General features: G+C 40.0%; 3 protein-coding genes across 4 annotated transcripts; all 3 read right to left on the reverse strand.

Moving 5' to 3' along the window:
- Positions 1 to 14,470: 14,470 nt before the first annotated feature.
- RB195_014920 (uncharacterized protein) lies at positions 14,471 to 20,693 on the reverse strand (the record flags this gene model as incomplete). Its single annotated transcript, XM_064205393.1, has 8 exons — positions 14,471 to 14,532; positions 16,020 to 16,153; positions 16,214 to 16,349; positions 17,198 to 17,312; positions 17,374 to 17,528; positions 17,587 to 17,716; positions 18,665 to 18,806; positions 20,635 to 20,693. The coding sequence occupies 8 exons, from the start codon at positions 20,691 to 20,693 to the stop codon at positions 14,471 to 14,473; spliced, it is 933 nt and encodes a 310-aa protein (XP_064061274.1).
- Positions 20,694 to 28,771: 8,078 nt separating this feature from the next.
- Positions 28,772 to 36,425, reverse strand: RB195_014921 (uncharacterized protein; the record flags this gene model as incomplete). Of its 2 annotated transcripts, none has more annotated exons than XM_064205394.1 (6): positions 28,772 to 28,835; positions 31,578 to 31,712; positions 31,797 to 31,886; positions 32,215 to 32,302; positions 33,201 to 33,315; positions 33,380 to 33,478. In XM_064205394.1, 6 exons carry the CDS (start codon positions 33,476 to 33,478, stop codon positions 28,772 to 28,774), a joined length of 591 nt encoding a protein of 196 aa, XP_064061275.1. The 2 variants fall into 2 exon arrangements, with proteins under 2 accessions (XP_064061275.1, XP_064061276.1); XM_064205395.1 differs by lacking the exons at positions 28,772 to 28,835; positions 31,578 to 31,712; positions 31,797 to 31,886; positions 32,215 to 32,302 and adding exons at positions 33,482 to 33,533; positions 33,620 to 33,749; positions 34,226 to 34,310; positions 36,289 to 36,425 and having other exon boundaries at positions 33,190 to 33,315; positions 33,380 to 33,428.
- Positions 36,288 to 42,396, reverse strand: RB195_014922 (uncharacterized protein; the record flags this gene model as incomplete). Its single annotated transcript, XM_064205396.1, has 6 exons — positions 36,288 to 36,433; positions 40,652 to 40,733; positions 41,323 to 41,464; positions 41,579 to 41,685; positions 41,800 to 41,908; positions 42,338 to 42,396. The coding sequence occupies 6 exons, from the start codon at positions 42,394 to 42,396 to the stop codon at positions 36,288 to 36,290; spliced, it is 645 nt and encodes a 214-aa protein (XP_064061277.1).
- Positions 42,397 to 72,089: the final 29,693 nt, after the last annotated feature.

Genomic DNA, 72,089 nt, shown 5'->3' on the forward strand with positions numbered 1-72,089 from the left:
TGCAATAAAATGCTGCCTTCTTTCAAAACATCAAAAATACGTTGAACAAGTCTGAAATATTTTTCAAATCACAGTTAAACAAATAAAAAGAAACAACAAACAACGGACAACAAAGAATCTTCACCACAGACTTTCCAACTGTTCGGTTTCAAAAAGGATGATAAGAGAGAATTTGTCTGCTAGGTTTTCCAAACAAGAAAGCACGGCCGAGATTTTTTGAGAAGATATATATGTAGGCACTCTATTTATCTGTAGTGGATTTCATGCCATAATCGTCGCTGAGATTTATCCTTTGCTGCACTTTAGCAAAACTTTAAGAAAAAGAAGAAGGAAACTAGAAGACTCTATATATGGCCACTAGATTGCACTTAGCATTACATGGTTGTCATGCACAAATTTCACAATTTCCACCAAAAACGAGGAGGAAAAAATTGTTTTGATAGGTGGTTGAGTCAATGACGTTTGACGCTCGATTATTCACGCACGTTATCGTCGAAATAGCCAATTTATTGTAAAATTGCGAATGAATTCGGTGCACGTCACCAATAAAAAGAGATCTTTTACTTTAATCTACTTTAAATCCAGAGGCTGTGAATTTTTTTTCCAAAAAAGTTGAACTTTAGAGATACTATGCACTGTTTTGATACTACTACTGTTTCTAATACCACTGTTTTAATAGATTACTTGCATCAGAATAGCTCTTTTGTTGATGCAAAATGTTAAAAACGTGTTCTCTTACCCGGTGATTTTTTCAAGCGTCGAGAGATTGCTGGACGAAACTAGCGCTTATGAATCCAGAAAGAGTGCAAACGCCATCCGAAAAGTTGATTTCCGATTCCAAGCCACGAACCAACTTGTTGGTGTCCAATTTGAATTTCATTATGTTGGCTGTGGCGTTTTGCGCAATTTCGTGCTGTTGAAGATGGCAATATAGCCTGCTTCAAACTGCGCACTTAGCCGGCTGACGAGCGACAGCAACAGTAGAAACGCAATTTCGCAAAGAGTATAGAGAAGGTCACTGCCTCATTTCACCACGAGGCAGACATTTATCGGCGAATTCCCAGCAAAAACTACGTTTCCTTCTTTAAGCCAGTTTTTTTTTTCTACGAGCTGAAGAATGGGTAGGAACTCTGGAGGCACCCATAGTGATGGAATTTCTGGCATATGTAAAACAAACAGCAATACTTGCAATTTAGTGACTAATGCTTACGAAGGTGATGAATGATGATTTTCGTCGTAGGAAATCTCTGTAAAAATTTTGTATCCCTCTGCATTCCCAACTCACGAGTAACTTCTTGCGCGAACTTCTAGAATTACAAGTGATTTCAAAGCAGCACATATGGAAAAAATTGAAATCGCAAAACCAACATGTGATCTACATGCATTCTTGGACGAATACGTAAGCAGAACTTTTTGGTTCTAAGTGCAAATTTGGCAAGACATTTTCTTTGAATAATTCACGTCATGACATATTTGAATGCTCTTACATTAATATAAGAGCGACAGATTTAATAGTCGTTCTAGTGTGACAAAACTTGACCTTTATAATCTTACTTCGTTCCATACTTTAAAGAACTCATGACACCTCAGATAGCCAATTCAAATAAAAATACCAATTCAAATAAAAATAGAGTTTTTTGTTGTAGGTGTCCCACTTAATTTAGCAACTTGCTCATCTTTTTTGCATACGGGGATTTTTTCGTCGAATTTTTCCTTCTTATTAACTCCGGAGAAGAACCAGCGGAGAAGGAGTTTCAATTGAACAAATCGAAAAACTTATAATCAATGTTCACTCGACGCTTCATTCCTGAAGAATTTACTCAGATGAAAAAAATGTCATATTAGACCCGCAGGCAAAAGCCAAAAGTAGCTGAAAGTATCTAAATTTTGTGGAGGATGCGATGATAACACGTTAATAATAACGTTGATAATGATAATATGAATTATAGTACACTTATTACTAAAAATTAGGGTATCTGTGTATATGTGAAGTTAAAAGACGTATTAGGATTATTCTAGGACACATACTAGGGAGATAGTAACAACAATGACTGCTCTTCAAGGAAAAAAACAAGGAGGAACAGGATTTTGATAGAGAAAATACAGAAAACTGAGGCCCTCTCTCAGCTTTATTACGCCGCCGTTCTTTTTCTCATTTCCTGCATAAATCTATAAAATGAGTGCGTGATGAGTGAAGAAAAGGCGTGGCTAGGAACCTGTTAAAGGCATCACCACACGAATCTGAGGTGGTGCAGATTTCAAGTGGAGTATTCGTATACGACATGGGAGACTACGGAAAGGGAGGTGATTCCGTCCATTTCTTGCTAATTGCCGTAAAAAAACGGGTCGGAAGATGCGGCGCCGCACAAGACTGGCGCGCTCCAATCGAACCTCTTGTGCAAAATGGTGCGCCAAAACGAATGAAGCCAAACCATCCTGTATAAAAGGACAATGACAAAGTAGCAAAGCTGAGTTCTTGACTTTTGGATATCTATGGATCTAAATTGTGCCTTCTATAGAGTTACCTGACAGAAATCTCTCCGAAAAAAAGGTTGAGAGAAAGAGTGCAAGTTAAAAAGTCCTTTTCATCTATGTTCATGTTCAAATATTTCATGCATGCAGAAAAATCACGTGAGCTACTGTCGTACTTCACGTGCTGCTCAACGATCTACAATTTAGTAAGCAATAAGTTGGTAGGACTTCCTGACATCTAAAGGCTCCGTATTTTCACATCTAAAATGAATTTTTCGTCGAAAATAGTAAATGTAAGGAAAAAAGCGAGACTGCTCTAGGTCACTCTTGAGAACTGCGGTATCACAAAATTGTTTCCAAGCTATGTTTCTGTCCACCGTTTTAGTTCAACGTCTTTTCTGATCCGACAGTTGGCCGAGCACACATTTAGAATCTTTTCACAGTGGTCCAGGAAATTTGTCAAGTACGTTAAAGCTAAAAGTCAGATCGTTTGTGTGATAGTAATTTTGTAGTTTATTTCTAATTTGAAAAACTCACTAACTAACGTGAGAACTAATTTTGATTTACAACTTGAATATAAAGCAGACTTTGATTTTTAACTGAAATGCACCTAACCATGATATGATACCCCTTATGAAACTATTTATTTATTTATTTGATTTAATATTTATCTATTATTTATTTATTTTTCTATTTTATTTCTGACTCTCGCTCAGACTTTGAACAAATGTATATGCGAAAGCAAAAACTGTTGTATTGAACATCATTCAATTTCGTTTGCTTTGATCCCAATCATTTCTCCTGTGTGTTCACGCACTAAGGGTGTAGCGTCTAACTCAATAAAATGAGGGATATTACAGTAGTAAAGAAAAACTTTAGTTTAAACACAGCTGACGACCATGATTGAAAGCTTTTGCATATGAAAACAGAAAGATTTAGGTTGTAATTAGTTGCAGGATCCATTGTATCTTCTTCTCGAACGATGGATCGAAGACGGAAGGGCAGACAAACCAACTGGTCCATCTGAGTAGGCGAAGGACTTATTGGAATATAGGTGGAACCCTCTGTATATTTGCAAACTAAGCACTGTAGCATCTAGGTGGAGAAGAAAGTATGATTATGGGACGAAGTCCAGATGTTGAGAATGAGGTGAGGACGGGCCCCGTCTGAAAAAAAAACGGGCGAGATTTAAAGGCATCACCCCACGAATCTGAGGTGGTGCAGATTTCAGATGGAGTATTCGTGTATGGGAAGATGGGAGACTATGGAGAGGGAGGTGATTCCGTCCATTTCTTCCTAATCGCCGTAAAAAACGGCCCGAAAGATGAGGCGCCGCACAAGGCTGACGCGCTCCAGTCGAACTCCCTGTAGAAAATAGTGCGCCAAAACACCTGAAGCCGCATCTTCCGGGCCGTTTTTTACGGCAATTAGGAAGAAATGGACGGAATCACCCCCTGTCCATAGTCTCCCATTCCGTATACGAATACTCCACCCAAAATCTGCACCACCTCAGATTCGTGGGGTGATGCCTTCAACGGACACTGTGCTACTGGACCAAATAAACCTTTGGAGAATTCTGAATTGTGAGAACGACTGAAAATTATTCATGAATAGATGGATAAATAGCCTAAGAATTGTGAATATGTAAAATTATAGACAGAGATTTGAGCACAAACAGATCAAAAGGAAGAAAAATCAGGAAAAAATGTGCTTAATTTTCTAGACTCGTAAAGATGCGGCCACCAGAGACTTGTTTATGAGTCCGCTGAGTTCATAAATAATTTTCAGTCGTTCTAAGTGTTCAGAATTCTTCAAAAGTTTATTTGGTTGAGAATAGAGCGACACACACAAACGAATTTGACACTTCCCTACAGTTTTTATAGATTGGCTGTTTGAAAAAAAAAACCTTAACTCTTTTTACTCAGTCAATCAAGCTCAGTCAGTTTTGGACCAACAATGAATTTTGAAGGGAATTCCATCCAGTTGTTCGAAAACGTTCAAAAAAAGAGAAAATCCTACGAAGCGAGACCTTGGGTCTAATTTGTTGGAGCTTCTTTTCTTTTTCACTTTCTGGTTAAATTAGCACAAAAAATATGCGTTATCTTAAATTGTCACGCCAGCCTTTTTAGCTTTTAGGCAACGAATTCATGATTCAATGTAAAGAGAAAAGTTAAAAAAGGCAGTCGTTAAGGAGGATTCTGTTCTACAAAATAAAGTTTTACAGAATTATTGTGCTTCATTCCACTTCGCAGAAATAGCTTTGTTGAAAGAAAACTGCTGAAAACGGACCATAACTCAGTAGTGAAAGAAGAAGAGGAGATAGGTTCAAGCGCGTTGCCCGCATTCTACAGTTGTTTTGCCCGAATCAATGCTTTGTTCACACCGGCTTGGTCATAAAATTATGGTGCGAAAAAATGCGAAACACATTCACATCAGCCGTTGTTTCTCATAGTGTCGTCGTTGATGTTTGTCAGCTGTAGGCTGAGAAACTAAAGCTTGAAACAGCGAGCACCATGGATTGGCTGCAAAGAGAAAATTCGTCACATAATCAATCCACTATTTCTGGCTGCTCATCGAGGGCGGAAACCTCTTTGTGGTCCGCTCTAGTCCACCTTAATGGAGTCCGTTTAGTACCAGCATGCATTCAGGTGCAATGATGCCAACGCTAGATGAGCTCAGAGCCAACCGAGCATGGTCAGGTTAATTCCATCGACATGAATGCACGAATCAAATCCCAAGATGTTAGGCGTTGTTCCAAAGACCTGCATGTTTTGACTCGAGCCCTACGTTACACAGTTGCACTCAAATTCATTCAGATTCAAACTCTGAAAATAGCTATTAACGTCGCGACTCTGTACAGAGACAGGGCAAATCCAAAGATTGCGCAGGAGTTCTAATTTCAACACGTCAATAGTTATTGATAAATTCTGGCTATGTGAATACGTGTACCTGTGACACAATTCTTAAGGTTTTCGTAATAGAACATTGTAAATTTCAGACCTCAAGAGAGCAACTTCAAAAAAGTCGATAGCATTTTTTCTCGAATGTTTCTGTTAAGACAGCGAACGATGTGCATTGAGACAAAAAATCAAGAAAAAGGCTGCAGATGAGAATGTTTTTGTGGGCGGCCATAACGCAGCGGTAAGAGCTGCCACAGCACAGTTGATGCTTTGAAAAGCACCAGACCAACCAAGCCTTTCATCCCTTCGTGATCAATAAACTGGTACCACACTTGCTTGAAAGCATAAGAAACACTGATCTGATAAAAGACAGGAAAGAAAGCTAGCGAAAGATATTGCGTAGGTAGCACGTTCGTTCACATTCATCGAAAGGTTCCGAGGTGAAGTCAAACGCGTTGGCGCAGCCCAAATAGATTTGAAGACGTCGAGTACTTCAGCTCTTCGTTCTTTCTTCATGTGTACTATGGTCCCTCGTGTTTACGAAAGAGATGCATGCAATTGCTGTAATCAACAATCAGTACAAAAACAAGTGTCACCTACCTACTGGCAACTAATTTCTGTTACACTTCGCAGCATTTCATTTGCAAACTATTTATTCTCACACCTTTAGTCCCTCCTTGTAGAAGTTCAATGTCTTGTGATCAAAGAACATCTGACGATCCGTCGTGAGCTCATCTTCATCAACGAAGTTGGTAGTTAGTTACTAATTAGTTACTTAGTTAGTTACCCTTCCATGTAATGAGCCAGAGATCGGAACAAGTGGTAGTCGGACGGGTCAATCTCCGCACTGTATTTCGGATGGGAAAGTGTGGTCCATTGTGGGTCTCGGATGAGAAAACATGGTCCATAGTGAGTTGCAGCTTCATCTGAGTCAACTTTCTGAAATGTAGGTCATGCAAGCTAACCTTCTTTGTATCCTTCTAAGCTTTGCAGCCACTTGCTCCAGCTGCTCGCAGTGCTTCCCAACGCTGATTACAGAGATATGTGGCAATTTCTCTTGAAACAACCTGGCCTTCTTGGACTCATATAGAGAAAGAATAAGCTACCAGTGAAGACAGAGGAGCAGCACCCTCAGAAGCAGCCATCGAAGGGGAGCGTTAGTGGAAGAATATGAATTACTTAGAAAAGGTCCATATTAATTTGCTAACCGGTCAACTAAGTAAGTTCGTAGGGCAAAATGTCTAAGTTGCTACAGAAATGAATTGCCAGCCTGATACTTTGTGGAACAATTTTTGTCGCTCATTTTTGATTTAAATACGGCTGACAGAAATTTTTAATTTGTTCACCACCAATCTAGGGGTAAGGAAAAGCGGTTTCTCTTGAAACCGTCATCATTGCTTCTGTCAAGCGACTCCCGAAAAAGGCTAACCCAATAGTTAGGAAAATGAAAGGTTGTTGAAGAGCAGAATGAGTAATGTTGGCTATTGTTGCAATAGTGCTTGCAGTTCCTTGCAACCATGCGAACGACACTTTCCTCCTCATCAATTTTGCTTTTTTTCATCAGTTTTTTTTTCGCTGGGCTCCACAAAGCAGCTGTGAACAAAAGATAATAGCGAGTGTGGAAAAGGCTATATTTCTGCCATCGTGCGCAGGTGAGATACATTGTAAAAGTGAAGACAAGTCGCTATTCCGTTTTGCTCAATGCGAAATTTTGACTGCTATTCACAGCGGGACAAAAATCTTAGGACCTCTCTCATCTCCCATGGACAAGAATTCCCTCTTACTGGATAGATTAAGTTTGATTCCGTAAATTATTAACCTTACCTAAATCTGAAGTTGTCAGTATAATTACAGGCCATACTTATTTGTATTTGTTGCTATAGTAGTGTCGCGCATTTGCTGTCCTTGCTGTGATATAAAAGGATAAAGGATAAAGTGCACAGCATTGATCATTCCCTATGGCGATGCGCCTACGCGTGCGACTTCAACTCTCACTTCGTTTGAGGTTTGTAGACTCTCACGCAGAGCCTGCAGAGCTAGCCAATATGTCAAATCTGTATTTTTATTCTTCCGGACAGGTCTGGTACTAATTTTTCGACTTTGAAAGTACGAAAGACATGTTGGCACTAGGCTAGTTTCGATCTATCGACCGATCGTGCAGTAGCAGCGGAACCTCTTACCGTGTGCGCCACACCCTTTAAAATCAAATTATTTAGTTTTAGTTGGTTCAACTTACTCGTTCGTATCTACGGGATCTGTGAGACGTTCCGCGATCAGAGTTATACTACGCAGTGGAATTTTTGTCCAGCGAGCTGTTTAAAGACCGCAATGGAGCTTGTGGGAGAGGAATAAACGAAAGAAGCCTCCGTAACATAAAAGTCAGTGTTCTTTTACTGCACAGGAAGAGAAAAAATAGCAGATTAATTGCTGCACTCGAGAAAAGTGCTACTATGTGTAGAAGACCGTGTTTTCAGAAGCGTCTCTACCGCAATTTAGCTCTTGGTTGGCACAACGAAGCAATGAATGTAGCCACCGCTTGAACTCCATTTGTCCGTGATCAGGACAATCCCTCCATAATCTTTCTTCCACCGTAAAAATTCGAAGCACGATTCCAACGCAATCTGATCAGCACTCAGCTTCTGCGCGGGTTCACACTGAGTGAATAGGAACCTCACTTGCGATGCATTTACGACCGAGAGGTTGAAAACCGGTGAGGTCTTCTCAGCAGGTTTTTCGAGTAAAACCAAGGCGTAGTAGGCGCCGAGAGAACTGTACAAAGGCGGGTTCTAACGTTCCTCGTAGGAGCGAAATCCATTTCTCGCCCCGTGTTTCAGGACGATTAGGACGAAATGAGTGGGTCCAAACTAATGCTCGTTATTTACACTGCCAACTCTACATTCTCCACGAGAGGCCCAAAGATACGAAAATTTCACGATACGCTGCCTTAATGCGAGCATGACGACCTGTTTAATAGAACGAATATTTCAGCCTAAACTACAGGCACATAAAAATAAAAAAAATACCAATTAAATGAATGTCATATTAAATTAATTGCTATTTGAACATAAAATAGTGTTTCAAACAGTGCGATTTGTCGGCTACAACCTTTCTCCACTAGTCACACCTGCTCGAGTTCTGCACAAGGCTCTCAAACACCCGCGAATTTTGCAACAAAATGGCAACGTCGTCCTGAAGCACAGACTTCTATGCATTTGCCAAATTCACATTTTTGTGTTCTCATCATATCGCTGCCATTCGTTTAAATAATGATAATTATAATAATAATAAATAATTTCTGAGTTTAGCAGTGAAAGAACATTAAAATTATGTGAATAAATGTTGAAAATATACTGTAACAAAGAATACTTGCAGTATTTCGTCTAATAGAAGAGCTTGGAAAAATGAATATAAGATTGAAAAAATCCTGTTTGAGCACTAAAACTGTATCAACTTCACCTTCGGTGTAGGTATGAATAGAGGAACAAGGAGAGAACGGAATAGAAGTAATAAAAATGGAACATCAACGTACTATAAATCCAGCTAGTAAATTTCCCTTATTCTTAGTTTTATGGAGGGTTTGAGAAGTCGAAGTATAATGCTATAATGTAAATGACAGAGGAGCGCATTCGGAATACGTTGCTGTATGATTTCAATAAAGAAAACAGCGCAACGGAAAGTGCGAGGGATAAGGATGAAGGATAAAGTGCACGGAGCTGATCAATCCCCATGCGGAGCCTCCACGTTCGACTTCAATTCTGTATCGTTTGAGATTTATGAAAGCTTCTGCAGCCCTAGACTGACTTGCGGGGGCGAGTCGATGGGTCAAGTCAGAGTTTTCCAAGAATTTCCGAGCCAGAGGAAGAAAAGAAGCATGAAAGACATGGAAGGAATATTTTTCGGTCAAGTGAGTCTTGGAAGAGGGCCTCGGAAGTATCACTAAATTGGTATATTAGTATATTCTAAGTAGAAGAAAGGTAATCGTAGAAAATGAATGAGAGCATATTTCAATTTTAAAAAATCTTGGTTTATTTTAATCTTGAAAAATAACGGAAGTAAAAACACTGCATTATCTACAACCTTAACACTCGCTATTATCTTTTGTTGACAGCTGCTTTCTGGAACTCAGCGAAAAAAAACTAACGGAAAAAAAAAACAAAATTGATGAGGGATCGACTCAACAGTCCTGCCAACTCGCTCATGGGGGATTCTGATGCGAAATGAAGAAGAGCTACAGTGGGCTGCCGTTTTTGAACACATGATTGGTTAGGGGGTTGTTGACACGACGTAGTAGAAAAAAAACGAACGAAGGGGTCAGATTCAACTGGGAATTGTAACGAATCCACATTCATTCTGCAGTTCATCACTTTAGAACAAAAAAAAAACATGCTTGTGATAATGATACGGTAATGATCAATCAGTTCAGTGTCCAAATCACCGGCTAGTTCCAAGCTTAGTTGAAGCAGAGGATATCTTTGCCAAACCTTCGCCGAGGATTCCTGCCCCTCAGTGGAATAAAATGGCGTTGTTCTTCGTCTAATGACATCGGCATATATCTGGAGTTATACCCTCAATGTTGTACCACTACGCACGCAATATCCCAGAAAACACACTTCTTGGTGGGTAACGCACTAATGCACAACTTGTGAAATAAGCTAGCTTTGCTGCAAACTGTCATGAGGCTAACTCCTACTTCTTGCGAGAAACCTAGGGGAATCGCCACTTGAGACGTCATCCTCCCAACACCTTTCATCTCATCGTCGAAATTGTAGCTATAACTTGCGCTGCTCTACTTGGAAATGAACGTTGTGTGTGACAATTTGATGAACGTGTAGTGATGGATGTGCGCTGTGACTCAACGTACTCATCTCAATGTATTTCATTGGAGCTCAGGGAGCTCTGTTAAGTATTCGAGCGCTATAAATTAAATAACAGACGAAAAATCAGGAAGAGCCAAGAGGAAACATAAGAAAAACTTGCGTTTCTTAACTAAAGTAATAGTTTTAACTTGATTTATCTGATTTCTACAAGAAATATTCTTGAATGAAGTAGGAAAGGTAGTGTCTATGTTGTTTAAGCAGAACACATTGAAATTGAAAATCGGAATTATTTCCCTACTACTCATAACATCCTGCACATAAAGTAGAAAACTGACTCTGCAATAAGCAAGCTGAGGTTCCATGAAGTTTGCTCTGAATTTGCTCAATTGGGTGACTTCACGCGTATTCGTACATGGAAAAATGCAACAAGAAGGACCAATGGAGTCAAATCAAGAAATTGCGTGAATTGCGGCAGATGCCTTGCGCTTACTCGCAAATTATTCAGCGCGAACTATATGCGCATCATTGTCTTCGTACAGCCATTTGAAAGAAATTTTCAATAGACTGGAAACAGTTGATTCTGACTCCTACTCATTATGTTTATTTCTCAATCAACAATCCAGAAAAAAATATGTGTTGTCATGAATGTGGAGAAAATTGGTTTTGGGGTGCTCATAGTTCCCCTAGTGTTAAGCGAAACGGGGAAAAGAAAATAGAAAGGGATGGTTTCAAGCTGTACCATTGGGATGCATGTTGAAGGTAAATAATCCGTCAAAGTAAGCACCATTGACCACGTCTTTAATCCAGGCGAGCGACGTGTAGACGTTGTGGAGGGTATTCTCAAGTCGCTTGCTTTCTTAAACTCAGTGAAATGAAGCATGGAAATATTTATCAAAAGCATGTCATACATGAGCAAATAGATACAGGTAACAAACAACAATAAGTCAAATACATGAGCTTGTAGAAGCTTAGTTTCTCATTGTTGGAAAAAAGTTAATAAGGGATCTTAAAGTGAAATATCTGCTTGAAAAGCTTAGATGTCGTGAAAGCAGATGCCATTTCGTATTTCCATAATTTTCAGACTGACGACGAGAAATGATTTCGTTGAGAGAATACATGGTTGGTTCGAAACCGCCGTAGTGCCAACTAAGCCTTTCATCCTTTCGGAGTTTATAAATTAGAACCGGAATCCGCCGGGAGGATAAAAAAAAACTGTCTTGATACAATGACGAGCCCCCACAAGTCACTGCATAGGCCAAATGCACGTTCATAAAATCCAAACGATTCTGAAGTGAAATAAACGTGGTAAAGCACTTTATCTTTTTTTTGAAATCCTTTTCGGAGGTAACATATCGCAAAGTAAACGGTTTCAAAATTTCTCCGCTAATAAATAGACCTAGGGTTGTGGTTCAAGAGTATGAGAGCGATTACGCCCAATTTGCTCCAGTCATCTAGATGAACTGCGGATGAGTCCTGTTCTGGTCTCCCAAATGCTCTCCAAAGTCGCCAGGCTCAAGAAAGTAAGCCGCTGCAATTTGACGTTTGGTCTCCGAACAGTCCAGCTTACACCCTCTGGAATTGTACGTGCGGACGTCGTCAAGAAAAACTCAACAAGTACAAGCTCCCAGATATCAACCACCTCATGTACGGTGTCGAGAGAGAGTTCACGACCATAAACCGCGATTAGTTGAAAAAAGAGATATCGGGTGTTATGTCTAGGACGAGTGTCATGTCAGCGCGCTCTCACTTGACGCAACAACGGGAATGTCGTCTGGCCTCTTCCTGCTGCGGCTTCCGACGGTTGGGCGGATCGACACTCTGCACTCGGGCTCCGATCCTATTTCGAAATTGCTCGAGCAAGCCTTTTGATGTTGCACTTTCTGCGTTAAATGTGAAGGTGCGTTTTAATTTAAATCTAAGATCTGTTCTCGCGTTTATTTAAATAATTTGAAAAAATGTAGACGCAACCGCTTTCAGCAGCGCACAATCAGAAGAGGAACCGCCCCGCCATAGGTGGGGGCCTCAGCTGAAAACACCATGTGTCCATATAACCGCCAAATCAAACCGTAGATCGTTATATATATATATATATATATATATATATATATATATATGCCAGTCTGAACATTGAACGTCCGGCTAAAGCCGGAGTTCAGACTTTCCATGGTGATCGCTTCGCTTCCCTTCACTGATCAATGAAAATTAATAGTAGTTGCATTTTCTGTGAAGTCAGACTTGTGTCATTTAAACAACGGTTTCTTCGTCTTTTCTATAACAAACTAAATCAAAAAATTCATAGTTTTCCTTCTAAACGCATAAAATTTGAAGAACATTCAAACTTCAGTTCCATAGACGTAGAGTGAAATGAACAACATCATCGAGGAGTGATTGAAGCTTGGAAGCAACGATTGAAACTGAAGTTTGAATGTTCTCCAAATGTAGAACAAATGCATTTAGAAGGGAAGCTCTGAAATCTTTCGCCTTTACATCTAATAAAAAGAGGAAGGAAGCATTGTTAGAAAAACACAGATATATGATCACAGAAGGTGCTAGTACTATAAATTTCCACTGATCAGTGGAAAGGGAAAAAAGGGAACAAAGCGAACACCAAAGAAAGTCTGACGTCCGGCTTTATCCGAAAGTTCAGACAGGTATATATATATATATATATATATATATATATATATATATATATATATATATATATATATATACCTACTACTTGTGTATAGTCGTAGTCATACACTCACATTGTAGTATTGTGTATTAAGGATAGAATCATCTGCCATTCGCCACTATTCAGTAGCTCAGCTTAGCTCCACCCTCTTCCGGATCCACGCAGTCGTGTCCAGAACGCAACCACGGACACGCGCCACTCCTCCTCGTAGCTGACTCGGAGCACGAAAGGCAAAATGGAACAAGGGATAGAGGTGAAGGGTGGCTACTTAGGACGTTCTCAGCAAAGTATCCTGTAAAGGAGATGTGACAGCATTTTTGGTACCTTTGTATATTGGCTTAAATGAAAAACTTTTTCTGAGAAAGGTTTTCTGTCCATATTCTAACTACCCACACTGGATATGCAAAATTATACTCTTCCCATATTCCGGCCACATCTAACTGAGTGAATTTACAAAAATGTAAGTGTTTTTAATAATATTAGGGATTTATAAGAGATTAGAGGTGAAGTCATATGTGAGAACTGGCTGGAGAGCTGCTGCCCGAATTAAGAATATGGTTGATAGATTATTCCAGGGTACATTCATTTCGAAATTTAGCAAGATACACTGCTATGATGAGAACAGAAAGGAAACAAGAGAAAATAACGTCCTAATGGGAGCTTCTTATGCAAGAAATAAAGTGGGTTTCATATGGCTTCAGTAGTCTAGATCTGGAAACTTCTGGCTGATTGCAATAAATATCAGTTCTTCTACTTTCATCAGGATACTTAGAAAAAAAAAGAGAATTCTCCTGAAAAATCACTGTCACTAGCAAACAAACAGAAGTTAACTTTGCCAACAAGACGGATTTATAAGCCAGTTGCTGCTTTCAGACCATTCTAGAACCTAACACAACACTGGTAGGGTAGAAGAACTATTTTATTTACTAATCATCTCCTCGAGAAAATTCTTTCTCGCGTCGAACATCTGGGTCCCATAAAATTCATTTACTTATTTATTTCATAACGATGTCCAAAGCAGCTGCGAACTATGAAGAAAATAATGCGTTTTGGAGGAAGTCTTATTTTCGTGAACAGTAGTCCTGCTTTTACAGTGGAGTGAAGATGGGGAGCGAATGTGCGATAGAACTTAGATGAATAGTGAAGAAAAGCACATTTTCATTTTCTTGCTTTTGAGGATGCTTTTTATAGTGTTACTTTGTGAACAAGCTTGAAACCAACAGGCATTAAAATAACCTTCAATCACATCCACAGTAATAGATAGATAACAATGGATATTTATTCCAAATAGAGAAAAAGGTTGCAATTAAACGAAAAAAACATCCAGTCTACATTTGTTGCATGGCTGTTTCCCAATTGTAGAGTACAGTAGATACCACAGTAAAAGCTGAGTTGGGAGAATACAGTTGAGAGAAAAAAAAACAAAATTTTTGTAAGCCAGAGTATTAAACTTTAAAAGACATGCGAAAATTATTGAGAAGCGGAGCATATTTTCTCTATGATTTGTGGGTTGCCAGCAAACCTCCGCGAGTACTCATGCTCGACTGTGGTTGAATTTCTCCATGTTGAGTACATAGCTCTACTTAGGCGTCGTGACCTCTACATCAACACCGAAGTCGGAGTTCACTAACAGCTACCGAATCGGAGCTATCGCCTTCATCAGAGTCTGAAAAATCGAAGCCGAACGTGATTTACTCTCATCATTCACCGTCATTCCAATAATTCATGCACTCAAAGAACAACACATTGGCCAGCGCCTACCTTATCTGCTGAAATTAGTTGCGCAGAAGATCGCAACTATGAATCAAAAGAATTTCTATAAGTGAATTGAGCTGCCCGCTACAGCGCCAAAAGCACACAAAAGTCTTCATATTGAACTATTTCGTTTCTGATCGCAATTTCCTAACCCCTTTCCATTCATTTTGGACTTTACACAGTTAACTAAAGGCCCCGTACTACAACTTCGGATTGATTTTACAGAACGACAAATGTTCTCTAATTTTCATCACATATTTTGCGACAAGTTCTGAGAGATATGAAAAGTTTCAATTATGAATGTAGACTCCCTTTCATCCAAATACATATCAACCATCCCGTTTTTCCTATGTACCTGCAGACATTCCCATCCGACATGTACATGACGCGACAAAGATTTCTTTAAACTATGTAGTCACTCCTTATAATATTGGTAAAATACACAGCTAGGAGTTCAATTTACGCACGATTGCATACCAGATTTCTTTCGAGTCTTGTGTATTGTACAGAGCACACGTGTGAAGTATTTTTATAAATACGCACTAACTTCCGTAATTGTACTGGTAGTTTCAATGTTAGTAGCGAATCCACTCAACGGGGTACTTCTTTAATCACTTCTTTCTTTTCTTTTCTTCACTTCACTTCTTCACAAATAAAAAAAAGTACTGACTACCACCAGTACTAAAAACCTAGCGGTTACCAATAATTTACCACTCGTCGTTCGTAGCACTGAAAACAATTCGAATGTGTCAAAAGTAAAATAGAGAGATTAGGAATATCACATAAATAGTTCTAGTGCGAAATCTGGATTTGAAATCCATAGAAACATCAAATGGCGGTAAAAAGAAGTGATTGTGACTTAATGCTGAATTAGCTCTTTTTTCGTAATCTCTTGAAGAAAATATGTAGCTTGATCATCTCCAAACGCTTTGTTTCATACACCAACAACTACACGACATTGAATTAATGAATGATGAGAGAGCACACAGAGTGGCCCTTTACGACACAATGGTAAGAGTAAGGAGCAAAAACTGCGAATTTTCTGAAAGGGGAACATTTTGACTTTCTTAAAATCCAGAATGATTAACATTTCACAACTAATCTCTCCTAAGGACTCATCAGATTTTAAAGGGAGCAGATCACGAAACTGGCGTATCGTAGAAACCTGATGGGAAACACAGATCTCACAGTTGTAAATTACGAATGTTAGAGTGCCCCCACATATTTTTACCTAATAATCCTAAAAACGGCATGCGAAGCAGCTTCGTAGGAAATACGTTGGATCCCCCTCCCCGCCACTTGTGGGCGCTCTGGTGCCTTCCCCAGCCAACACATTGGTTTTATTTGTGACTTCTGAGAAGACCTCGTTCGTGGCATGTTCAGTGCGCTCTAACGTACTTCGTAGGAAATAAAGCGGCTCACGCCGTTTCCCAGGACGAATCTGGAGCGTTAAGCGGAAGCCACCTTCGTACTCGTAGTCCACACCTCGGACTGTTTGTTTTTCATCAAGTTTCCACACCACGTCAATTGTACTATACGCTGCCTTTACAGCATCACTTCTGTGGTGTTTCATGTGTTGTTTTCTAACCTACTTAATCATTTGAGTCACTGTGACGTTGACGATTTTCTGAGTTCCTCGCCATCTTCCCAATGTTGTGGCGATGCTGCTACGGATTTGCTGATTCCACAAAAGTAGCACGATCGGATTCACTGACACGTTTATTGTGCCTAAATAAAATTTCTAATTGAAGCGTAAAAAGAGATATTCCAATGCTTCATTCTGCAGTCTACTTCTGTAACCTATATTCCAACATGCGTATGTAAATGTGAAGCACAATGAGGTCCACTTTTGCGGGATTGAAACCTGAAACGTTTTCTAACTAACTGCACCTCAGCATCACAATCGCTAGAATCGGTGTCACTAGAATTTCACTTGAATTAGTATTTGTAGCATGAGGAAAATTAAATACGTTGGAGAAGGTTGATGGAAAGATTGCTCGACTCGCGATGAGGAAATGGCAGCCAGCAGCGGGCACACTCACTTTAGGTGCATGGAATCACGATATTTTCAGTTAGTGGTGTGGTAGATTCGCACTCTTGCTAGCAATGAAATTTTTGAGAATTGCGCATCTATGCCAATAACAAAACGATCCTTGCAAGAGACTCTGCTCTCGGTCACCCTGATCGCCGCACCTCATAGATTAACATTTTGTCGTTGGACACAGACGGGCAAATAATAGATAATTACGAGGGATTCGCTGTGTGCACCTTGATTTCTTTTGATACCGCTGCAACTTCCTTATATTCCGTACTTTGACGAGACAAAGTGGTGGTCGTCTTCATGTCGTGTAAGCACCACGAGGATGGCGTTTATAATGGAAATGGAGCAAAATGATAGGACTACGTCGCCCTCACTACTGTGTAGTAGAGCACTAAACGTGTATGGCAGTGTACGAATGTGACCAAATTCCAGGCTGCTCTTCTCACCAAGCATCCAACATCAAATCGCAGAAGTTTTTCCATTTTATAAACTAACTTAATTATTTTCCTATTTGTATACGTGGATTAAAACTAACCAATACTGTTTGTAACCAGTACTCCCCAGTCAGCACCTGCGCTCATCTTCGGGACAATGTAGAAGAGAAATGCGGCGAGGTATTGAGAGAGACATATTATGATAAACTGGAATGCCTGAAAGAATCCACAAGGAAATGACAAACAGTACCGGAGTGTAAAGTAGCACTAGTCTAACAAGCCGAGCATCAACAAGACATTGTCTTCGTTGGATAGCGCCATGAATTCTACGATTACGGTAAACGCTGATTACTATGATTGCATAGCTGACGACCATCATGAGGGGTAGAACTTGTCCACCGTAAAAGTTTACGTCAGTGTACGACATTCCGGCTAAAAATTAAAACAGATATACTCGTTAGTTCAGTTCAGGATAACAACCTATGCTTACGTAAAATGTTGCAATAGGAGCAGCTATAAGTGTACAATAACGCGAAACGATTGAATCTTTTGTAGCAACCAATAGCTACTGAGCCGATAGTAAATATAGTTGTCAAAATCCAGGGAAAGATTATCAGAAACTGAAAATATGAAAAAAATCAATATTTTAAGAAGGATTTTGAAAGCCGTTAGTGACCTTTTGCTCTGAAAATAGGTACAAGAATTTGTAACTACTTTTTAGATGAAACTGTCGATGAACACCAGATTTCGGGATATCATTACTTTTTGCGTTGATGCGGCCGAACAATAGGAAGCATATACCTTACAGACTAAGATTTTTTTTTACTATTTCACACCGCAGCAATATTTCATTTCGAATTAAACAATGGATCGCGTCTGATGTCCACTTCATAGAAAGCTACGGTCATAGACCTAGCCCCTCCAGATCCATGAGGTTCGATATCGCCGTTCACCATGTCCATTTCCCCTGGTGCACTGCTGCACAATTCAAATCCATCATATTATACGTTGCACCAGGTAAAATAGCGTCTGTTGCAGAACAAATGAAACGATAACACGATTAGAGAGGTATGTGGTAGCAACGACACCATGAATACAAATGTACTGCAAGTTGATAGTGGGATAAAGTGTGATAGTGAAAGGCAAGCGCTTATAAAATCATACGATATTAGGTGCTGCTGGCTGGCTCCTCAGCTCCCTGCGTAAATCCCGCCTATCGTTTTGTGGTGCATACCTCTTCCACACACTGCCCTGGGATGTATGTACGTACATTTGCAAAAGACGCGCGATGGAACATCGCCTTCGCAGTGACCATAATAGCGCGCAGGTACGACAATAACAATCCTAGTTCACAGGAATTAAACATTCTTCTGTCATCTTAATCATGCGTGGTTTCGATGATGCCTGAGGAGGTATTTTGCATTCCACTAATGGAAGATTTTTTTCAAAGATTTTTAAAATGTATTAGTATACTTCTCATGTAATACACTTACACTTATAATGATTATGTAATGCCAAAAGCCCAAAAGTTAAAACACTAATAGATCTAGTAGATCATAAATTCTTACCTTTACTATACCTGTCCTTTCACTAAGGTTCTTCGACATAAAGATCCCGAAGCGGTAACCTGCAAAGGCAAAAGAGGAGAAGAGATATCCCCAGAATCCGAGCGTATTTGGAGTAGCCAATATGATCATAACAGTATCAGATCTAAGAACAGTGATGTTCAAAATATTTGGCATGAAACTAACATTCCATGCTAACAACAAGCTAACACCAACGAGGTGGGGTGAAAATGACTTTTAATGAGGAGCGAATAGGAATGTACAACAGGAAAACACACCGGATTAAAGGACAGGCATTTACTGTACATGGAATGGATACCCAAAAGTTCGTTGCAGAATATATTAGACCAGACACAATCATGTTGAGTACGAAGAAGGTGAAATGCTGCAAATTTCCAAATTTAGAGGGTACTCAAGAGAGAGCGACTAGTTCTTACTGAATTTTTTGAAGATCACTATGACGAAATTCCGAAACGGAAGTGGAAATGAAACTTTCATTTTCTTCACCATTTTTTAAAACCACGTACCTGAGATCGAAAATTGCTTCTCCAGTGAATCGTAAACACAGCGAGCAGTAAGAGATTACTTATGACTCCAACCATAGTGAAGAGGAAAATAACGCATGCAACCAGAGGTCTGAGACGTGAAAGTAAGGGGAAGCCAATTGTAATGTTGAAAGTGATTGGTGTAGATTAAGTAAGGCTTAGAACTTCTAAAAAGAAATCGTGGCGTATCCGAAGTGCAAAATGGATTTTGTGAAGAAACATCTTCAAATTGAATAGAGGACGCACAGAAAATTAGATTAATTTACTAACAGTTTACAATATCCTTCAAAAGCGGGTATTGAAAATGTTTTTTTTTCAATACTACATTTGTTTGAAATTTCAACTTTATTTTAGAGCAGGGTTGCTATTTCTTGTGGCACAGTAGCATAGTATGCAAGAACTAGATGACAAGTGTGTTCATCCATCGCTATCTTGATATATAATAGCGGGCTTATTCTGTCACGTGTGTGTGTGTATGTGTGTGTGTGTGTCAGTCACAAAATTCAAAAGGGGGGTGCGACGGGTCCACCGGCACCAGATACCTATAGAAGGGGGTGCGACGGGTCCACCAGCATCAAATTGGTGCTCGGGCGCCAAAAGCTATAAAATGGTGTAAGACGGGTCCACCAACGTCGGATTGGCGCCCCGGCACCAGACACTTCTAGAAGAGGGTGCGACGGGTCCACCAGCGTCGGGTTCGTTTGCACCAGATAGCTATAATATGGGGTGGGACGCCAACTCGACGCCGGTGGACCCGTTCACCTTTATGACTCCTCCGCGTGTCTTTCGTTCTCCGTTCGCCTCAGGTTGGTAGCATGCCTTCCTCAGAAAGTGGAAACATGCATGTAAACGGCTGCTCAAATAGTAGCGAACAGTTTACATGATCTGACGTAGAACGTTATCTTTGTCAGTAGTACAAAGCTTTTCACGTCATTTTGTGCTGTGCACGTGCTAAAACATTATTCATTGATAACTCTTGGAGAGAAACAGGAGGAAACCCCAAATTTCGAGTAATACTTTCAAATTGTGTCTAAATTATATTGGTATCGACGGAGTATTTGTAGCTGAAGTTTGAATATTCTCCAAATGTAGAATTGACGCGGTTAGAAAGAAAACTGTGAAATCTTTTGTCTTTATTTATAATAAGAATATGAACAAGGATTGTTAGAGATACACAAGTCTAGTTTCACAGAAAGGGCACTAATATTGATTTTCGTTTATTAGTGAAGGGAGCAAAGCGAACACCACAGAAAGTCTGAAGTCCGGCTTTAGCCGAACGTTCAGTCTTGTATAAAATAAAGTGGAAGAAAAGTGCAGAGAAATTTAAAGTGAAGCCTGCTGTCAAACTGTAAGTGGAAATTTTGGTGTGCGTCCATCTCGATGATAATGATGAAGGAACAAAAGTGCATATTGCGTTACATAACGCACCTACTGGAATCCGGAATCTTCCGTGATTTTGCAAGGCATGCATCGACCTCAACATCCATCCCTGAACTGATGTGTTTCTCACGCATTATCACCAGAAACCCAAGATACTCATTTACGACATATATCATATACGTATGTACATATACCTATCATTCATAAACTATACTATATTACTACGATAAAGATGTAAATGATGTAGATAAAAAATAGGAAAAAAGGTAAAAATAATTACTTGAAAATGTAGCAGTCGCTTATTCGATGAAGATTATGAACAGATGAAATAAAATTAAAATCTATGAGTGACTTGATTTTCGGAGTTACAAGAATAAAATACTGCATAGATAGATTGATATCTACAGTTCCATTATTTTTAGAAAAGTTTTTCTTTCGTCAGCGAAGAGATTAATCAATGTAATGTGAAGAAACAATGTCATAGCATTATATGACAAAAATGAGTACAAAAACATTAATCAACTGTGAAAATTGATTAAGCTGTTGGAGGAAGGTTCATTGTTTTGGAGTTATATCAATCCTTCCGTGATTGAAAAAAAAACTCGAAAAAAAGAGGGAGAAAGAACATAACCAAAGAAACTGGAATGGCTCATTAGTGAAGGAAAACTACGGCATGAGCCCTTCTGATTGTGGTTCTACATCACTTCTGTGAGCATGACTAACAGCTGTCTGTGTACATTGCGTAAATCTTAGAAATAGCTGGTGATGCAGCAAACAAAACCATAAATATTAGGTGCTACAAAAATTGCCATCGAAATTGAAAGAAAAGGGGTTGGAAGTGGTGTCTTATCATGAATATCAAGAAGTTTTACACCAATTCAGAATCATTCAATATATATGATCGCGTATGTGCCGCTGTTACAAGCCGATCTATTCAAGTGGCCACTTTAATCTTCTCAGATTACCCTAACAGCACCTGACCGACCCTGAAACGATGGAGAAATTGCTTGCTCTAATGCAGTTGCGAACCATTGACAGTGCAGATCATGTGCGAAATTCATAGCTTGCGCCGCACCAGCACACTATGAAATTTACGTAAATTATAACAAGCTCATATCTCAGTAACAAAAGAACAGAGTGAGAGCACGCTGTGGTCACGAAAATTTGTTGCAGCTGGTTTTTGAGACAACTGAAAGAGATCATTACTCGTTCAATACCTTAACTATCCAGGATATAGTTTGAGTTCTTAGCGTAAACACTTAAGAACCACCTGTATCTGTCGTGATTTCAGAATCCATTGTGCATCTCTCAAGGCTTCTAAAATTTTATGCAGGTTTTCAGAGAACAGGGCTCGGTCGGGCAAGTGTAGTGCAGTGAGTAAGAGGTTTTGCTGAGACTGCGCTATCGATTGATAGTTAGGAATGATCATAGTACCAATCACGCCCTTCATCTCTGCGCCGTCGATAAACTGATACCAGAGTTGTCTGAGAGGATAAAAACACTGACTTGGCTGACATATCGGCAAGCCACAACAAGTCATTGCGCGGCTCCACGCGCGTTCGCAAAACTAAAAACTCTAAGGCGTAGGCGCATCCTCACAGCAATTGATCAACGCCATGCGTGCTCAGGAAAGTGCTCAGGAAAGAAGCAGGGCCAACTTAAATCGAGTGTGTTGAACTAGAGAGCGATCATATTCATTTCTCAAACGGCAGAAATTGCTCCTAGAAAAAAAAACATCTATTTTCATATGTACACAAGTCATTCATATGTATTATATTGTATTGTGTTCATATGTAGTGTGTTTCATATGTATTAACTATAGGTCTTGAAATAATAGTACTAGTAAAAAAAGAGGGACCAACGACGAACTTATGTACAGTCAAAGTATTTGAAGGAAACTAGAAACATACAGAAAACAGCGTATAGAAGCATCGTACGGTATTTGATGTCTAGGATTAGATCTCTATCGTGAAACTGAAATTTCGAGACGACAGAAATGTTAAAACACCTTGTCATGTTTGATGCTGTCAACAAAGGATTAATGGCCAGGTGTTTTTAAATTCAAATATTCGAATAAAAATGCTTGTTTCTTAGTAGAATTTGCAGTAAACACTGAATTTATCTCTACCTACTATCTTTTCTAATCTCTTGAATGGAAGTGGTTTGAAAAGAGAACTCTCGAGATATTCGTGCCCAAAAGAATACCTTTTTGAAATAACTGCTGCTAATCTAACCCACATTTATGAGACAGGCCAGTATCCGCAAATCATCGTAAGGTTGCACAGTCTTAAATAAACTTCAGCGATTCTGAATTCAAACGAGTAATCCCCCAGTAAGAAGGCATTATACTTTATCCACTTATTTATCTTTTAAAAAAAGGAGTTGCTGCATTCCTGCACTTTTTGCACCTTCGTGTACTTACTCCCATAATATTTACACAATTCTTACTTCTTATGTATCAATGTATACAATACTATTATAATAACATCAATATATACTATATATATATATATATATATATATAAGGATCTTTCTCTCTACACCTGGAGCATCCAAAAATTCATTTAAGATTAAAAGTTGGGCCGATCAAACCTTCTGGGATATTCTTTCAACGTGAATGCATGCATGCCCTATAAAATAACACGTTCTGGAGAGTAGAAGCATGGAGCCAGTGCCTTTATCCTTGGAAAAAAAGTCTGGAACCACTTTGGCGACCTCGGAAAGGTGAAAGACCTGCGGCGGTTCCGAGTCATCAGTGGTGCAGAACACCTCTAATGAGTTGCCGCTGTCAAAATCAAATGATAATGACTAATTGAGTGTGATTACATAATTGTAGCATTAAAAGGTCTTTTTCTTAGTTATTACACATAACTCCTTGCCTGTTTGGATGTTGCTTCTGATCCAGTCATTACAACTGCTTGCAAAAAAAAGTTAGGTATCTTACTTTGAACAGCTAAAAGTGCAGTTTATATATTATACCTGCCTGAACGTACGGCCAACTTTCATACTTTCGATATAGATCGCTTCGCTCAATTTCAGTTGTCAATAGAAATTGAAACGGCAGACACGTTCTGTAAATTTCGCTACAGATTTAAATCTGCCTCTTCTCCAATTCCCGATTTTCACGCTCTGTTTTCAAAATATAAGCTTTGCCGAGAATTTTGCGGTTTTTTCACTAAATGTTTCGGCACTACATTCTAACAATACTCTAATAATACTGTCTTTTGGCGCCTAACTGGTGCCGTCGGGCCTGCTACGCCACATCTTTCTGCTTTCTGACCGTCGAGCATCCACTCGACTTTTTGAATAGGTCTCATTGCCTTCTGGCACCAACGAACCCAACTGGAGCCGTATCATCTCATCCTACTGCTTTCTGGCGGAGGCGCACGCTATCTGATGTTATAGGAACCGTCCACGCCATTTTTCTGCTTTCTCACGCGCGTGCACCAATTCGATGTCTTGGAACACATCTCACTGCCTTCTGACGTGCATAAGTTTCGCCGTGGAACCCGCCCTCCTCCCTTCATCACTTTGACAGACACGTGTGATGATGTTTAGGTACTCAACGCATAAATAGTTGAACGCGATGAAAAAGAGTTATGTGCGGAAGCTTGTTGTACGTTCAGTCGCGTAGTTTTCTCAAAACAGCATAAGAACACTGCAACCTTGTGATTCATGACGAAAATACAAACATAAACGCAACTAAGTAAACATAATTCACATTTGTGTCGATGCAACGATTTTCATCTTTACAGAGTATTTTCGTGAAAGACGGATAAATAAGTACACAAAAACCCACAATATAGCATGATCCTATGTCTGGGTATCGAAGTTTAAAAAAACAAAAGAAAAGAATAGCTGAGAAAATGTTGGGATTTTTTTTCCTACCGTTTTCCTAAAGTTTAGTTAGATAGAATCTAAAACTATTAGGTGTCTTTGGAATACGACGAAGATATCTACATGTGTACTTTACCCATCTATACATCGTATTCATCCAGAGCCGTTCTTTTACTTGTTTCCATTCTTTTTCTTTGCTGGCAGTCATTCAATTTAGCAATGACGTTTTCGTCCATTTTTAAGTGCTCTCGGAGCAACAGGATTTCTTTTTGCAAACCTCTGATAGGCACTCCTGCTATCCAGCGGAATAAAAAGGCCCAAAACGCATTTCTTCGTTGATACCACACCAGTGTACAACTCGGTGAACCAACCAGCGTTGTTAGAAAATGAGAAAGAAAATGACCTCGCAACGGTTGTGACCGACGTAAGCGAATTTTCAACATCCAAAGCCACATCCTTCCAAACACCTTCTGGTTCATCGTGGAAATTTTAGCAATAACTTGTGCTACTTTACTCGGAAATGAACGTTATGAGTGACAATTTGATAAACGGGTAGCGTGCGCAGTGACTCAATGAATTCATCTCAATGACGCCCAGGAAGTTCTGTTAAACATTCAAGCTATCTAAGAATCAAATAACACTTATAGACGAAAAGTAAAGATTTCTAATGCATCATCTTGGCAGAATGCTCTTCAAGAATGATCAAAGAAAGAAATCTTAAGTTTCTTAACTGACGTAGTGGTTTTAACTTGAGGTAAACTGTGTTTGGGGCCGAGGGGGGAACTCACGCCTTTATTTCCTTATTTCCGGAAGCAAATAACTAAATCAGTCAGTGCTCTAAGACCAAAATATCAGTCATAGATGATCTATGACATTAAAGTTACTAAGAGACAAAAGTAAGATAGAGCGTCCAGAACTAAGGACCCCACTTTGTGCCCCCATCGCCCAAGTACACTTCTCCACTAACTTGATTGATTCAACTTCTCTAAGGAGTATACTTGCATAGAGTTGGAAAGATTAGTGTTTATGCTATTCTTGGCAGAATTATTGGAGTTGTGCTCCTATCTGTATTATTTCAGGTGGGACGATTGAAATTGCTTAAAGACATCGCCCCACGAATCTGGAGTGGTACGGATTAAAGCCGGGTAATGCCTGTGCAGGGTCGTAGATTGTGGTGAGGAGGGAGATTCCGTTCATCTCTCCCTGTGTGAGTGTAAATGGAAGACCGGAACGCTGTTTCTTACGATGGCTTCTGTTGCAATGCGCAACGCTTGCCCCGCCTACGATTTGTCGAAAACCCATTCGGAAAAAAAAAACCCAATCGCAGGATGGGAGGGGGGCGCAAGGGTGGCGCGCTGCAATAGAGGTCGTCCTAAGAAACAGCTTTCCGGGGTCGTTGTTCACACCGACATGTTGAGAAATGAACACAATTGCCCTCTTCCAAACAATCTACGACCCCGTATAGGCACCATCACCCGCCTAAAATCCGTACCACCCCAGATTTGTAGGATGGAGCCTTTAAATTGCACCACACTCCCGGGCCCATCCGAATGAACGCATTTGGTGCCGACCATATGCGTGGTAATGTTCTTTATCGGAGAACAAGATGTTGTGCGAGTTTGCGCAAAATTCATACTAATCGTTCAGGTAAATGGTGTGGGAAAAGCTTTGGTGCACACGATTCTACGAAGCATGCAACAATGTCGACGAGGCCCAGGGGCGCAGGCGCAGACTCAATAAATGAGCTGCTCACCCTGTCCGTTCCGATCGCTGGCAGAGATTAGTCTTCGTGCCCGAGTAGACTTGGAGCGTTATTAAGTGTCTCGGAATGGGATCCGGTACGACAATCCCCCAACTCTTTCTATTGATGGAGAGATCCGAACACCATTAACTTTGTGTTTTGCTGCCTTTAGAACGTGTTAGATTTCAGTCACGCTAGCGCTTTTCTATGAAGTGAAACGGTACTTGGAAATGTCACGTACCAGTACATGCTAGTATTTGGTCGCGCTTTCAAAGAAGATGAGGAGGAGATTATTTTTATAGCTGGGAATTCCTTCGGCAAAAAAAATCGGCTAAAGCTCGTTTAAATCTGACTTTTTTAACACGTTGACAGCAATGTGGGACACTTTTTTGCCTTGTCGGAAAAAGCCGACGATGTTGGGGGACAGCATCATAAGAATACTTCATGAAGCGTTGATAAATGTTTCATCTGCTCTTCAATCTGTGATCTGCATCCAAGGTGCCACAAAAATGATTGTTCTTACCTATCAAAAAAGTACCTTTAACGATGGATGCTGTTTTTGTTACTATCACTGCTTCTATTATACAGTTTTTTCTTCACCTTGGCTTACCGCATGCTAAAACGAAGTTTGACGAGAAGAAAAACGAATTGGAATGTAAAATAATGCTATACTCATCAAGAGTAAAAAAGTAATTCTGCCACTCAAACAAAATAGAATCAGAGAACAACAGAAGTAAAATCACAGCTATCCAATCTACAATGTATGTATTCTATATATAATGTATCCTATCTGAAAAAAAATGGACCCCCTAGGTGTTATTACAAAAGAAGTAAAATCGATTAATGATAGAAGGGTAGAAGATAAAGCCCCGCGCAAGAACTAGAATAATAACTGCTGTACGAATTACAGAAAAAAATCGTTTTGAAGTTTGTATTATATTCGTGAGAGGAAATGGTGAAAAACCACCATTTTTATGTCCCTCTATGTTCATCCTATTTCCTCCGATGTAGCCTCTCCTATTGGGCTTGTACCTGACGCGATGAACAACGATTGGCACTACACAGTCATCATATTGGCAAGAAGTTATACAGTGTTCAATTTACACACGATTACATATTCTGCGCTCGAAACGGCGCGGTGAGGCAGCAGTTGGAACCGAGGTGGGGCCATCTGGTGCGATGGGTTGAGGCAACAAGGGTTCCAGTACGCTCCTAACCGCCACGTTCCACCGCACCGCCTCGAGAGAAGTACGTACCGTGCTTCATGCTATTTTGACCCTACTATACCAGTCGTTCTTTGGATGTTGTTAGTGGTATTCCCACAACCTTCACTTCATTGTGCAGGACCACTTGGCATAGATTTCTGGCATAGACCTACTGCTCATGTCGTCGGAGGGGTAAAGTATATAGAATCGATTCGACTCTTCGGACTGTTTTCTCTCGCCGACCACATTATTCCTGTCGCTGTTGGATCCAACTACAGTGCATATAAGCCGGGATGATTAGGGCCCATGTACACGCATCTGTATAAATATTTAACTTCTCCAATTGTACTATCACACCCGATGTTAAAGTAAGCATTTGACGAAGACCTTGGTGGGGTGGGTGCTTCACCACGCTGATATAAAAGGATAAAAGGATAAAGTTTCTGGCGTTAATCAATCTGCTTGGGATGCGTCCCCACAATTCAGAATCGATTGAGGTTTACAAACGTGTAACTGGCCTAAACAATGACTTGCGGTGGCTAGCCGATGTGTCAAGTCAGTGCTTTTATCCTCCCAAAGAAGTCTGGTACCAATTTATCGACCCCGGAGGGATGAAAGGCTTGGTGAGCACTAGGGCGGATTCGAACCTCCGATCGATCGTGTAGGAAGCGGAACCTCTAATCGCTAAACTACACTCGCCCCACTGCTGATACTACTGATATAAAAGCTAACTCAAATTGCTCGTTTATTCGCAATCTCTTGAAGAAGAACATACAACTTGACTTCCTTTACAGGCAGCACTTCATATTTTAAAATTACAACATGAAATATGGGTTGGGTCGGCTATAGAAGATGCTACGGCAACATTGGATATATGAATAGTTGGTGGTGTGGTTCCAAATCAGTTTGGACCTATTCATCTCACTTATTCTCGGGTGTTTCTGACAAATAATATACTTCTCCTAGACAAAGATGAATGAACCTTACAACGAGCAAGAAAGTGGGTAATTTAGGCGCGTCTTCCTACCAAAAACTGATGAAAATGCGACTAAACTGTGAGTATAAGGAAATAGGCGAGACAGGCTCACGTATATCGAAAAGCATGAGAAGTACAATGTAATGTCTGTACTACATTTTACAAGACAACCTGTGGAGTAAAAACCAAAAATTCTGCTAAATTTCTGAAAAGAGGTCATTGTGAAGCAATAGGAACTTTTTGGAACCCGAATTAATTGACGTTTTGCAAGTGATCATTTTAAGCACTCATCAGGGTGGAAGATTTCAAAACACTCCACCTCTGCTTCTTCTCAGTGAGTATCTTCCCGATTACTTAGTGAGCTGAGTCACCGTGGAGTTAGCGATCTTCAGAGTTGTTCGCAATCTTCCCAATATTATGGCGATGCTACAACGGATTTGCTGATTCAACAGAAGTAGCACGATCGGATTCACTGACACGTTTATTGAACCTAAATACAACTCTTAATTTGAGCATGGAAAAAGATTCTTCGATGCTTTATTCTGTTGTCGTAAACAAATAAAGACACAAATCCATCTATGATAGAAAAATCCTTGCATTAAAAGCTGTTAGGAGTCAAGTAGTGCGCCAGATTTTCCTTGACTTTCTTGTATTTCACAATCAACTCACTTTTCCGACATCCACCTTGGTGAAAACAGTGGAAATCCTTCCAAAAAGCAAAATAAAATAAAATTTTAAAAAAGATTGGAAAGGAGCGAGTCCCATATGAATATATCGATTAGAGCACAGGTTCACTAGAAGTCTTAGTTAAAGATGCAAATGAAGGCACAATTTTCTTAAAGTTTTAAATATAAATCTACTCACATAATGTTGTTAAGATTCGGTTTTGGAAACGAACTAACGCTTATCTGCCCTGAATCTGAAGGAAAATCGGAAATTTCTGTCGGAAAAGTTTTTACTACATGGTGAGCAATGTGCACTGAATCAAAATTTTAAATTTCAAGCTTTTCATTTATATGCCAAAGTTTACTGAGTTTCTGAACAGAAGCAAAAACCATTAACAATAAAAACCATCACTATTTTATTAAAAGTTTAAGATCTAATCGTTATTTGATTTACACTCGCAGCACCTTCCTTCCCTACAAAACTGTAATGAAAGACGAGGAAGTAATTTGACTACATTTTCAGTCAGATTATCGAAATTGCAGACTGGAAAAAAGTGTCAACGTTCTTAGTCCTCTAAACTACATCTCCAATTTCATATATGCTCCCCAAGTCGCCCGTTTCCTTCTGCCCAATTCGAAGGTCAGGTAGTTTATCATGTTGATTTTTCGGCCTAGATATACATAGCTGTAGCATTCAGATATATTCGTTCCGTTGAGCCTGAATGAACCGTTAGGAAACCATCCATTCCTTCAAGCATCGTCTTGTCTAGCATCAGCTGAAGACCGATCTTTTCAAACGTTTCATCAAATTCGGCCAGCATACGTTCCACCTGATTGACGTTTGATGTTATTGTCGTCAGCGGAACGAAGATGGTGTAAATGCCGGGAGTCAACTTTTACTCCCATGTTGCCCTATTCCAATCAACGTTCTCGAGAGTGGCATATTTTGGGTGAAATAACGAACCTGGCAAACCCCTCTCTTCACGTCGACTATGAAGTTTTTTTTTTCGCATCGGTCTCAACTGCATCGAGGGCTTTCTTCAAATTGATGAAAGTGAGACACAACGGGATTGCTTCTACGTGTATGTGGTCAATCATACTGAACCCTCTTGAAGCCCTGCTTGATCGCATTTCCGTCCTTCATCTAATGTTCTTTCTGTCATGTTTAGGATCACTCTCGTGAAGAGTTTGTAGATGATAGACAGTAAATAGGTTGGGCTATAGTTGCCTGTGTCTCTTCTTTCATAATAGCACGATCTTGCTGGTTTTCCATTGCTCAGGAACCGTGCATTGCGACACATAATGAGTGAAGAGACTCGCCACTGTGATGATGGGGACTGGCAGAAAGTACTTCAGATGTTCATGTTCGATTCTGTCAACCGGATGAAGTACGATTTTTAACCGAAATAATAGCATGTCGGAAGGGAGGACCTCTGGAGGGACATTTCCATCTTCCTTCAGATGGTGGACGTGGCTGTCGAAGAGATCTGAGTATAAGTCGTAAATGACCCTCTACATCCCTTTCTCGATGCTGTAGTTATTCCGTTTAAGTCCGGGGAGCAGTCATTTTTGTTTCACGATTGGGAAAATTCCGACGTGCTTTTTCCCGTCTACGTAGCTTCAGCCAACACTTTTCCTTTTCTTTCTTTGAGGTCTTCTTTTATCATCCTCTCTGCAAAGGCTTGCGAGCTCGTACGTGAGTTATAGTTTCTGGAGACAAGCGCCTCTTGGTGTTTTCGAAACTCTTCGCTCTCGTCGAATAGTCGTGAAGATGTTCTACAAGCCGTTCATATTTGTTGTCAAGGATGGTATCGTTCCAAAAGTCGACAAACGACGTGTTTAGCTAACGAGTTGCTCTCGCTAGCAAAAAGTTCTCTGAGAATAGCATATTTCTGCTAATAACGCAACGATCCTTGGAATGATCCTCTTGGGCACCATGATGGCCGCACCACATAAAATAACAATTTGTCTTTGGATTTCTAAGTTCGAACAGTCTTTCTAGATAGCAGTCCGCCGCACATATTCATAAATGAAGTTTGTAGTTCGTTGAAATTCTATGGTCGTACGTATACGTGATTCTCACTTGCATTGCGATTGTCATCTCAAACCTCTCAGCAGTCTTTTATAGAATTGTCTCCGCAATTCTTTACCTACCATGTTACACTCATCCATATCTCTCTCATTGGTTCTCTTCTTTAGAACATCATATACAACCGGAGAAAGGTGTGCCGTTGATTATTTTCCTTTCATAAATGTATGTTTCGATATGAGATATGAGCGGATAAGAAATTTGACGTTGATGCCGCTGCGTATCTCCTGTGCCGCTCCTTCGCAGACGAGCAGCATGTTCAGTAGCGGTGTGCTCTAAAGTACTTCGTAGGAAATAAGGCTGCTCACGCCGTTTCCCAAGACGAATCGGGAGCACTAAGCGGAAGCCACGCTCGTACTCGTGGTCCGCACCTTGAACTGTTTGTTTTCCATGAAGTTTCCACACTACGTCAATTGTACGATACGCTGCCTTTACAGCATCATTTCTGTGGTGTTTCATGTGGTGTTTTCTAACCTACTTGGTCATTTGAGTCACTGTGACGTTGAAGATGTTCTGAGAGCCTACCCATCTTCCCAATATTATGGCGATGCTGATTGCAATTGCTAATTCCACAAAAGTAGCACGATCGGATTCACTGACACGTTTATTGTACCTGAATAATGTTTTTAATTGAAGTATGAAAAAAGATTTCTCTATGCTTCATTTTGCCGTCTACTCCTATCATCTATATTCCTACTTGTGTATATGAATGTGGAGCACAATGAGCTCCACTTTTTCGGGAGTGAAACCAGAAAGCTTTCCTAACTGCAGCTCAGCATCACAACCGCTGAAATTTCACTAGAATTAGTTCTTGTAGCATCAGAAAAATTGTATTTATTGGAGAAGGATTGCATGACTCACGATAAAATGACAGCGGGCAAACTCACTGATATCACGATTTTTCAGTTAGTGGTGTGGTAGATTTGCACTCTTGCTAGCGTGGAAATTTCTGAGAATTGCGCATCTGCGGTAATGACGCAACGATCCTTGCGAAAAGGCTCTGCTCTCTGTCACTATGATAGCTACATCTCATAGAATAACAATTCATTTAATTATTTGAATTTTCCATTTAAACTCATTCATCTTCTGCTTTAAACAGAAAAGTTCTTGACCACCTGCGACCGTTACCGGACCACAAAATGTCGCGAAACAGAAGCGTTGACACTGACGGCAGCGACTTTTGAGATGTCTGTTGTTCCATAACTGCAGTACGTACTACTACGGGGGTATCACTTTGTTGCACTACTATTGTCCTTTCACAGTTTTTCCGTCTAAAATTGCCTCTGGACACCCTGCCTCTCGTGAATCATATGCATCGCATTGCAGTTGTCATGCCATAAATGTACATAGATCTCACTTGTTGCATTTTATTGTCATGTCAAAGCTTTCAAGCTTCAACAAAATTCTCTCAGCAAATCTTTTCCCTCGCATATTGTGCTCAGTTGCATCTCAGTGGTTCTCTTTCTCAGCACATCGTATTACAGGAGAAATAATACTGGAGAACGGTGTGCCGCTGATCATTTCCTCCTTTTCATACACGTCTGTTTCAGAGTTTATTCATCACAGGGATGTCTCTCATACTAATACAATGAAGTACGTTTGTTGTCATGTATTGTATGCTTTATTATTGTTTTCATGGCAGTGATATGAGTTATGAACAAGAACAAATTGGACGCCGATGTCGCTGCGTATCATCTGTATCAGCTAATCCAGGTGCTGTTGGCGTACAGTGTGCCGGCACCGACGGACAAACAGTAGATGATGACGAAGGGGTTTACTATGTGCGCCTTGATTTCTTCTAACCTTTGATACCGTTGCAACTTCCTTATACTCGGTAGTTTAATAGTGCGAAGTGGGGGTCGTCTTCATGTCGTGTAAGCTCAACAAGGAGGCCGGCGGTTTTGGAAATGGAGCAGAGTGATAGGACCACGTCGACCGCACTAGTGTGGGGTAGAGCACTCATTATGTATCGCTGTGCATGAATTCGACCAAAATCCAGGCGGCTCTTATCACCAAGCATCCGACATCAAGTCCCAGAAGTTTGTTCATTTATAAACTAACTTAATTATTTTCTAATTTGTGTACGTGGATTAAAACGAACCAATACTGTTTGTGACCAGAACTCCCCAGTCAGCACCTGCGCTCATCTTCGGAACAATGTAGAAGAGCAATGCAGCGAGGTATTGAGAGAGGCATATAACGATAAATTGGAATGCCTGAAAGAATATACAAGAAAATGACAAACAGTGCAAGTGTGTAAAGTAGCTCTAGAAGCCTAACAAGTCGAGCATCAAGAAGAGATTGTCTTTGCTGGATAGCGCCATGAATTCTACGATTACGGTAAACGCTGATGACTATGACTGTATAGCCGACGACCATTACGAGGGTAAAGCTTGTCCACCGTAAAAGTTCACGTCAGTGAACGATATCCCTGCTAAAAACGAACAAGAAAAGATATGTTGAGAAAATACATTATCTTCCATATAAGATAGTTAAGATAAGATAACTAAGCATGCTTACGTATAACGTCGCAATGGGAGCAGCTGTAAGTGTATATTAACGCGAAACGATTATATCTCTTGTAGCAACCAAGTGCTATTGATCCGAAAGTAAACACAGCTGTCAAAATCCAAGGAAAGACTAGTAGTACCTGGAAATGAGAACCTAAAACAAATTTAAGTCCCGTAGTTAAAAGATTTCTTGAGACTTCGTTGACCCTGTGTCTCAAAAAAGCGGATTCGGTTTGTAAATACTGTCAACACTGCGTTGCTGGTAATCTAAAAACTTCGGGGTATCATTGCATCTTAAATTGATACTGGCCAAGCACGATAATAGTGTGCATATTAGAATTTTCTATTATTTCACCTATGCGGACTCTTCTACGCATTACTTGCTGTGCTGCTTAGTCTGTCACGTGTGTGTGTGAATTCCAAAAGGGGCGCTGCGACGGGTCCACCGGCGTCCAATTGGTGCCCCGACGCCAGAAAGCTATAAAATGACGTGCGACGGGTCCACCGGCGTGGAATTGCTGCGCAAGTAGTATCGCGCACTAACTTCGTTTGCATATCGTAAAAGGTAAGTGGGACGTTGCAACCGTGTCAAAGCCGTAGACACGTTGCTGTTCACCAGTATGACTCCTTCGCGTCTTTGTTTCCGTGCGTCAGGTTGGTAACACGCAGTCCTCAGAAAGTGGATACACGAATAAAACCGGCTGCATAAATTGCAGCGAACAGCATACGTGATCTGACGTGGAACATTATCTTGATCAGTAGTACGAAGATGTTGTTCACGTTATTTTATGTTAAAACATCGTTCTGTGGGATTTTTTAACATGAAATATGGGATGATCCTGGATAACTGTTGGGGGAGAACTCATACTTCGAATAATACTCTCAAATTGTGTTTATATTATGTGGGTATCGAAGGGATGTTTGAAGGTAAAGTTTGAAAAATGCAGAACTTCTCCAAATGTAGAAGTGACGCGTTTAGAGAGAATCTATGAAATCTTTCGCCTAAATTCATAAAAAAAAAGGAAGAAGAAAGCGTTGTTAGAAAAACACATTCCTAGTTTTACAGAAAATACCAATACTATTAATTTCCATTCATCAGCGAAGGCGAGGGAAGCGAACACCACAGAAAGTCCAAAGTCCGGCGGCGTCGGATTGGTGCGCTGGGGTTGGAAATCTATAGGATGGGGTGAGACGGGTCCCACATCGTTGAACTGGTGCACCAACGCCAGAAAGCTATGGAATGGAATGGGACGAGTACTTCGGCGTCGAATTGGTGAGCCGGCGCCAAAAAATTGCAAAGTGACTCAAAAAGGTCCCACGCCCTCGAATTTATACGCCACGGTGCAGCAGTAGTACGCAGCAACTCTCAGTAGATTTACCAAAACGTTAAAGGAACGTTGTAAACCATTCCCTGACCGTGAAAGCGGCTGTGTTGCGTAGCCAATAGTTTACATGACGTAGAACCCTATCTTAATTAGTCCGATAATGGCGTTCATGTCATTTCATGTTAGTATTTTGTGTTGATTGTTGTGCAGAAAGAGAAGAAAAATTCATGCAAAGAATTATGTTTCTAAATTGTTACGGTATTGAAGGAATATGTGTAAGTGTAAAATCAAGTTTGAGTACTCTCCAAACTGACGCGTTTAAGTAGAGAGCCATAAAATCATCGCTTCAATTTCTCATCACTTCGTGAATGCTTAAATTAAAAAAAACGGAAGAAACTTTGTCAGAAAAAGTCTTACGAAAAATGTCACTACTTTTAATTTTCATCGATCGGACGACGTGTGGACTACGAGAAGTCTGATGTCGTTGTCCCAGCGTTAACCGAACAATCAAACTTGTTACAAATATAGGGCACAAAGAAAGTCAAAGCTGTACGTTTAAGTTCAAGAAGAAGTGGTATAATAACGCGAATGAGCGATTATGCATGTATTATCATAAGTGATATAGAAGGGATACCTGCAACTAAGCGATGATAGGCAGTTCACACTATGGTAATAGTATACGAGTAGAAGGGAAATCAATCATACAAAATAATACGCGAACAAGAACAAGATCGAGGTTGTGAAAGTTACCATCTAACAGATTTACCCTACTCACGTCGACCATGTATACGAAAGAAAGCATCTGGTGCCTTTGAAAAATGTTGCACCTGCTTCGTTCCAAGCAGTGACTCCTATCACTGCTTGGAACTACTTGGACACTACTGACGGCATGTGTTACAGACTCCTGAAGATTGACCACCTTGACCTTGACTCCCGTTGATCTTCGAACTGGTCGAATGGGAATCGAATGCCAGCAATTCTTCCATTTGTGTCGATCATCGGGTCGGCGGTCTTCCTGTAGTGCGCTTAATATCGCGGGGAACCCAGTCGCTTACGGCTTTGGTCCAACGATTGCCGTTACATCACGTCTCCGGCCCACCTTATTTTGCCCTTGCCTAGTCCAGCGGCGTCTCTAATCTTTGATTGCTAACGTAGGACAGAACTTCGAATCCCGTCCCTCAATTGCGCAAAGCGGGTACTCCTAATATAACTCTTTCGAGTGAGCGTCAGTGACGCTCACCGTATTCTCTTCCTGCTTGGGAAGTGGCCAGGTTTCTGAATCATAGGTCAAAGCAGGAAGTACGGTAGGGTTGAAGAGGTGAGCACGCAGTCGGGCGTTCCTGGTCTTCCTCACTACATCCTCGATGCTCTTATACGCTCCCCAAGCGTCTTCTCCTGCCCAGCTCGGGGCTCAGGTCGTTCATCGTGTTCAATTCGAGACATGAGATTCAATTCGAGATAAATTCGTTCCGTTGAGCGTGAATGGGGCATCCGAGACCCTGCAGATTAATCTGGCGAATCTGCAGCACAAACACAATTTAGAGCATTCATACTATTGAATCATTGAAAAATTGAAATTGAAATTGAAAAGGAATCACAGACAATCAGTTGCGGGGCTGGGGGGCGTATCTCCAGGTGGCGCAATGGGGGTTAATTGCGCAACAAACTCACAACATCACGACTCATAACATCCTTGTATCTTGAACCTCGGTCTGCTAAAACGCCTGCCATCAAGTGACAAGAAGGTGTAAGGAAATGAGGTTGGAGTCACCTCATACAAATAAGTTCCACCTGCCCATTCCGGGAGAACGTAACGTCCTCCCAAAAACTCATGGGACAAGAAGTTCATAAACTGCTCATGTGTTTTGAAATCACATGTATCTCAGAGTAACAAAAGAGTCCTGATTCCGAAAAAAAAACCTGGTACGGTAGCGTCAGGAAGGGCAGGGTTGCAGGAGTCATCTAGACTACTCTGACGTAAAAGGACAAGGATGACTATCTGTACTTCTAAAGCCTGTAGGTTTGCATCGGAAGCGCCCGTTGAAGATGTGATGATGCAAGCCAGGTAGATTATGTACGACGTCATCGTGATCAGGACGAGACGACACCATCCATTGAATGTCGTTTACGAAACCGAGGGACCATTCTCAGGAACACACAGTACAGACAGGACAGCAGAGAAGTTGGTGGAGGTGGCGTCCTTGTCAACACGAGTATGGCATAGTACTTCGGCTGCTTCAGACAACTTACAACCCAAATCGGCTGTCTGCAGATGGGAAAATGTGGACCAACTTCAAGTTGACTGTCTTCGTAGCGCCCCAACTTCAAATTACGAAGGGATAATCGAAAATTCTGTATGCACCTGGTGAGGTCCTACAGAGAAAACATGCCTTCTGCAAGGTCATCGTTGATGATTTTAAGGTTACTCCTAGAAGAACGGCTGAAGAACTTTACATCGAAACCTACAATGAAACGAGCATAGAGGGAGACTTTCAGAGCTTATCATCACAACAACGACCACTCATTTAACTCGCAGTTTCAGAAGCCCTCCTCTCTACACTGGGCGTGAGAGTCACTCGATGGAAGATACCGTAATGAAATTGACTACATCATCGCCAGTTCAAGGTTCTCGCTGGTGGACTCTCTCTTGTCCCAAAGTTTTATACGGGATGGGGCCATCACGTACTCTGGTGATGATTTTATATCACATGGATGGATGAGGAACCCATGCAGTCCAGAAACCGAACTCCAGAAACTATCTTCAACTAGGATCTTTTCGCTACGCCACCCGGCTCTCGCGAAGATTCTTCATTGAACACCATCAACGAGAAACACGATTAGCTCGTTGAACATTTTCATTACTGCACGAGAAACGGTCAGAGTTCAGAAACTACCAGGAGACGCCTGTGTCTCGAAACTCTCGAAGTGATACGTAAGTGTAAAGCACCACGAGCCGTAGGCGACCTGGAACTCGCAAAGCTGAGCAGAGAGGCTACAAAAGAAGACCCAGAAGAAGATAAGAGCAGAAGTATGGGCTGAATCTGCAAAAGTGGTAAAGAGCACTAGGTATACCCGTCAAGACTTCGTCAATCAGAAGAAGAAGATGAATTCTCTCTTGAACCTTAAATGAAACAACCATTGCATCTCATAAAGGGAATGGAGAGAACCATCCACGACTCCAGCTGTGATCTCTTCGACAACTATGTCCATTTGCTTCATCTGAAGGAGGAAGGACACGTCATTCCAGATGTTCTCCCGTCCAAAGAACGATATGTTCTCATTTCGGTGGGAAATCGTACAGCATCTGGTGCCTACAGAATAAAGTCTGAACATCCGAAGAGTCTTCCGCACTTCTTATCAACACTCAGGGGAGAACGCTGCTCTTTACACGTTACCTCCCGGAATACAGGGTTACTAACCAGTGGAAGACGAACAAGATCGTATTGTTGTATATCATGGAAGATCCACATAACATCGGCGACTATAGCACAATCTGCTTACTATCCGTCATCTACAAGAGTGATCCTTAATAGGACCGAATATTTATTTATTTATTGAACACTTACAGGTGTGTCATAAAACAAAAACAAGATGGACAGAACTCACTAGAAATTCGCCTAAATTTTACACAACAAGACTGGCCCTTCAAAGCATAAGAGATGGTGGGTTGACAGGTCATTCTCTTGCTACAGAAGGTGAGAAATCTTCACACGAGATCCTTTTCCCAGACCCAGAACGCTAGGTAGATAAACGGACACCAGGGTTAGGGTGACCAACTTAGAGGCATCACCCCACGAATCTGAGGTGGTACGGATTTCAGGTGAAGTATTTGTGTACGGAATAGTAGGGTATGAAGAAGATGGCGATTCGGTCCATTTCTTTTTCTAATTGCCGTAAAAAACGGCCCAGACGATACGGCTTCTGGCGTTCCGGAGCGCTATTTCCTTCAAGAAGTTCGATTGGAGCGCGCCAGCCCTGCGCACACGCCGCATCTTCCGGGCCGTTTTTTACGGCAATTAGGAAGAAATGGATGGAATCAACACCCTATCCATAACCTACTATCCCTGATACGAACACTCCACCTCAAATCCGTACCACCTCAGATTCGTGTTATGATGTCTTTAACCTCAAACGGAGGGATTCAGACCCTTGGCGCACAGGTGGGGGGACCTCAAGCGCAAGGGCTCACCAACTTTGCTATCCTTCAACGGCTCTCCACCACTATGGGAGAATAAGGACCAGTTGTAGAACCGAATTCGAAGAGGAGCACATCAAGGCAGCATTCCAGCTAGCTAGTGTCAATAAACAACAGAAAAGAGAGACTAAAACCGTGAGCTAAAAAACACATATCAACCCAATACTCATTGTGGTCGCTTGTTAGAGGAGGAACTTGCTCCACATCTCTGAAACAATGAGATTTTAGGCCTCGCTCGTACCCAAAATAGGTAGGACATTTAATTTGGATAGCCTGCTTTTGAATATCTTCGAGTTTGGACTAGACAGAACTTCAGCTGGAAGTAGATTAATCCAACGCGCAACTTTGCAGGAAAAGGAGTTAAACATAGTTGAAAAGAGTTTTCGTCTGAGTTTAGAGCACTGCAAATTAAGGTTTTTTGTTCTCTCGCTTGTTAGTTGGAAAATCCACTACTTGCTTGCCTTAAGCTTAACTTCCATTCGTAAGATCCGAAAACCCAAAACTAAATCGTTGACTACTCATCTGTACTTCAAGCTCTTGAGTTTCAGCGCGTTAAGTCAAATTTCATAGGAAAGAAGTGTTTCGAGGTAACCTGGATCGGGAAAGCTTCTATAATAAACCATCCTAGTGAAAATTTGTATTCTAGAGTAGTGAAGTCGAACGATTTTTCAATTATACCCCACGGTCCTCAGCTGAATCTGAAAAGGCGATCTCTGTGCACAACGGGCTACTCCATGCTCCATTCATGCCCAGCTACGTATATCTGGGTCGGAAATAAACATGAAGAAGGACCTGACCCTCGAGTGGGCAGGAGGACACGGGCGGCTTAGGGAGCGTATAAGAGCATCGACGATGTAGTGAAGAAAACCAAGAACACTCTACTCCGTGCTCACTTCTCCAACACCACAGTGCTTCCTGCTTTGACCTATGCTTCAGAAAACTGGGCACTTCCCAAGCAGGCAGAGAATGCGGTGAGCGCCACTGACGCTCACTCGAAAGAGTTATGCTAAGAGTATCCCGCTTTGCGCAATTGAGGGACTGTCCCATGTCAGCGATCAAAGATTAGAGACGCCGCTGGACTAGGCATGGGCAAAATAAGGTGGGCCGGGCACGTGATGCGCCTCAACGACAACCACTGGACCAGAGGCAAGTGCGACTGGGTTCCACGCGGTACTAAACGCACTACAGGAAGACCCCCGACCCAACAGCCACAGTTCTTTACAAGGTCTTTGCAAAAAAATCGATATTCTCCGAGTCACACGCGAAAGAACTACCATTGGGCGACTCTCGATCGGGCAAAAAGAAAGATAACTGGCGCACGCTTGACCACTTCGAAGAAAAACGGGAGTAAAGTTGAACAAGATGTTGCCCCACGTCAAATGTTAGACCGCGTCTGGCGTCCTCTCAAGAGAAAGCAGCGGTCATAATCTTCGCATTTCTAGGTGCATATTTAGAAGTCTCACTTCTGGGTGCTCCTGCTCTTAGCTGGGGGTCTTGCTATTGCATTCGTTTCCCGCCTCACCTGGTGCTATGTTATGCTTTACACCAACTAACATGAGCTTTGCTAGGGAATAAATGATAACACAGCACAACATAACAAATATCTGAAACAACGACACTACGTATGCAAATTTACGGTAGGAGAATAGTAAAGTCTACGTGATTATAAAATCGTGGGAATTTAGGTGGTGCCGGACCTCTCCCAGGGGACGTACCCCCAGTTTTGTCGTTTATGGCCCATTATAAGCTGTCCGACCATGCATGTAAAATAGGAAGAGAGAAGCGAAGGAACCTCGCCGCTCCTTTGGTATCGGTAGTGCGCATGCACGACACTAACAACATCAGTTAAGATAAAGAATTTGAAACAAAAATAACAGCAATATATTCATAACCGTTCCAATCTCTTGTCGTACTCGGTTTCTTTTCAGTTCTTCCGTCGTTGCGTTTTCCTTTGTGTCATAAATCACTAACAGGAAGCGATGGGACCGAATTAACAAGCAATTGTTTTGTTTGTCACCCGAATTATTCGTGGTTGAGAAGCTGTGTCAGGAGAATTCCACTGGATGAAGAACACTTTTTAAAAGATTTATCAGAAATATGGACAGACGTTTCGGGTAAGACATTGAAGGCTGTTGTGATTTTGTGATGCCACAAAACCTAAAAGGAGATAAATCAAATAAATCTAGCGCTTACCTTCATGTTGACTGTATTTTTGCCAAAATTTCTTGACATAAAAATTCCGAAGCGATATGCTGCTAAGGACAACGAGGAGAAGAGATATCCCCAATATCCGAGCGTATTTGGAGTAGCCAAGATGATCATAGTAATGTCACGTCTAGAAACAGTTATGTTAAATAAATTTGATATTACATCTAGTGAGTTGGGGGTGGGTGAGAAGTTATAGGTATGAGGGAATAATGTGTCTGGGAGGAATCAGAGCAAAACACACCGGATAAGAGGACAGTCATCTATTGTACATGGAATGGAAACCCAGAGGTTCGTTGCAGAATATATTAGACCAGACACTATCATGTTGAGTACGAAGAAGGTGAAGTGCTGCAAATTTCTAAATTTTAGAGGGTACTCAAGAGAGAACAGTTAGCTTTCATTGAATACATGGAACATCATAGAATTAAACTTTCTTCTTTTACCATTTTTAATTTTACAAACCTGAGATCGAAAATTACTTTTCCAGTGAATTGTAAGCACAGCGAGCAGTGAGAGATTACTGATAATTCCAACCATAGTGAATAGAATAATAACGCATGCAACCAGAGGTCTGAGACTTGTGAAAATTAATAAAAGTGTATCACAATGAAGGAAATATTATAGCTTGATGCAAGGTATGTTTTGTCTGAAATTCTTGTGAAAACTCTAAATTATCCGAAATGAAATGCCTGATTTGCTACTTCTTCTTCAAAATCGGGTAATCGGATTTTTTTTCAGCAGTACCTACGTCCGAGATGCCGACTTCATTTCAGATACATTTTGTAAAATTCAAGTTGCTTTTGTTCATGCTGTAGTCACAGAGTACTATCCGATCTGCACCTCGGCAACAAATGTGTTCCTCCACCTCGAAATGAAATTGGATGAAAAAACTGATGAGGAGAGTAAAGTAAGGCTCACTGATTTGAGGGCGAGCCTGTTTTTAAATCTTGGAAGATCTTCTCGTAGACGGTGAAGAGACAAAAGTGGTTATATAACGTACCTACTGGACTCAGGAATCCTTCGTGATCTCGCAAGACATGCATCGACTTCATCATCCATCTCTGATTTTTTAAGCTATGTAACAAAGAGAAATAGCTAGAAGTTCTGCGTGAATCAAGAAACTTGGACACTCATATGTGTAGTTGACAGAAAAAAGACGTAAAGAAGAAAAAATGTCTTCAGAATATAAGATAGATAGGTCAGATAAGAAAAATTAGGAAAAGAAGTGTTAAGGAAGAAATGACCTAAGAAAGTTTACACCTTTGGTGATGATTACTAACAAAAGACTAAAAAGAATCCACATACAGAGGCATTAGAAAAAACACTGCGTGCAAACATCGAGCGATACAATTCCAGACGTTTTGTTTGTTGAAAACTTCTACTTTAACCAGGTAGGAGATTGAGTCTTGCAATAAAACATCTGGTCATAGCAATCTCTGATAAAAATGATTAGTGGCACACATAAACACTAATTAACGGTGAAAATTGGTTTGGATACTGGAGGGTGTTTCTTGTTGCGGAACTATATTGAGTAGTTATTATGTTGTTTGCCTTTGTTAAAGAAAAATTTATAAAAAAAAAGGAGAAAGAAAGGACTTTTCTAACTATTGTTTTGTATGACAACTTCTACTTCTGCAAACGTAATCACCACTTAAATGGGGAATCGTCGTTAAAAAAAAAGACTCCTAGCCATAGTAGCAAGAAAAATGTTTTGCGGTGAATCCATTTTAGGGATCTCTAGCACGATTGACTTTATTTCAGAGGTTTACCAATACGTGTGTAGCCTGTGCAATGACTTTCCAGACCAACCGCTATTAGGTCAGTAGCTAAGAATTCATGCTCCCAGACAAGTCTGGTGCCAGTTTATCTTAAGAGGATGAAAAGCTGTTCGGCATAATGTCACTGCGAACAATCGACCTTGCAGAGGTTGTACGAACCTTTACCTCTGCGCTACACCACCATCCTATAAAATTTACGTGATTTTAGTTTGCTTATGCCTCAGTCGCAATATGTAGAACACACCGTGAATGCGCGGTGTTCATAAAAAAATGTTTCCGGTAGGTTCTTCAAATCTTGATAACAGACGCCGCTACTCACTCAGTTCTACAAGCAACTCAGGTTTTAAATGTAAACACACATCATCACCTGCTGCTTTCGTAATTTCAGAATTTCGTCTGGATTTCGTTGTACGACTTTCTGGCTAGAAAATGAGACATTCTGTAAAAATAAGCTGTCTACAAAGCCGGTTTGATTCGTTCAAAATTAGACAGAATATTCACTGGTTCTCTACAACCAGCAAAATTGAAAAAGTTGGTAGAAAAACTTTTGAACACTTTTCAAACACGAAGAGAACTCTCTCATCTTCGGTACAGGAAAGGTTATCTAAGGCCAGGGTTCGTCAGTTTTGTGTTTTCTACAGTAGAACTAAAATATGTTCCTAAACTCCGCTAATATGTTGCATGAACAGTTAGCATAGCACTATTAGCAGCAATAATTGTCTTTTATACTTGCTCCTTCAATACTGTTCACTTTAATTCTTATTCATCTTCAGTCTGCATCTTCTGCATCTTCTGCTTCTTTCATTAAATTCAAATTCATGACTCCTTCACTCCTCGCTTTTAAACATTGGGCAGTAAATGTTTCCTATCACCTGCCTTTTTATCTGAATAATTCTGCTTTGGAAAGCATACCTTGATACCTCGCTGCATGGCATATGAACATTGCTGATCAAACCATATCCTCACTACGTTAAATGAGCTGAATGGTTTTCTACTGACCGGTTTCCAGTGTTAGGTGATAACACATTAAAACTAGAAGAATTAGGAAGAGGAAATGCAAAAAAGCGACATCGACACCGAACCAGCAACTACTCATACGTCATCCCGAAATTACTGCAATCTGGCTTCTACTGCCGCAAGCGTCGCCTGCAGATGTGTTTTTCATCGACTAGGTCATGTCGTTTGGGTCACTACTAGCAATTTCTTACCCAATTCAAACCTTACGCATCCCAGTTCATCCTCACGCAGGCGGCTTCCATGCTCTACATGTAGTCTGAAAGTGGTCCTTGAAATGGTTAAGGTCTCATCTCTAGATCAGGCCCTGCAGATTTCCCTGATAAGAAAACATAAATTAAACATTTTGTGTGGGAAGAAAGTTGATAAGTGGTTCTACGAGTTCGCTGTCAGAGCTGTAGTGTAGAGCTGTAGGGCTGCTTAATTTCATATCCACATTTGAACTCACCTTGTGTTCCACTGCAGAAAAGTCAGACAACATGTAGTACAACAACATTCTTAGAATTGTATACAATTTGTTAAAGTGCATAGATGTAATCGGAGAAGGAGCGAGGTCAACTTAGACCTAACTGAGCGAACAAGAGCAGAGCATATCTATTTTTCCAGTTCTATAACAAGAAAAAAAATGACAAAATTGTTTAGAAAACTAAAGTACTAAAGTACTAAAGTGTGTAGAGGAACTTGGAACGAAAAGAACATCCAAGAGCAAATTACAAAGGGATTTTGCAACATTGGATGAAGAGTTATGGAACTGTGCGATGCAAATGGAGAAGGTATGTTTCCTGAACCGAAACAAATGCTATTCATTTGCTCGAAACACTTTCTTAAGTCGTATGGTGTCAACACAAGAAGTTCGATTACGTATTATTCATTCGTGTAAAAACGCTTGTTAATTAGTAGAAATTGCAGTGAACGCGGAATTCACCTCTACCTACACGTCTTACGAAGGGCAATTCATAGGTAATGTGGATCAAAATGACCCAATGTGTTCAGTGCGATAAATGCCTTTTCGGCTGTCGCGCTGACCGAGCTGCTATTGACCACTGTGTAGCAATTGAGCCACCTTGCACAGCTTTACGTTCACTTCACCTTTTTCATTCTCAAACTACTTTCTTGAAGACCCGTACTGTAGTACTATCATCGGAGCAAAAAAAAAAGAGAACTACTTAGTGAGGTGTTCTATTAAGGTTACTAGTCTTAGTTCGGTCTTTTTCAAATCCGAGTGGTTAGAGATGGGTCGATCCTCGTGATTTTCGTGCTTGTTCAACGATTTGAACTACAAGCACCTGAACTGAAGTAGAGATGTTGACCAAGGATATAATATGTCACGTCATCCATTATGGATCATGAACTCAGAGTGGGACGCGTAGAGGTTCTGGTATACTTCGCGTTTAACCTAATTTGAAGCCTGGTTGAAGGCAAGTCTCAAGACAACACAGTTTTCCATACTCGCTCTACTAATCCTCTAAAGAGATCAGTGTGTTTAAAGTAAATTGGAGCTACTGTAAATTACACACCCTGCATTCGATTTTCCTCGATTTTCTGTTATCTGGCGTTATTTTTGAGTCCAAACTTCTGTTTTCGGCTTTTTTCTCACTTTCACCTCTAGAATTTAAACACTTCCTCCGAAGAAGTGCATGACATCCGGGAAAAAATGCATTATTGTGTTCTATCCTAATATTATAGGTATTGTATCAACAATACCTATAATATTTGGGTATATAGAAATATAGAAGATACAGAAATATTATAGGTATTGTTGACACAATACCTATAATATTAGGTACATTACTTACCTTGAAGTGTGCAGCAGATACTTATGAGTCATTATATTAATGAACTAATTCATTTATCTCTACTGAGTCACGAAGTTCCTATAATTCTCCTTCGATACAACAGGAGAATTACGGCAGTGTTAAGCCTTGTTTCTTAAGTTTTATTACCCAAAATTATGACGAAAGAAAACACTTGTCCATTAGCATGTATTTAACAATTTAAAGTTTGTGAGTTTTTATAGATCAATTATCGGTTTTCTCTACACTTTAACTGAGAGCTTAAAGATCTAAATACTTTAAAAAAGAGTGAAAGTTGGTGAGAGACAAAGGTAAAAGTACTCAGTAAAATTTAAATTTAATTTATAAATTAAGAATTAGTAAGTCCTTTAATTATTCTAAAAGTGTAGTCAGAAGGATATTTTAATGGTAACGAAAATTTTGAAAATATCTAATAATCTGATAGAACCTTTGCATAATTTTTATCTATCTCTCTAATAGAATATTTTTCCTCTACTACAAGTGCAATAAGTCGTGAATGCAGATAGCAGGAGGGATTTGAACTGTGGTCGCTCAACTACGCTCTACCTGTTAATCCTAGAGATTTAACTTGGTGAGATGTTTAGATGAACCGTAGTGTCTCAGATTATATTTCAATTATCAATGCTACTTCTGATTATGTATGTGCAGGTTTGAAGAGTGATTATCCATACTCCCAGAAACCGTGCTCTTCCTCGAGCTCATAATTTAAAAAAAAAGAATTGGCATAAGTCGGCAGCAGATAAACAATACTTCATTACATAATAGTAGGGGCAGTAATACAGAGAAAGACTGAGCCTCTATTTTCTTAATTTCTTCATTTCTTTAGAGGTGAAATGAAAAGAATAATCATTGCTGAGTATATGTATATAGTGAAAAAATATAAAAATAATATACTAGGATAATGTTTGATGCGACCGTTTTTCTTTAGTTAAACAGGAAAGAATTTATAAATAAAGAGTCACCATCTTAATGCTTCTTCTTACATAGCTAAGGGAGAAGAGAAATTTAGGGGTACACATTATCCCTTTGTACATTCTGTTCATCCAATGCTGATCCTTCAAGTTTTTCTCTTTCTCTCTTCTTCCTTTCCTCTGTTCTATTCTTTCCTATTTTCTGTGCCTACCTCTTACGCATTTGATAGCTTTACCATATATCATTTTGCTGGTAATAACAACAGTGTAAGTCAAACGACTCCGTAGATGACGTGTACGTCTTCTGCACCGCCCTCGAGAATTCGATGACAAATGCATCTTCCTTTTTTTGCTGTTTCAAGAAAAAAAGAAAAAAGTGTCCTTTTAGAGGAAAGAATTCTATAACTTTAGCCAAAGCGTAGCGTTAGTTCATAAAGCAATCCTGTTTGTGTAACAAGGCGAGGAGCAAGGTGTAGTGCGTTTGATTGAGCACCCGCGTAGATCATGCAATAGGTGCTTTCTGAAATGAAATATTATCTCGTTGCGTGCTCGTCGTGGAATATTTCCCCCACCTTTTTATGGAATTTTTCAAACCGCAATTCTCCTAATGTTCAGTGCATGAGTCAGTGACTATAGTAACCATTAGTTTTTGAAGCTTTTTCAAGAGTTAATACATCGCTGCGTTTTCTGATAATTACTCTACTCCTATAATATCTTCCCCTACTATTATTTAAATCTATCATATCACATTACTCTGTTCTTATATATTATATTTGTTATATATTATTCATTCTATCACTATTATAAATATATTCGCTAGAGATGATTGTTTCCTGTCTCACATTTTCTCTGCTACACAGACCGTCCTGAAGTGTCTGTATTAGGACAATGTAAAGACAGTAGGCACTTCTTTGCTTGCCACCAGAATATCCGAGAACGCATGCAAGATCACAACTGGTGTTGATCAGCCCTTTGGTTTGCGTCAACGCAGTCTACACCAACCCGAACGTATAAAGATTTACGAATGCATCGTTTATAAAATATTTAACATGCGAGGAGAGAGACGAATTTCCTGATCAGTGTTCTTTCTCTGCTTGCTTCTCTTATCCTTCCAAATGAAACTGAAACTGAACTCCAAATGAAACTCCAAATGGAACTAATTTACCAACATCGAAAAGATGAAAAATTTGGTTTACCTGGGCCAAACCTACAGACACAGTGAAAGGTTCCACAAATTGCCCAAACCAAAATTAGAATGCAATGATTAATTAGGTTAAGAAATAGTACGTAATTATGGTGCCGAAAAGTGCTTTTGCTACCTTTTCCTCGCAAGTTCTTGCCTCTATGCCATGTGCTTGGATGTTCCTTCCGACCATAATCACAGTTATCACAGTTAGCGAAAAATGTTCGCCCCAGAATGACTAAAAATGCAGCTTGATTAAGTGTGTAGTTTCCATGAAACTCTAAAAATCCAATTCTATGCACAAAATACGGAAAACAATATAAAAGGGCAACTCAGGATAATTTTCGATTCAATCCGTTCCCTGGAGTTTGATTAGAAAGAATTTATAAGTTATCGAGTATGTTTGAGTGCAAAGCCAAGAAAAGATTTACAGGTGCACTTCATCTATTTGCATACTCTGGTTCATTCAACGCCAATCATCCACGTTTTTCTCTTTCTTGTTCCTTTTTCTGTTCCTTTCTTTTCTGTCTTCTACAAACCTTATCCCATATCTAATGATTTCACCTTTCATCATTCTACCAGAACATTTCTAGCGGCTGTAAAAACCGTCTAATTTGTAGCGGTCTTCCAAATCTCACTATTGCGCGGACCCGATTTTCTCGTAGCTGTGCTTGATTGGTGGTCTGCGAGGAAGACCACCAATCAAGCACATTGGAATCGCGGATTTTTGATAAAACATACACGATAGTACTATAAAGTACACTTGTTAATTTTTACCAGCAGTGTTGATTCGATTCGAATTTGATTAATATGCCTGCGTTAGGTTTTAAAACAATTTCATGGATGTGTCGCGCACCGAAACGTTCCAGATTTTCGCAAATTTTTGGCCTTGTTCTTCTTTTTTTTTGACTGCTGTTCCCATACTTCTATTTGTCTCTGAAGACAGTTCAAAAATAGTCTTTGTTTGAAAAAAACCTATCCTATGGCTTTGAAAAGTGTTCAAATTCATCACAGTATCTTAAATTTCTAGATATTATAATTGTTAGTAAAATCAGTCATGGGATAGTTTTTTCTAAACGAAAGGCAGTTTTTTACATATAAGGTCTTTAGGGGTATATGGGAGAATAAGGATAGAGGATTCATTTAGGCTATTCTCTAGCGTTTTTTTTCTGCTGAAGTATTCTGTGCCTAGCACTGATTGCCTTGCAGCTCTCGAAGAAATGTGGAAACGAAGAAGCAGCACTCTCAATCATCCATAGTTCGCCTTCAGTCGTCCCACTTTTCTCGCATATTAAGCAAGTATTTAAGCGCAGAACAGCTAGAATTCGCATATAGCGTTGGGTTACTTCGTTCTACTGTCCTATCTCCATATTATTCTCTGGATGCAGAAAGGAACTCCGTATTTTCCTAAGATATCTGAAGCCTGATGACATTAGCTCTGCTTGTACGGGACCACAATAAAGCATTTTCCAGTGTCAATGAAAAAGAATAGTTCTTTGCACGGCTTTCATTAGGAATTGCAACTATGTAGATGTTTGCTAACAAAGAAGTTCTGCTGAACAATTTACAGAAAACATTTGTTTTTCTCTGTGAGGGAAAATTATTGCAATGTCTCATGAAGCAGCACCCAATGCTATTATAAAACTTCTCCATATCTAGTGATGAAATCTACGATCAACATCACCATAGAACGAAAAGTTGTGTGAGGTTCACCCTCACATATAACCTACTTTCTGCTCTACTTCCAACCGTGCAATCTCGCTGAAGATAATCTCAAAAACTACAGTCCCTCGCATTGAAAAGTAACTATGGGAGTCGAAACGCAGGCTAGAAACTTGTAAGGTCAGTGTTATTGTTCAAGTTGTCTGAAATGTCTAATAAAAGTTATATGAAAGGAAGGTAAGTAATATATGAGAAGATTAAAACGAACGTCTTGCACTACATTCTTTACAGCGTAAAAAACATAGCTAGGAAAATAATCTAAACTAAACTAGAAATAATCTAAATATTCTAAACTGAACGTGTTCAAAAAAAAGAGAAACTTCAAGAAAAATGACAAGAACTTTCTTGTTATGAATGCTTATAACCGGTTCACCTCGGCGTATCTCGTAACGTCCGAAATGAACTTTTGAAGAAAAGAAAGAAATGATGATATCTGTCTTTATAATATACAAGAATAAGATTATTCGATATAAGAACGAACTCTGCCATTTTTCATGAAGTCGTTTGTTGTTTAATATTTGAACACCATTGCTCTACAACATCAATCGCTTCCTTTTTATGATTTTCTACTGGTAATATTGAAAGGCCAAAGGAGCACTAAACTCATGCACTCGATCACGCATAGCGTGCATTTTTTTCATACGTTAGTAATTTCTATCATCATGAACATTTGAAATGTATTCCAGCGAACTAGCAAGGTGTTTGACAATGATTCCAGAATGACGAAATAATAGTGATCAATTTGTCTTCGCCGAAGGCTTTGTTAAAGTAGTCAGCGGAAAGTCTTCTGCTGTCTGAAGTTCCCAGATCACTTTTGCCTCAATTGAGTCGATGACCTCTTTGAAATTGAAGGGATTGGAGACAACTGCATTCCGCCATCTCTCTACTGAGCGAGCATTGAAAAAATATGTATGTGGGCAGTCGTTCTGAATCCTTTGCGAAACCCCAGCCGCACTAATAGCTTTTGCTTTTAATGGTCTTATGCTGTTCGAAATGTGAAAAGGTTGAGGATGATAGACGGTAAGAGGTTTGACGACAGTTGCCCGACACTTCCTGTGCTGCATCACTGTCTTGATAATCTTACACTGCTAAGAACCCTTACAAGGGAATGAGGGTAGTCTCTTGTCGGGAGCAAATCCAGCGCGATTCCTCTCCCACGCTGGTGTTGTCGAAAGTAGGAGGATGATCATTGAAACGAAATTTCCCGCTTTTCTCAAACATCCCAGTAGGAGACTGTTGTCGAAAAAACAAGTGTAAAAGATCTTTCTCATTTCTTTCTTGATGAAACGGGTTTCAACATCGTATCCAAAGGCTACCAGCTTGGCGATCTGTCCATGTCAATAGATATTGATTTATCTATCTTTGTAGATCTTCGCAATTTTCGACATGATTTGTGATTACCTGCAGATCATGGCGCCCAGGAGATTCCGGAAAAAGGCATCTTTTTGTTATCTTCACTTTTTCGGCCTCCTCATCGTGACATAAAGATGTTTAGTGAGCCGTATCCATAATCGATGATGTTTATAAAGATATCCGCCTAAAAGCTGGCTCATGTAACAAAGATTTCCCTGAGCGTGTGACGTCCTCGTCAACTAGGAAGATTTTCCTTTATTTTGCAGGGAGAAATTCTCTCTCAGAGGAGACGATTATCTAAGCCCGTGCACTTATAACAACAACGACATCAGCTAGGAAGAGGCTCCCGTCGATTTCATTATGACATTTCCCACAGAGCGATTCTCACGAACTCATAATAGATTCAGGATGGGAAAGAATCTCCGATTCACTGTGGACCGTAAAATTCTTCAAGCGTTTCGCTAAGGTTGCACCGTGGTGCCATCACCCATTAAGGATCGATTCATATTTCCTCACGGACCCACGGGTAAAAGTCTAAGCTGGGTTGTCATTTGTTTGAAGACATGAAGTCCGCTGCGATACGTGTGTTTTAAAGGCAGCGTACCACGAATGTGAGGTGGTGTGGATTTCAGGTAGAGTATCGGAGTATTTCAGGTGTACGGGGTCGTGGATTATGGAGAAGGAGGTAGTTCCGCCCATCTCCCCCTGCATCACTGCAAACAGCCGCCTCCAGAATGCTGCTGTAAGATGCCATCCGCTGCAACGGTCCACCCCTTGCGCCGCCTCCGCCTGCGATTCGTCGGAAATAATTTCGGACTGCCCCGATAGGGTGTAAGGGACGCTACGCGTGCAAGGGTGGCGAGCTGCAATAAAAGGCATCGTACAAAACAGCATTCAGTTGTCATTTGCTTGCTTGCTGTGATTCAGGGAGATATGAGCGGAACCACCCCGGTCTCCATAATCTACGATCCCTGTACACGGATACTCCACCTGAAATCCATACCACCCAGATTCGTGGTATGCTGCCTTCAAGGAATCTGTACCGATGGTGGAATTAACTCGTGCTGCCCTGAACTCATACAAGTCCTTGCAGTGCATATGCGAGCTTTGATGGACAAAGCTCATCACAGCTCGCATATGCACTGCAGCGGACTTGTATGAGCCTGTGTGCCGCTTGTCGAGTTCGCTCTAAAAACACTGTGATGTAATGTCGAACATGAACAAGACGAAGAGGATGCTGGATCACTGTGCATTCCAGCTTAGCAACATCTACATAGAAAAAGTAGAAGAACAACTCACCAAAAAGGGCGACTATCAACAATACTTCTATTCCAACTCCAAACTATTTACCTAAAAGTGTGTTAGTTACTGGTGACTTCCTTGTAAGTTTGTCGCCCTTGAAAGTAAACAATGCTAACGTTCCAATTCTATGACTGACACTGACTTCTCCTTGTGTGAATGCCTGGAGAAATCAATTCTCAGTAGAATTTAATGAGACTTTTTATTATGCGACATCTCCTTTTTAGTGCACGAAGCTAATTGGACTAATTACCAAGAAACTCGAGAAAAAAGTAGCTTGCTGATTTCTTAGGACTTCATTCGCAGCTAATGCACGTTCCACGAACTTTGAGTATCCGTTTTCTATTAAAATGACCCCGTGTTCTTGTGAAATTAAAGGAACCAGAGCGTCAGAAATTGGCTGTCTTATATCTCAGCAGCAATATTGAACTCTTAGCAGTTATGTATGTAAGTAAAACGTATGTAAAGCAGGAATCTCGGTCTAATCTTAAAAGAATTCTTTTTAGAATCACACCGAAATTCTCACTCTAATACTTCCTTTCTTTCAAAACCAGGTTAACATTGACGCCAACATATTGGCCGAGCATTTTTCCAGGGTTTATAATAAAAACACAAGCACAAAAAGTATGTATACTCAGAGCATCTAAAGTTTGTTTGTTACATGATCCAAAAATGTAAAAGTTAGATGCGGGTCGCACTATTCCTTTTTTGCCTTCACTTATTCTCGTCAACGATGATCCCAATACCCTATAAAGTAGGATCGCTAATTCTTCGACAGGAAAAAGACGCGGATTCGCGTCTTTTTCGTCTTTTCTTCATAACTCACCTCAATTTTATCTTTATTGTGAGATCTATACATCTGTAGATTCGTGAGCGCGAGCCCTACCGATTGAATGTAATTGAACTTTCAAGACCTATCAGAGGAATAGTTTTTGAAAAAATCACCTGTGGGTGCACATTGACAAGGCCGAGTCCGAGATAATTGCGCCCCGAGGATATATGTTTTCTGATTTCGACAAATTTTTCAAACAGTGAAATGATGGTTACATATTCGTAATCTACATACTAATGCGAACAATTTGATATCTCTCACAGCTATAATTCCATGACTCTGAAAGTTGTAAATTTGACTGAAGTGATATGTTTCAACTCCAGGAACGACAGACATTACCAGCTTAAAAATTATTTTCTTACAAAATCTGCAAGAAAACTATTTCTTGTAAAATGTCACCTGCTTTTCTGGCTCAAAAGGTTTTTTTGTTTTTTGCAGCTAAAGTTACAACTTTGGCGTTTTGCATTTCTTACTCTGATTTTTGGCAGTTCGTAAATCGCTAACAAATTAGTTTTGCCATCTGTCCGCACAATACAATAGAAAGCAGCCTTTGTCCTATTTGTTCCGATTTTTTCTAAAATATAAATCAAATTGTCCGCAATAGTATGTTGATTACGAATATGTGACCATCATTTCACTGTTTGAAAAATTTGTCCAAATCAGAAAACATATATCCTCGGGGCGCAATTACTCAGCCTTGTTAATGTGCACCCGCAGGTGATTTTTTCAAAAACTATTCCTCTGATAGGCCTTGAAAGTTTTAGTTACATTCAATCGGTAGAGCTCGCGCTCACGAATCTACAGATGTATAGATCTCACAATAAAGATCAAATTGAGGTGAGTTATGAAGAAAAGACGAAAAAGACGCGAATCCGCGTCTTTTTCCTGTCGAAGAATTAGCGATAATATTGTACATATACCTACTTGTTTGTTTCGATTAGATCGTTTCTTAATTGTCTTCTGTTTGAACATTATCATCAACAACGAACGTGGATTAAAGATGCCGATCCTTGTTATGAAGTAAACGACAGCATCGCCGTTTGGTTCTTTTTCCGTTACTCTCTAATTTGTATTCCATATGTGATAATATTATAAAAACGCTGCCGATCTTATGGAAATTATGTACTCAGGGTATGATTTAGGTAATTTTTAAACTATTTCTTCGATATAAAGGAATGACGTAACTTTGCTCCAGCCATTCCAACCCACTGCAAATAGACTCTTTAATCCATGTTCGATGTTGATGATATGGCGACCACGGTAGGATTCCAACTCGCAGTCTTCTGCTGTTATGCAGCGGATATGGATAGTCCTTTTATTGTCTGTAGTGCTCGTCCTCGTAAAGTGGATTTGAGAAGTGAGAACTTAGTGGCTCGAGTTGTGTTTTGTCACTGATGGTGGAGAAACGGGCCCAGTATCCGAGAAACTCGAGAAGATAGACCTCGAATAGAGGAAGATCCAATTTGCTGAGTATTGAGGCATCGACGAAAGACATAATTGACGTAGCTGCAGTTTGAGAATTAGGAATGTACGATGTCATGTTGACAGTTGGAATTGTAGTTGGACGTCATTCACGATTAATTGGGGAATGTTCTGGCGAACGTTGAGAGTCAACATCGCATTCTGCGTACGGCTCAAAGTCTAACTTCCTTTTTTCGAGTTCTTTTTCGATATATGGTCGTTCTTGATCAAGTCTTTCTAGTGTTGAGACGGCATCGTTGAAAAGCAGCTGCAACACAACAACAACAACACTGCAAGAATAATAAAATACGAAGATCACCGTATTTTGTGATGTGATGCTAAACGTATGTATGTACGATATGTACTAAACGATAGCATCGCCGTTTAGTTCTTGTTCTGTTACTCCGTAATTTGTATTCCATATGTAATTATATTATAAAAAGGCACAAGAATATCTTCTTCTTCTCTTGGATATGTTTGTAGTGGTCGTTGCCATTGTTTCCTTAGACGAATGTAAACGCGATAGACAGCGTCCTGAGCTGATGTCTGTTCTTCGTATGCTGTTAGTAGATCATCATCCGTGAGCTGAGTTGTTGAATTTGAGCTGGTTCAGGTGTTCAATTTCCGCCTTCTCGAGCACTTCACGCAGCTGCCATTTAGCGATTCCGATTTGCTGACGAATTATGCTTGAGATCTCGTTGTTTTATGGGTTGTTGAGTTTAGAATGCAGGACGACTTCTGGGTGCGAAGTTGCGGAGAAGCCGAGCGATACTGTGTGCAATTCATCGTCGTTGCTTGTCGTGGAGTGGAAGTGGAAGGATGAGCCGGGGGAATCTTGGAGTGTTCCGTCATGGTTTCGTGAGGAGAACGTTAGGTGATTCGATGGCTATGCCGTGGTCGCCATATCATCAACAATGAACATGGATTAAAGATTGTATCGGTAATGGGGCTGGAAGGCCACGAGTAAAGTTACGTCATCCTTTTATATGGAAGAAATAGTTTGAAAATACCCCAAATCAAACCCTGAATACATAATTTATACAATACAATTACATGTGGAATTCAAATTATGGATTAATGGCATTTCAACTTCTCCTGACGTCATTTGATCTCAACTCACACAACACATAGCGCTGTGCAAACGCGCTGAATTTTTTTTATCTTGATTTGAAACATGATAACAAATGTGCATGAATCAGTGGACTTTCGCTAGTTATCATGTGCGTAGGGAATAAAATAGAAGATTGAGAGATTATTGTTCTTTGTTTACACTTGCTCTAAAGCACTGATTCGTTTGCTTGTTGTTCAGCAACTCATTTGACCACTTATTTATATATTTCTTCGGTACTATATGTGCAATATATGCCGGAGCTGGCTATATGCATCAGAGATGCTTATGGTCCATTCCAGTTTGCGATAGTATTTGTTTATATTTTGTATTTTTATCCTTTATATTTTGCCTTTATTTTTTGAACAATCTCTGCTTAACTGTGCGTTCTCGGCAAAGTTTACCTCAGAGGCAGTAAAGGCCGCGAAATTGACGGTGTTGAGATCGCTTCACGAAAAGATAGGGTCAGCGGTGTGTATCACGAGCAGTGAGGGTACACTCAATTTCCTCTAGTTGTTAGCGCTAATTGAGCATGATCGCAATAAAACTCGAGATCTACAACCCTAACCCAATCCCTTCGTGGAGAGATCTTGACATGTATTGTTGTATGCTGCCTTTAGCTTCATGTATATGAGGTTTTCACACCAAAAAGCTGCTTTATTTCCTTTAAATAATAGCACAATTTTTATAGGATATAGCTATTATTTCCAACTCTCAATGAACCTGGTTGTGTTTAGGATTTAAGAGTGTGTGCTGTTCTTGAATTGAGTCGCACGCGAGAATAGATGCCAAGATAGATGCCAAGACACCAAGATAATTTTTTTAGGTTAATGCTTTGGCAAGCTATTCAGAACCTATAATCATGAAATCGAGCGTGATTTAATCGGACGAACATCTTATCCTCCAATCAGAAAAAAAGTGATGAATCTACTTCTTGATCTCAGAGTCAGAAGTGAAAGAGCAAACTGTACCTTGCGGTTAAGGTTTTCTACTGCTAGGTCCCAGTGGCTGTACTGACGCAAAAAAAAACGGAACAGAACTGAATATTTGAAATGGATACAGAGAATGATCGAGAAACATCCTCTCCTTCCATTTCTGGTGCTTAGTTCTTCTACTTTTTTTATGTAGATGTTGCTAAGCTGGAATGCACAGTGATCCAGCATCCTCTTCGTCTTCTTCATGTTCGACATTACATCACAGTGTTTTTAGGGCGAATTCGACAAGCGGCACACAGGCTCATACAAGTCCGCTGCAGTGCATATGCGAGCTGTGATGAGCCTCTGTTCAGGGCAGCACGAGTTAATTCCACCATCGGTACAGATTCCTTAAAGGCAGCATACCACGAATCTGGGTGGTATGGATTTCAGGTGGAGTATCCGTGTACGGGGTTGTAGACTATGAAGACCGGGGTGGTTCCGCTCATCTCTCTCTGAATCACAGCAAGAAAGCAAATGACAACTGAATGCTGCTTTGTACGATGCCTTCTATTGCAGCGCGCCACCCTTGCACGCGTGGCGTCCCTTACACCCTATCGGGGCAGTCCGAATTTATTTCCGACGAATCGCAGGCGGAGGCGGCGCAAGGGGTGGACCGTTGCAATAGATGGTGTCGTACAAAACAGCATTCTGGAGGCAGCTGTTTGCAGTGAAGCATGGGGAGATGAGCGGAACTACCCTCATCTCCATAACCTACGACCCGGAAACGGATACTCCACCTGGAATCCGCACCACCTCAGATTCGTGGTATGCTGCCTTTAAGATTCAAGGTAAAGAAAATCTGGATGGTGAAAGGGTATCACGGGACAAGGTAGCCACGGTGCGGCACGTCAGGGCGGATCAAATCTTGAAGTTAGGATCAGCGTATCACGAAATAGAAATAATGCAGAAGCCTGGTGGATATATGGAGTTTGAGGTGAAGATTACGATCAAGAGAGAGGCCTCACTCCATTTTCCCCCTCATTTTTTACTAGCAATCAAAAAGAACCCATCAAAACCACCTTGTGGGACTTCGTCTCACCAACGATGCGACTTATTACGGGTGAACGAACGCTTGTTAGGCTCGAAATTTTGTTAGTTGCATTGAGAAGATTATCGACTTATTTCCGGCAAGTCGATACCACCCTTTCAAGTTCCGAAAAAGAGGAAATCGCTAAAACGGTAGCCTTTTCGATTAGAACAATACGAGGCTTAGGATCCAACTCAAAAACATGAATCTAAGAGGATATTTGAAAGAGAGGATGAATTACGGCTATTAGCTCTCCGCGGCTCTGGTGTTGACGTTTCATGTTAAGTATTTCTCCTCCTATGGTCTTCTGAAGTGGAGTTTTCATTAAACTCGTAGCGGTATTTACATTAGCACGTTAAAGGATCTCGTTCACGTATGCATGGCATCATTCTTGGCCGATACTCCTTTTTCTCCTAGGTTTAGGAATAATTCATCACCGTTTTTCTAGATCTATACAAGCAGTTGGAAATAAGGTGTTGCAAAATCTATTTGAAAAGCACTTCTCGCTCCACAAAATGGTAAGTTGCACTTCGGTTTCGGGTAGAGAGAAGGAAAAATATTTTTGTTTTATTTTCTAACAAAAGGTATTATTGCAGATTGGTCAATGACATAATTTCTGTTTGTGTTCCTAGCGTTACTCTCAGCTCCTTCCACTTAGTATTCAATAGGTCATAAGACATCCCACATTATTTCCTTCATTTTTTTGCATTTTTTATTTTTCTGTCTCTTTCTAAGTATTTCTGTGTGACTATTTTTGAAGATAAAAAAAATCGGCAAATCCGCATGTTACCCACACTGTTCCTGATAAGACAGCAATTTTCAGCAATTTTATTTGATCTGGTTCTCGCCATATTTTACCAATTACATTTTCATTTTCTGAACCAGTATTTTTGCGCCATCATTCATTGTGTGGAGCAGCATGTCGTCGTTTAATCTAATTGACCGTTTCATGTCAAACGTTAGGCGTGAGCCAAAAAATTTACAACTTCAAGAGTCAACCACTCAGTAACGCTTATCTTCTCTTGGAACAGTTTCGTTTAAAAAATGCTCTCATGTTACCCACACCGTTCCTCATAATACAGCATTTTTGTTTCATCTGGTTCTCACCATATTTTACTAACTGCTCGCGAACATTCTTGACGGAGTAAAAAACAGCATTCTGGAAATAGTCGGTGGTTCGTTACGCCTAAAAGTCTCAACTAGAAGAACGCAAGAGAAGCTCGTGTGTAGAAAAAAAATCTCTGTAAGACTTTTTTCTGAAAACTTGAACTTTTGGATCACTAATAAACTTCAGTTACTGATGTTGTACCCAGGTTTGAGCTTGCAAAACTATCCAGAGGATGTTTAAGTCACAAGAGATATAATAAAGAAGAAGAAAATGTTTAATATAGTATGAGAAATATAAAGTTTAATCTAGGAAATAGAAGAAAACATAAAAATAGAACAACTCGCTCGTGCAATTCCACACAATTTTTCATTCCTTTGAAAAAAACAAACTTATTGACATAGAACATTTTTCAGTAAGTGGACTATTTTCTCTTTGAAAATGCGCGTAAAGTGAAGTAATTTGGGGATTGTTACAAGGAAGTGTATTTTCAGACATCAAAGAGCTTTATCGCAGTGGTTTTAGTTCTGATAACTTCCTTGATCCGTTGAGTAAAATAGTTCAGGGATTTATCAGCACATTATAACGGCATATGGAAAGATACCAAGGAAAAATTGATTCATACGTTGCGTTTGGGTCACTTATTTCTCTGTGTCATCAAATGGTTCAACGATAGCTGCTGCGCATCAGAGATGCGAGAAGAAATTCGATCTGATATGAGTTTAAATTCCGTTTCCGAGGCAGCAAACCAAAATATGCTGTTTTTTTTTGCTAGAAGTGAAGCCACACTTCCCGTTCGCGTCATTTCTATTTCGTCCTTAATTTTTTAAAAATTGTTGCTCGTCAATATCCAACAGCAGTTCTATTTCAGAAATATTATAATTGAGGTCAGGGTAAATTGTCCGAACTGTTTAAGCAACTGTTTTCGCTGTTTAATCCACACAACCTTGCGGACTCGGAAGCAACGTTTGGTTTTTATGAAGAAAATTTCCCATTTTTAAATCTCGCCCAATAGTCGTGAGCGATTCACGTCATTAACATTTTAGTTGGTTCCATGCTACAGTTGTTATCAAATTGCCATTTGTTATCAAATTGCTACAACTTGCATCTCCCCACGGCATTGAAACGAAGAGCATGGGCGGACACCTGGAACTTTTGTCACTCAAGATTAATTGCGTTGTACTTTTCGTTGAAATTGCATAGATTTGCTTCTGAATAAAAATTCCATGGACATCTCGTGTCAGTGCAATTAAGCAAGTCCTTGCATTCGTTATGAAGCGACGAGATTTGCCTTAGCTCACGTGTTTTGCGGAACTCTGCCTCCATGCTGCTGGAATGCTGTACGATCATCTGCAATTCCTTGAGTTTATTGTCTTATTTTAAAGAATATTTTATTTGGTTTATTCAAATACATCAGTGGTGCACTAGAAAACAAAGAAGAAAAGAAACATACTTTGTTGACTTGTGTTTGACTCGAAAATTTCTATAAAAACTGCTACCCATTTTATAGTCACTGAAACCTGGTACTGTCCTTTTCGTGGCGGATAACATTTCAAACATGTCGTTCTGCTACTCCTAGAAAGTGAAAAATTCTCTTATCGCATCCATTCCGCCAATCCAGAACGCTTTGCATTGGTCAAATTATCCATACACCAGGATTCAGACGAGCAACTTACCCCAAGGCATAAGGAGCACGTCGAGAACATCCTTAAACGACTAATGGAAATCAATTGCTATTTTTAGAGACTTTGGAAAGAGCTCTGTGTATGTTGCGTTTTTTTTTTTGTTCTTTTTGGAAAGACCTAGCTGTTACTGTTTCTCTTTGTTTCTTCTTTCTGATCTTCAATTTGTAGATTCCTAAGAAATTAAAAAAGGCGATGATGAGGGGAGATGACATCTTGCCAGGCTCTCCCTGCTTTTACAGGGTCTGTACGCAGTATAGTGCCACAAAAAAAAGCAAAAAAAAAGTTGGATCCAACACCAATAACGCTAGAAAGGTTAGTTAACACAGCAGTAACCATCTCAGCTCCCAGACAAGTTTCTAGTTCAAGTTTTTCCTAGAAAGATGAAGAAGTTTGGGCGGCATCTAGTCACCGTCCACGTTAACGTGGTGGCGATTGCCACTGCGTTCTGTTTTAGCAATTATTGTGAGGGAAAAACTGGTGTAATTCGCGGTTAAGGATCTCCCCTCCTTAGGCTCACATTTAGAAGCGTACGGAAGACTCTCATACTTATCTATAGCGGATTTGGGTGTAACTAGGAATGAAAAGAATTGCGCCAGCGTCTTGCCACAGCTGCCTCAAGCAATCCACAAGAGACTCCTCAAAGGCAAGATCAGAGCGTAGGTGAGAAAAGTTGGCTTATCATATTTCAAGCTACGCTCTCTCGCCCAAATTCCTGTACTCGAAATGTTCGACCATCGATGAACGTTTCAGGACATCTCCCCAAGTACACTCGGACAGATGTAAAGGTTCAGTTTACTTTATGCGTTTTTAAAGTCAATATTAGCTTTAAAATTTGAACCAGTAATGAGAAAGGTACACTTTCGTTAATTTTGTCCTCCGCTCTGAAAAAAAAAGTTTCGGCAGAGGTTTTGAATCACATTCTAAGGAAAATGATTCAAAAACCTATGGCACCCATTATTATTTGAAAGATAATTAAATTGCAACGAGGCCGCTTGAAAAGCCTTGCTTGTTCAAGTGATTTCGTTCGTCTAAGAAATTAGCGCTTATTCCTTTCACTACAAATGAGAAAAAGTGCATTCATGGCTTACCTAGGGAACAAAGAGAATGTCAAAGTTTACTTATTTATTTTGAACACCAGAATTTTACTTCACCCATTGTCAGGTATCAGGACGTCATAATTTGTTTTCAATGGTATATAATAACTATCTGTCAACTATATATCATAACTACTCCCCTAAGAATTCTGATGACAAATATATATTCTCTTATATAAATATGTCAACGAGAACATTTTTGCCTTACCTGCAATGTACTGTTGCAGTTCATTCTCCTATTACAGGATCTTTTTATCCTCTGCAATATTCTCTCATTATTCATCCAATCTGATGTTATGAACGTATATATTTCTCCTGTCTTTGCGTCTCTGCTTTTCGTAGGAAAACACACGCCATTAAATGCCAGAAGAAAAAAGCCCGAAGGATGTGAGATTGCCGGAAGCTGCAAGGGACTTCACGGCATTTTCATCTGTTTAGACGGCATGCCACGTTCAAATTCACAGCGAAACAAGACGTGTATTCCAGTATGAGAAGTAGAACAATGGAAACTTTGCCCGAACGACTCTGTTTTCTGAAAGAGTGCAGCCACCGTAGGATGTACACATAGTCTCTTTCTCTTCCTCTACTAAAAGTATTCAATGTCATCCATGCATAACTTATATTCCCAAATAAAATATTTGTCGTCAAATGTTACTGTAATTTTGAATAAATCCAATAATTTAGTAAGAATTTTTCAATTATTGTCTAAAGTCTGTGAGCATCTGAAGATACTATAGTATTAAAGAAAAGGTTTAGAGGTTTGAAAAAAATACCAGTCAAAATTAAATGTAATTTGGCGGCACTTATCCGTCACTTTTCTTTTTAAAAAAGACGCACGTAGAATTGAAAAGTATCGGCAGAATGTGAACGTCATCTCATAAAGAATTTCTAGCTTTACAAGAACGTGTTTTGATATTAAATTACATTCATACCCGATTTTTTTCTTCGTTGTATCATTGATATGGAGTGTCATGGATAAAAAACGTATCTTTTCTATTCTCCACTTCTCCATTTCTCCACACCCGCGGTGCAAAACGGTTGCAAAACCTCGGTGGCGAAATCTATAAAAGCATGAAATGCACCAAAGGAGTATTTTGCGTCAAAAAAGTGATTTTTTGGAAGAGAAGCATTGGAAGTCTTATGGAAAGAGCGAAAATAATCGTAGAAAATGAATTAGAGCATGCGCTGCGTTCTGACACCAAAAATCCTCCATTTAAGTGATAATATGAGAAACTCATCACTGTTGAATGAGAAATACGCGTATTTAACTTTTCACTCCGAAGGCAAAAAGGTCGCTTCTGTCAAAGATTCACCCTAACCTGTTTTAAGAAAAAGTAAATAAAAAGCGCTAGATCGGCCTACGCCACTCACTAAAAGTAGATCTCAGTAGCCAAGCACCGATATCTCACATACATGCGCTATCATAATTCAGAACCACCTACAACGCCAGATTATTATCTCTAAATTTAAAACAAATTATTTAGATTATGTAAACTTTAAAGTACGCTACTCGTGAATCCTTGAAGAACTTGTTTAACATTTTTGAAACGTGGTGAAATAACTTCTCCGCTTCAGGTGTTCTGGTTCTATCAACGAAACAGATGAGGGCGAGTGTGGAGTAGCGGTTAGAGCTTCCGCTTCCTGCACGATCGATCGGAAGTTCGAACCCGTCCTAGTGCTCACCAAGCCTTTCGTCCCTCCGGGGTCGATAAATCGGTATCAGCCTTGTCTGGGAGGATAAAAACACTGACTTGACACATCGGCTAGCCACCGCAAGTCATTGTATAGGCCAGTTACACGTTTGTAAACCTCAAACGATTCTGGATTGAAGTGAACGTCGGTTCGCATCCCGAGCGGATTGATGAACGCAGGTCACTTTATCCTTCTATCAGCGAGACAGTTAAAAACAGTTTTTACAAACCTTTCACTGACGTTAATTGAGTTGAAGGAACACATTTCGAGTAAACAGTATCTCGTAATCATTGTAAAGATCCTTCTAGAAACACAACGACACTTCATCATTCGAAATTCTTCTCTTCATAATTGTTGCCATGGCGTGGTGTTCGTTTACCAGCGGTATGTTCGATTCCTAATTTCTCGCTGTCGTCCACAACATTTTGAACCTCATTCAACGCCGCAACGAGGTAAACAAACCGGGACTAGAAAGCAGCTTTTTGGGTGGATTTGCCAGATGTCATTAGGGATCATGTGATTGTTTTCATGATTCCTGACTCTAATTCCTTTCGTTTCGTGTTGTTCTTCTGAAGGCGTCTGCATCTGCAAATGAGTCTGCAAGCATCAGAGTTTGCAAATGCATGGTTTGCATGGTTATATCATATTCTCATCTAACTCAAGTCACAAAACTTATAAACGTAGAATGAAGTAACTAATAACGACAAGTTTAAGTTTCAAAAAGTTCAATTCGAGAAAAAATCTGGCATTATTTCTGCAGCATTTAGCATTTTTTCATCGCTTTTTGAAAGAAAATAGAAAGAATTGGGATCCCATTCGTCGACAAAAGGGTTCCTTAAGTTTCATTTCCTTTATCGCTCATATAGTGCTGCAATAAAACAGAAATTCGGCGAATAAATTGAAAACCAATTCCGAAATTCATTTTTGATCTCCATAAAAATGGAATGTAATAAGATAGCTTCTAACTAAATTCCGAAATTGTCGTCACGGTTTTCCTCTCCATACATAGATTTTTTAAGAATACTTTTTTTTGTTGTTTTCCTTTCTTTCTTTTTAGCAGATAATTTTCGACTTATTTCGAAAGCATTCGTCCGTTTCGAGTGACATGAGAGATGTCATAGAAAGTATGTAAAAACTTCTACACTTGGGTGACGACTACGGTGTTGGCGCAGTCGATGACTCAAAACCGCGTCCTGGTCATCCAAGACCTCAGAGATTCTCTGAGGTCAATAAGTTGTGAGGTAGGAGGGGATAAAAACTTTTCCTTGCGTCCTTCCTGAAGAAGCTAGTCACGGTTTATCCACGATTTCGTTCCAGAACAGGACACCACATCGTTGCAAAGCCTCAGTAGTGGTGTGTCAAGTTCCTTCGTGTTCCTCAAATTGTTCGATGACATTGGGTGAAAGAATGAATCAAATAGAATTTTTCAATCCTAAAAGTGGGCGAGATAAGAAAATGTGAAAACCTTGGGAGCCATTTAATAGAGGATTCACCTCTGTAAAAGATAAGTTTCTGTTTCTAACTTTATTGTGTTTGTTCTTCCAGATCTTTAAAAAGGATTGCTAGAAGGAAAAAGGAAGCATTTTCGAAACCATCTGTTCTGCTCATATGACCGAGGTGAAAAGACCGTTGAAGCCGTGATTTGTGATGTATATGGGGAAGAAGATGTGCTTGAACACATCGCTCACCGTTTTTCGTAGCGCTTCAAGATGAGGATTTTATCCTCAAAGATGAAAGATTGAAAGATGAATGGAAAATTTCTTTCTCAAAACGAAGCTGCAAAGCAATCTAAAATGTACCCAATTTTTGCCTCCATCACCCCCAAAGATTTCTTCCTCCCATTGTTCAATAAGTTCAATATGATGGGCTTTTCTCACGTTCGCCTTTTATTTTTCTCTCTGTTTTTTCATCCATATTTTCTGATCGTTTACAAGTTTTTTTCGCAGTTCATTCGTTATCGTGCAGCACGAATCTCACAGGCTACCTCATCAATCGGATCAGAAGCAAAAGGAAGAGGTTTCAGAAAATGTTCCGCTCTGCCTCGTTTAATTCCAATGTTGCCATTAAAATGTTGATCCAATGGCTCTCATACTCAAAACCTCTCACATTTTCGATCGCCTTTCAATCTGAATGAGAGCTGGTTGATTAGGGGTCCTAAGGGAATGATCTGTGTCCCAATCACAGATGTATTGTTTTCTTGAAGTTCCTGGAGGAAGAAAAAGGGTTCACTTTCATTGGACTACCTCTTGATCCGTCTGCAAGCTTTTCAAATGCAACAGCTATTTCTGCCGTAGTCCGCGCATATAAAGAGAGAAAACTCTTTCACCATCTTTGCGTGCCAAATTGAACTGATGTGTTTTCTGGAGACCTGAAAAACTCCGCACACCATCTTTGTCATATGTGTACTCCTGATAAAGTTTAACTCAGCAGTAGACGTGCATAATATTCGCTTCGTTCATCGCGTTCACACAAACCCGGAGATCTCGGTCCCAGAATAAACGTTTGTCAACTGTGAATTCAAAGGATGAAGTTTCTAGCGTTAATCAACCCGCTTGGGTTGCGGCCCCACGTTCATTTCAATTCAGAATCGTTTGAGGTTTACGAACATGTAACTTACCGATACAATGACTATCGTTGGATAGCCGATGTGTAAACTCAGTGTTTTTATCCTCTCAGACAAGCCCGGTACCAAATTATAGACCCCGGGGGGATGAAAGGCTTGGTGAGCACTAGGGCGGATTCGAACCTCCGACTGATCATGCGGGGAGCTTAACCTCTAACCGCTACTCCACACCCGATTACTGCTCGAGGAAGCACAGAGAGATAACTAATAAGTTTTAGTTGCTTTTTTGTGGCGTTACCCGACCAGACATATTCAAAATCTCTTTTACTTATAAGGTCCATTGCTCTCAGAAAGTTCGCAGCCATTTCGTTTCTTTCGGAAAGATCAGGAAATGGTTGACAAAGGATCAGCGTGGACACCTCACGTAAATACATAGTTGAACTTTGAAGATAATGTTGAGAATATCAACTCTGAACACTTCGTGTGAGTGTATGCGCGAAAACTTCAGTTGTCAAGAAATAAATGTCCCACTTGCTTTTTTATCTCGCTTTTTATCTGAGTTGTATGTTATAAAAAGGACTTTTTTGATTTCTGTTGTGCAAGTAGATGAGTAACATCTAATTCATTTTTGAAAAACCATCCGATTGATGGACTCTTGCCCCTCAGTGGTTCCACTCTATTGTTTTAAGGACTTCAGAAAGGAAATGAATAAAATCATCTAATTTCGTCGATTATTCTTGCAATAATGAGATGTATAATAAGAAAGCAAAGGGGTACTCCCGACACTTGTCGGCGTCTTAAAGAACCTTAGAAAATTTGGAAAACGACTTTATGTTGTGATGAGGAGAGCAGAACCTCATTTTGGAACGAGTTCGCGGCATAAAGATCCTTCTCCTTGCTAATATTGCCTTGGTCTTCTTCATGTGTATGCGAAAATGTTTTTATCCTTCGTTCCCTGCTCCTCCATGCACATTTCCCATTAACGCCTCAAAAAGTTTGCAATCAATAATTTTCTACATGCTCATCTGAAGGTGAACTTACGTTCTTTTTCTTATCTAAAGTACCCCCGTTGGTAATCTGAAAAAAACACTTGCCTGTCCTTCCATTCAAAAACATTACATCGCATACGAGTTTTTAATGGATTTCTTCCACTTCAATTGCGAAATTTCGCTGTTCCGCCCTCTGTCAACTAGAAACGCACAAAAATGTTCTAGCTCTTCACATATGCCGAGGTGTAAGGTGTGGCTCGATTGTGGTTCCCCCACGTGCGACTTTATGCCTTTTTTGAAGATGAACTACGAAGTTCTTCAATTCTCTAACACTTATTTCACTCCGATGGCTTTTTTGTTTGCAATGAAAAGCAAAATAACCTTCATGTAACATCTGCCGGTGGATTTGCGAGTTCTCAGCTTGTTTTACAAGTATGGATCTTATGAAAAATTATGTCTCGCTCTTTTTTATTTTTGAGTTCGTGAAAGATTCGCAATGTTCGGTTCAGCATTCGCACTTTTCCCAGTTCATGTTCCATCACTTATACTGGCACTTTTCCTGAACAGTCAGACGTTTGCCCTAAGGAATGTTCTTCATAGAGTGTTAGAGACCTTTCTTTTCTTACTTCATTACGTATGTATTGATGGAAGAGTTCCGAATTTGACCAACGACGTACTATGTAAATCTGGTAGTGCATCGGATCTTCTAGGAACTTTCAGGAGTGTTTTCGAAGAAACGCTTTCCATAATGCTTTCATTTGTTCTAGAGCGTTGTTTGCCTACAACATTTGCGAGCTTAAACTTGATTAGGAGCATGTCCGACGGCTGCAGTCGTCGGCTTCCTGTGCACCTAGGTCGAATAACTCTTGAAAAAACCACTGCTCGGTCAACGTTATTTCCGGAGCTTTTCTTTTCCTTGAATTCGCAACTTCAACGTCCTCTGGCTTCCTACCACAGTCGAGTTCCACGGATCATTCTTTTGATTTCTTTCATTCTTCATTCTTTTCTTTGGGATTTCTTTTTCCCCCCAATCAACAGCTTTGTTCTAAATTCAGCAGAGAATAATGTTTTTCGAAGTAAATTGTATTGGTGGATTGGATTGGTTTGCTGACACCTTTCAACTTTGTCCAGCAAGCGGTACCTCTTGAGAATTGTTTTTCTGATGAAGCTGCGAACGCCATTATCCTACAGACAATTTCATGCTTTTATGTTGAAAATCGAGTTGTTTTTGTGATGCTGTTGCTAAATGAAGGTCTCATTCGCGAAGCTGCTCTGCCACAGCACCTCAGAAAAAGCATTTCCTGTCTAGGGCGTCAACGACGAAAACATCTAAGATTGTCGAACGCGACGAATTGTTACCGCTCGTAGAATATTAACATCTACGAGTTCCAGAAAGATACCGACTTCTCTAATCCTTGATATGCACATTTAATAACAATTTTTACACTTACATTGCTCATAAACTTGTCTTAAGCGTTACTAGAAAAATAAATTGTCTTACTCTCAAAGTCCGAACGTATATCCCCAGTCATGGCTAAGCCAATAAGTTCAAGAGCTATTTAAAATCCCTTTCTTCCTGCTGCAAGATTCCCACAAACTGAAAACATCTCATTGCTTTGTCATCCACTCCACACCACACCTAGAGAGAAGGAATCTGATAAACAACTTCATTGCATTCATATCGTCTGCATTTTAACACTTTTTTCTTTCCTTCCTCTCTTTTTTTCCACATAGTGCTTTTTTGTTTGTACACTCATGAAAACCATAATAAGTTGCACTCGTAGATGCATTCATTATAGGCTTTTTGGAAACGCTATTTAGCACTAGTTTAATTTACTACGTTATTTGTCTGTTACACACTAGCTAGGTCCCTTTACCATAATAAGAACGCAGAACGGTTTTTTTTTGGTTTTTGAACGAAACAAAAAATAAATCACTTACGACGATAATTTCTAGAAGATAAATAATCTTTAATTATTTTTTTCTACACTGAACTCCTACGACATAAAATCGTTTGAATGAGACAAAGCTTAACGTCTTGTGTAATTTTGCGCTGTTCGCTCCAAATCGCATAATTTTGAATGTTTCTGACCGTTCTCTGCGCTTACCTGCATTCTCACTGATTTTTTTTTAAACCAACTTTCTTTTGTTCGTGCTACTTTCTCTCCTCATTTTTTCTTGATCGACCTTGAGCAATCGATGTCGATCTAATTCAATCTCCTGCCGCCTCTGCCTCTTCTGGATTTTTAAAGTTTTTTTCCTGTTGGCGGGACATATTCTCGCTCCAGTAGAGAACTAATTTCTGGTACTGGTTTGTTTTCGTACAAATTACTTGTGACTAATCAAATCTACATAGGAGAGGGTTGTCGATGTGCATCATAACCACGTAGCCTCCACTTCCCAAAAACTCTTTTTTACAATGCTTATTCTAATCCCTACAAATCTAGTGAATTCTGTGTGTTTTCCTAACGAAACACATTTTCGTGTTCGTCAGCAGCGCCTTTCTTCAACCTCTTCGCACTATTTTAATCGATGATTTATCTAAAACAATCATGTTATTCCATATTTCTGTCCACTTGAAGTTTTCTTCCATCAAAGAAAAGTTGACATCTAAAAAAGTAGAAAAATAGGAAATCTTCTAGGAAAATGTTTGCGAATGTTATTAGATGACGCCAGCACTCAGATTCTAGACTCGCAGGTTTTTGCGGGATTGAGATTATTCCAAATTATAAGAGCCACGAAGGGCGGTGTTGCGCAGTGGGTACGAAGGATACGCCGCACGTGTAACGTAGAGTGGTTGGTCAACCTAAAGCAGCAAAGATGATAACTCGTAGAAAAGGTGGGCAATCTAATTCATGTGTTTCAACAGAATCATCCCGATTAATAGGATTCCGAACGGTTTTCTGATCATCCTAACCATATTTCTTTTCAACTGTGCGAATGTCATACGTAAATCTACAGGTATTCAAAATTTTCCTCTATATTTTCTTGTAGGTAAAGTTGGAAATGTGTGGCTCAGCTCAATCAAGCAGTGTCCATTTTCACGCTCACGTACATTAGTTGGCTTTTCTAGGATAGCTCAAGGAAAAAATTTATTTTTCATTTTTTGGTCTAATTTTGCAAATAGTACGCTATTATTGTCTATTCAGCAATATCTCCTGGAAGCGCATGTACCCATGATTTTTTTCATTCCTCGAATATGTGGGATAATTCATAACATGAGCAAATATTTTCTTGAGCATCCCAGTGCAATCACCAAATAGGTCGATTTCATTAATTTAACTAGAAATTCTTGACGTTTAGGGATAAAACAGAAAACTTGAAGGAATAGTCTTAGAAATATCCTAAAATCTAAATTTATGGTTGCAATAATAAAGTAAGTGGTAAGACAACTTGCCTGGTTTCTTGTAGAAACTAATGCAAGCAAAAATGTAGAGAACATAAGCAGAAATATCAATATTATCTGCAAGAATCACAGCATCACAAGAGTTGAGAAATCGTACTTTTCAGAGCAGGAATTCTAAAATCTTCTTCCTACAAAACCGGTATCCACCTATCCAGAGACCTCATCGTAATCCTCACGTAAGCATAAATCTGGTGAAATTTTCTCGCGTCAATCGATACTAATGTTTTCTGGGCCACTGGTGCAACACTTTCATAGTTGTTTTCTTAATTTCCGCCTTTGTTAGACCTTCTAGCAAACCAGATTATTTCTGACTGCGCTGGTTTTCCCAGGAATCAAGGAACTTGCGATATTTTTTTAGCAGTGTATCGTACATATAAAATCTTTAAACAAAAACAAACCACTGTGGAAATGTCCATCATTCCCTATTCATTTCGACGCTTTTTTTAGAGACTCCCATCACTTATTTCCATTGGATGCCTCATGCTACTCTTTTCAACGATAATGTCCTATCCTTGTTCTGACTTCAATGTCTGAACCATCCAAAGAATCTCGTGCTAATTCATCCATTGATTGCCACTTTTAAGGAGCGAATAGGATCAGAGGAATTCCAAGAATGATTGAAATAGTCCTCTCTGAATGAATCAAGCTGATCCATTCTTTTCAGAAACATGTTGCTGATTTTTGTGGTTAATCTTATCTAAGGAAAGTTTTAACTAAACCAGTGTTCCAGAATTTCCAAGATTTCCCTGCAGAAATTTTTTGCTAATCAAAAATCCCCAAGTGCAAGAAGGTGTTGATTTATTGAACTACTGGAATGAGAATTGGCTCAAAAACATCAGTGCACATGCACTGCTCGAAACAATGCACCCACTGCCGCCAAGCGATGACACTTGTGTTGTTACAGGAAAATCTTTATGTTATTTTTGGAACGTTCATCTGGGCGAGGAGAAAATCCTCAATCCCTTCAGTTGCTGAACATTGCAGATAATATGCTTCCTTAAAGGCAACATCAGCGAAATTTTTCTGAATGTGGTTCATTTCGTTAGTGGATAGGTCTCAGTTCATAATGTTCAAAGTGCGAGCAAATCCAGCACGTTGACTTGTTTTCACTTCTTCACTCCTTTCGATATTAAAGGCTGCTCTGTCGAATATGCTGTGATGTCCGAAGCCCGTCATGCCATTAAAAATGAAATGCCATCAGAAAATTTTCACTTCTAATGCTTTCACGCTTTGCGTTCACAGTTCCTCCAGAAAAAGCTCGATGGGTACAAAAGACAAAATCTCGGGAATCTAATCCAGGTTTTCGACCTACGACGTCGGATGTGCGTATATGCAAAAATATTTCTGGCACCAAAGTCTTTGCATTGGTTGCACAAACGTTCATGAACCTCAAACAATGCTGAGTTGAAGTCGAAAGTGCCGGGAGCATCCCAAAGGGATTTGTCAAAGCTGTGACCCTTTACCCCTTTATTATCCCACAAACAGTTCCAAATTTGGAAACGTCGTTTAACCGATAAGAAAAATGTGAAGCGAAGTAGATCGGGAAAAGTTTTAAACTCTGTCTCGCAGTTATAATTGTAAACAATCGATCATTATTTTTTTCCGGAGCACATCGAAAATTTCTTGAAGAATAACGTGTTCCAAATGATAGATTTGTAGTATAGACTAAGATGTAGGAACTCTGCCCCGTGGGAACAGCGAAATTCTACACTCAGAGTTTTGAACTCGTACATCACACC

Source organism: Necator americanus, chromosome V (assembly GCF_031761385.1).
Source record: "Necator americanus strain Aroian chromosome V, whole genome shotgun sequence".
Taxonomy (NCBI): domain Eukaryota; kingdom Metazoa; phylum Nematoda; class Chromadorea; order Rhabditida; family Ancylostomatidae; genus Necator; species Necator americanus.